Source organism: Miscanthus floridulus, chromosome 8, assembly GCF_019320115.1.
Source record: "Miscanthus floridulus cultivar M001 chromosome 8, ASM1932011v1, whole genome shotgun sequence".
Taxonomy (NCBI): domain Eukaryota; kingdom Viridiplantae; phylum Streptophyta; class Magnoliopsida; order Poales; family Poaceae; genus Miscanthus; species Miscanthus floridulus.
In genome coordinates, this window is record NC_089587.1 from 229,150,406 (window position 1) to 229,222,494 (window position 72,089).

Below are 72,089 nucleotides of genomic sequence, written 5' to 3' on the forward strand. Positions count from 1 at the left end.
CAACCGAAATTGGCTCCTTTTGAGGATCAGCCGATAGGGGCTTAGTTGGTGTTGAGTCGAACACCTGGGATAGCAGTTCCGCAGATTGGGACGCAATACTTGATAACTATAAAGGAATGGGGTCAGAAAGGTGAACATCGGTTCAAGAAGAAGGTGAATTGTTTACCTGAGCAGCTGATGGCCTCATTCTGCGAAGTCTCTTCCCAGTAGTAGTTTTCTGGGTTGTCCCTTGAGCTACCTTGCGCTGTGAAGATTGATACGTCATGATAGTAGAGGCAGCATGAGTTTTCATTAATTTTTTCAATGAAGGCGCAGCCGATCCCATTCTTGAAACCGGCACGGTGGCTGGTAATCTATAGGACGCCCCTTCTTATCCAAGCTCGGAGGATCAAATTCACCATCCTGAAAAGATCGATTAGAATGGTTGGCAGAGGAATCCGTCGAGCAGTTTTTTTGAAAAGAAATAGCAAATTACCTCTCTATCAGAAGCAAATTCTCCGTCCAAGGCTATACACAAACGATGGACCGATCCATAGAAGAGATGGGAGCGCCATTCCTGCCACCAAGAGTCGAAGAGAGTGGAAGAGAGGCTAACTCTAATCCAGTTATGCAAACAGAGGGAAGGACGATCTGATCCCAGTTGAAAAACTCTAGTGGCTTCTAGTACTTCACTGATATCTTCCCGTGGCTTCAGTATGTTCTTGAAAAATAGCTGAGGAGGCAATTGACCGAAACCAAATTGACGAGCTACAAAGATGGGTTGTAAAACTCATAAGTTGGAAGGTTGCCTGGAATGAAAGAGCCTGTAGCCATTTTGCCACGGCCATGATGAAACTCGGCTGGAAGAACACAGGGCTTGACGAAGGAATTGAAGATTGCGGCCGCCTCATCGTCCGAACAGTCTAACTCAAACTGAAACTTGAATGGGAAGATCAGCTCATCATTCTCATCATCATATGGTAGCCAAGTCAGGATGTCTACATCAAACCCTCTGTAGAACTTCTTGAAGAGATGGCCAATATCAAAATCAATTGTTATAGCCGATGCAGCCTCACCATGGCTCATGCACTGCCGAGTTCTTCCTTTTTCATCTCTATATTCCTCATCAAATGTAGAAGAAGGGAAGCTCAGGCTTTTGAGATTAAACCTCATAAACTTATGCATATACAAGTGGAAAGGAAAATATTGACTGGGCAGGGATATGGTTTGGGTATTGGTGGGTGTAAGAGGTTGTCTCGCCGTGGACGCGGGCCATGGCTTGGTTACACTGCTTTCCCTGTCTGTGTCGATTAAGGACCGGTCGTTGCATAAGCCATCGAGGCAAGTCACAGATTTATTATCCCGAGCACATACTTGTGTATGGGCGCTTGGAAGGCTTGTTGCACTCTTGTCGTAGGTTCCGGCTCTTTCCGGACCGACTGTCAGGGTTTTGTTTTTAGTGGAGGAGGTCCTTGCACCGCACTGAGTCTGGGACTCAGGGGCGGGGGCTTGGAGTCCCAGTTTGGACGGGGACCTAGGACCTTAGGACAGGAGAGTGATGGGTTGGTCCTGCTTGTGCACGGGGTACAAGCGGGGCGTGTGTTTTCGCGGTACCTAGCTGGGGGCATTGATTCGCGAATCATCGGTGTTCCGGTATGGCTTGTCTACGTTCTGGCACCGTATTAAGAACTAAAAGATGAAAGATGGAATGGAAAAAGGAAATCTGATCGCATACCACCTGCTTAAAAGTAGCACAGGTGCTTACATAGAATGGTTAGTTAATGAACCAATGCGGCTATTAATAAAAATCGAATATAAGGACACACGCTTAGTAATGTTTCCTGCAAATGCAATAAACCCATAAGCCAGATAGCTTTGCATATCCTTGGAGTCTTTTCTTTTCTCCTATCCGGTAAGTCTTGTTGAGTACAATTGAGTACTCAGAGTTTTATTCCCTCTGTTGCAGGTGACAGGTGGATGCTAGAGCTGACCCTTGTGTGTGGATACCTCCTGGTGGGCTCAGCGAGGATTTCTTTACGCTACGATCGTAGTTTATATTTATAACTCTTACTAAATATTTTTATAAATAAAAGTTTTATAATATGTTGTCCTAGTTATTTATCAATGCTTTATCATATCATGTATAGAAATTTATTTTCGCTGTAATTCTGATAGCATGTTTATATTCCGTTGTTAAATTAAATTATTCATAACTCTGATAATATGATTATATTTCGCTGTTATAATAATTAATATTATACTCTGATGTTGTATTAAAAGTGATGTAAGAAATGGTTAAGAATGATGTAAGCTTTATTATCTCATTTGTGATCCTGATGGAAAAATATGGATTTTCGGGCTCTCTCCTGAGGTGTGCCCGACGAAATCGAGTAATTTAGTGTTCTCCTTTGGGTGCTTAGTGTCTAATAGAAGACGAGCAATCTTATGAGGCATTAGATTAGATGGTTCTACTCACCGCGACGGAGATGGGAGACGTCGACGGAGGCCAAACCCTAAGCCTAGTCTCCGTGCGAGATCCCCGTCGCGCAAACTTGCCGTAGTACCAGCCGCACCGTCGTTGTGCCAGCATGCTGGGGACTCGCCGTGCATGTGCGCCAGGACCAGCCACTCCTGCTGCTTCCGGCTGCGGAGTTTTTTATTTCATCCACGAGAATAGAGAGAGAAACAGATAGGATTACGTGAGGGAGGCAGGTGGTGTACTGTCGAAGGATAAAGGGTGGCGGTGGACGACAGTTAATAAATGAGGTACCCTATCTCCACACCGCTCCACCGTTTCTGAAATCTTGAATGAAGCTGGCGTGCAATGTTACTGATTACACCTAAAAAATAAGGTGCTATTTAGATAATGAGTTGGACTTCATGTTTTCAATGTAATTGATTTGTAGATTTCTTAATACGTTCGTCTAAACTGCAAGCCATGCCACGTGCGTCACCGTAGGCATAGATAAAAACGTGACCTCGGTGCAACGCCCAGCCATATATCTAGTTTATTATAAAAAGAAGATAGCACTAAAAATAGTGCCATGTCAAACCGAGGAAACGTCTAAAGCAGTCAGCCATGGATATGTGATGTTTCCGCAGATGCCACCACCTACGATCGAGCAAGTTCCTGCTGGAGCTGGTGCCCGGATTAGAGGATGCCGCATTCATGCGCATACATCTTCATAAAGTTTGCTGTTGGCGCTTAGGGATGGGCTCCAGCAAAGCTAAGGCCAGTCTCAATGGAGAGTTTCACCTCCCAGTTTCCAACACGTGAAACTTTGATATGAAACGGGTCTCTCCCACAGTGCAAAGTTTCATGGCACGGTTTCATCCCTTATTTTACTATTCACGGGTCCCACCTATCCCTATCATCCCTCTCTTCCCCGCGTGGTCCCGGAGAAGAAAAGTCGCGATGAAACGAAGGAAGGGCCTCAGTGCAGGTTTCACGGCGTTTCCAAAGTTTTGGAAACAGTGCGGATAAGTTTCATGGCCATGAAACGAATCTCTTCTCTCTCCTCCCAGTTTCATGCAAAAACTGACGTGGCACCTTATTAATTGTGCATGAAACCCCCCATGAAACTCCATTGAGACTGGCCTAACCACCACCGGCCGGTGTGCGTGTCCCTCGCCAATTCAAAAGCTACGATTGCACCAATACGGGATACGGATACGCTGATACGGATATATACGGCGATCTTATATTTTTCAAAATCTATGATACGCCGGTACGGCAAGTATATATTATATAATAAATAATACTAGTAATATGCATATGTATATGTATAATGTATATTTAATAATAGTAATAGAAAACAGCAAACAGAACTACTGCAACTAGCCACACAAATTAGTTAAGGCCCAATCATGTACAGGCCATCAGATTATAATACTCCAGCAGACCCAAAGTATGTCTAAAAATTCTATATTCACGAGCTGCTACGAGTGCTGGCGACGTGCGGCGATGCCGCGACGTGCGCACCTGTCTCCGTCGATGAGGAACGGAGGAAACAAAATGAGTGGCCACCGAAGAAAGATGGAAGATGCGTTGGATTTTAGTTGAAATCAGGGTGGTCAGTGATAGACACGGGTTGAGCATGAACGGGCCGGCCCATGCGGATCCGAGGAAAAACAATTAAGAAAAAAAAATATTTAGATTGTCTGCTTTGAGATCAGCGCTGCTTTTAAAAATAAGAAGTATCGGAGCCGTTCTCTCTTCTTATATTAGTGCTACCTCCTTTGATTTTCCTTGACAAATTGGATGCCATGTGTCGGACTCGGAAGTATCGGAGCTGTATTGACGAAGTATCGAGATTAATTTTATTTATTTTTTAGCTTGAGTTTTTAGATACTTCCTCGATACGGTATCGGCGACATATCGGAGTATCGGATACGTATCGCGATACTGGTACGGCACTTCGGTGAAGTATCGGGGAATCCTAGCTCAAAAGTCAAAAGAAATGTTCATTTGCACAAGCACAACCGCACATCGTGCTAAAGACTTCTCATTTGATTGCCGCTTTGTCTTAGTTATTAGATTTGGGATTCTGAAAAGGTAAAAACAAATTTTATTTTTAATTGAATTAAGGTTGTACTATTGTTGTATGAATAGTTACATTCTTAGTGCAATGTACATGGATTGACGTGTTAAAGTTTGCATTGTTATTATATCTCTCTCTTGTGTATGATTTTCTTCGTTGACACGTGCGCGTCGCACAAGCTTGTCCACTAGTAAATATATAAACAAACACAAGGTTTCGTCCATGCACCCACCAACACAGCGCTGGCGATCGATCGAGCAAGAGGATTAGCTAAGCCAGTAGTGTATACACACTACGTGCGCCACGATGGCGCTCATGGAGTTGAATATACATTGATTCATGTGCTATGGAAACACTTGCAGTCGTGGAGCACCAGAAGCAGAACACTTTTGTATAAATAAACACAAGGTTTCGTTCGTGCACCCGACCAACACAGCGCTAGCAATCGATCGAGAAAGAAAATTATTAGCTAAGCCAGCATAACACTGTATATAAATAAACACAAGGTTTCGTCCGTCCACCCCACCAACACAGCGCTAGCAATCGATCGAGAAAGAATTAGCTAAGCCAGCAGTGTATACACACTACTACGTGGGCACACGATGGCGCTCATGGAGGAGAGCACCACCCAGGGCTTGCTCCAAGCTCACGACGAGTTCTGGCACCTGTCCCTGAGTTACATCAAATCGATCGCGCTCACCGCGGCGCTGGGCCTCGGCATCCCCGACGCGATCCACCACCACGGCGGCGGCGCCACCCTCCCCGAGATCCTCGCCAAGACCGAGCTCCACCCATGCAAGCTTCGCGCCCTACGCCGCCTCATGCGCGTGCTCACCGTCACGGGCACCTTTAGCGTCGTCCAGCAACCACCAGCTGGTGACGATGATTCAACCGTCGCCGACGCCTCGGACGAAGCTGTCTACAGGCTGACAGCAACCTCCCGCTTCCTCGTCAGCGACGAGGTGAGCTCGGCGACCTTGGCTCCCTATATGAGACTGGTGCTCCTTCCCATCATCTTCTCCCCGGTCGGGGAGCACATCTGCGCGTGGTTCCGGCAGGAGCACCACGAGCCGTCCGTGTTTGCCCTGGAGTTCGGCCAACAAGCCGCAACGGTCTGGGAAGAAGGTGCGGACGCGAACGCCATACTGAACGAAGGCCTTGCTGCCCAGAGCCGCTTCCTGGTGCCAGATATGCTCAGGGAGTGCGGCGAGGCGGTGTTTCGTGGGATCGACTCATTGGTCGACGTTGGCGGTGGGCATGGTGGCGCCGCCACCGCCATCGCCGCTGCCTTCCCGCATGTCAAGTGCAGCGTGCTTGACCTCCCGCACGTCGTCGCTGGTGCTCCATCCGATAGCAATGTGCAGCTCGTCGCTGGCGATATGTTTCAGAGTATTCCGCCGGCAACCGCTGTTTTCCTCAAGGTACATATCCGATCCGTCAGACGATCGATCTGTTAGAATGATCTCAATCCCGAGTTGGGCCCAACGGCCCAACTCGGGCCCCTTGACCCACGCGCCCTGATCGGGGGCGCCCAGCCCACTATGGCTGGAGGGCCCCTGTCACCCTGCGCTATAAAAAGAAGGTGGGGGCCGGCGGCTCAAGGCACGAGGTTCACCGTGAGCCGCCACACCCACCTACAAACCCTAACCCGATCCTAGGGGCGCAGCCAGTGACGGGAAGCACCTCCGCCCGCCGCCACTGCACTGCACCATCGTCTACTACTTCACCGACCGACGCGATGGCCGAGGGCAGCTCCTCCGCCGCCGGATCCTCTTCCTCCGCCCCTGTCAAACCCTCTGGTAAACTCCTCCCACTCTTCCTCTACTTCTCTCTGTCACTGTCTACCGATCCCAAAGTTGTACCCGCTAGATCACTGCTAGACGATCCTAAAGTTATAACATTGGTATCAGTGGTCTACCTAGTCAGTGGATCTCGAGTTTGGGTATACAAGAATCAAATCAAAGTTGTTGACCCGATTTCAATCGGATCAAGAAAGTTGAACCCTAACCCTAACGGATCTGGGAATGGGAAAGGAAAAGAAAGGAGACGGGAGGTCCTACCTGGGCCTACCTGTGCTCACCGCCACCGGCACCACTCCCTTGGTCCGGCGGCTGGCCGCCGCCGTTCGCCGGCGCGCGGGTCAGAGGGCAGCGCCGCCGCCTGTGTGCGGTATGCGCATGCGCCTGCTACTGGGCACCGTCGCGAGGCGGATCGACGGCGGCGCGCTCCGCCTAGGGCGAACGCGCGCGCCGGCGATGAGCCACGCGGTGGCGCCGGTCTTCATCTCTCGGGCCGCCATGGCCGGCTGCTGCTGCTGCTCCGCGCAGAGAGAGAAGAAGAGAGAGCGCGCGGCGCTTGAGAAAGAAGGAAGGAGAGCACAGGGAGCCGCCGGCACTTGCTCCGGCCGGGCCGCCGGTGAGCCGGCGGCGGCGACCCGCAGGCGGCTGCCATGGGTGCTCGCCTCGCTCTGCTGCTCGGCTGCTGCGGCTGAGAGAGAAGGGAGAGGATGGAAATGAGGAGTTAGGGTTTTCGGGGCGCCGGCTCGCTGTTTTTGATCCGGCCGAAATCGGCGCTCGTCCGTCGGATGGTTTTGGGTGGCCGAGATCGCTCGGGCCAACTTTTGGCCTAGGCGGGCAGAGGCGGCAGGCCGATTAGCCGGCCCAGGCCCACGTTAGGGCCTGGGACCGGATCGGCATGTGGCGCTGGCGGGAAAGGCCGGCTGGGCCGGGCCGAATTCGGTGTCTTGGGCCCCAAACAACGAACAAAAAAAAAAAAAAAAAAAAAGCGGGGCCGCTGCGCTGGCCGGGCCGCCGAGCTGGGCTGGGCCGCCAGCAGGCAGCAGCGCGCGCGCGTGCGGGAGGCCGTGGGCCGAGGCTCCGAGTTGTGGGCCGAAATGTTTTTTTTTTTTTTTTTTTTTTTTTGCCTTTTGGAAATTACAGTTATGGTTTTTCTATTTTCCAGAATCATTTTGATGCATATTTGAATGCATTTTGAATTGAAAGATGATAATTTTTCTGCACAAATTTGTCCAACGATAATTTGTTCAGACAACAGTAAAGTTATTTCTCAAATGTTTCTGGAAAATTGATTATACAAAAGTAAAAGTTTCCGCTGCGTATTTAAATTGTTATCGTTTTCATTATTAAATTCGAACCAACGGGAGAGTTTAATATTTGAAAATGGATAATTTTACTGTGATTATAATGTTGTTATTATTCTGACCAACGTTGATTAATAGCAATATTATGATGTGGATTAATAGTTGTTGCCTACATTAATTCTATTTCTGCCCAACGGTGATTTAGAATTATTGCAAAGTAAATTTTATATTATGTTCTCACCTCATATGAATTGTAATTTCAGGTAGTTCCTCCCTGATGTCTGCCCTGAGAGAGATTCCACCACTGAGGGGAGACAACTACCTTGAGTGGAAGAGGAAGATTGACTTCACTTTCACTATAGCTGAGGTTGACTGGGTGCTCACTGAACCGTGTCCCACAGTGCCTGTGGAACCGGTGCGGGAGGCCAGTGAAAGTAATGAAGCATGGGACAAAAGGGTGAAAGATTTTGGACCCATAAAGATGGCTTATGACATAAAGCATACTCAATGGGTCAGTGACAACAAGAAATGTTGTGCTGTCATTGAGAATACAATTGACCCAGCTCTTACAGGGTCAATTGAAAAGTGTGACACTGCTGTTGCTTACTTTGAGAGGATCAAGAACCAGTTCACTGGTTCCTCCAAAGTGTATGCTACCCATTTGTTCAGGCAATTGACAAATGAAAAGTTCAAAGGAGGTAGCATACGTGACCATATCCTGAAAATGAGTCACTTGGCAAATAAGCTGAAAGGAATGGAACTGGAGATACAACCACAGCTCCTTATCCATTTTGTTTTAGCTTCCTTGCCTAGAGAGTATGAGAATTTTGTCATAAGCTACAACATGCAGCCTGAGAAATGGGACTTAGACAAGCTCATTGCTCAGTGTGTTGATGAGGAGCTCAGGATCAATGGCCAACCTGGTGGCCAAGCGAACCTGGTCAAAGGGAAGGGCAAAAGGCCCTTCAATCCTGGCTCCCCAGCAAAGAAAGGTCCTATGCAACAGAAACCACACTTTCAGCAACAGGGCAAGCCACAGGCAGGTGAAAACTTGTGCTGGCACTGTGGAAAGGAAGGGCACAAGAAGACTGACTGCCCTGATTGGTTAAGAGAGCTCATGAAGAAAAAGGGTGAGAATATTATTTCATTTGTAAATGAATCTCTGTATGCAAAGTTTTCAAAGTCAACATGGTTTATTGACTCTGGTGCAACTATTCATGTTGCAAACTCTTTACAGGGATTCATTTCGACGAGAACTACGCTAAAAAGAGAAGAGGCCATTAGCGTTGCGAATGGCGTACAGGCTGCAGTAGAGGCAATTGGAGATGTAGCATTAGATTTACCTAATGGCTATAGTCTTACTTTGAGAGATGTTTTTTATGTTCCTACACTGCAGCGCAATTTGATAAGTGTAATAAAGTTGGATGATTCAGGTTTTACCTGTAATTTTGGACATGGCAAATGTGTCATTTGGTTTAATGATATTTGTGTTGGTCTTGCCTTCCGACAAGACGAATTATATATGTTATCGCTATGTGAAAGTGTGAATTCCATATGTAATGTGAATGATAGCGTTTCCTCGTCTACAAATGAGAAAAGAAAAAGAAAGCGAACTACAAACGCAACGGCGAAATTATGGCACTGTCGTTTAGGCCATATTTCGAGGGGGAGAATAGAAAGACTAGTAAAGAATGAAATTCTTCCTCCTTTGGAGTTCGCTGAATTAGAGCAATGCATCGATTGCATAAAAGGAAAATATGTAAAGCAAATTAAAAAGAATGCCAAACAAAGCACAGGAATATTAGAGATCATTCACACTGACATTTGTGGTCCCTTTCCTGTAAAAAGTGTGGATGGCTATGACTCGTTCATTACATTCACAGATGACTACTCCCGGTTTGGCTATATTTATCCAATTAAAGGAAGAGATGAAGCATTGGATAAGTTTAAAATATTTAAGGCTGAAGTGGAAAATCAGCATAGTTTAAAGATTAAGCTAGTCCGGTCCGACCGTGGGGGGGAGTACTATGGTCGGCATACCCCATATGGTCAAGTTCCTGGACCTTTCGCAAGGTTCTTACAGGAAAATGGTATAGTTGCCCAGTATTCCATGCCGGGTGAACCTCAGCAAAATGGAGTAGCTGAAAGGCGTAACCGTACCCTGATGGATATGGTGCGCAGTATGATGAGTTACTCTGATTTACCATTGAGTTTATGGATAGAGGCATTAAAAACCTCCATTCATATTCTCAATAGAGTGCCAAGTAAATCGGTGCCCAAAACACCGTATGAATTATGGACAGGAAGGGTACCTTCACTAGATCACTTGCGTGTGTGGGGGTGTCCTGCTGAGGCTAAAGTGTTTAACCCAAATATTGGGAAACTTGATCCCAAAACAGTGAGTTGCCATTTTATTGGCTATCCTGAAAGGTCAAAAGGTTATCGTTTCTACTGTCCCGATAGACTCACAAAGTTTGTGGAAACGAGACACGCTATATTTTTAGAGGATGAAATGATGAGGGGGAGTATGGCTGCTCGGAAAATTGATCTTGAAGAGAAGCGGGTGTGTGCACCCAATCCTGTGATTCAGGAGCCATTTTTCGAGCTACCTATTGTTCCTGCACCAATAGTGCAAGACACTGTGGAGCAAGAACCTGTTGTTGTTCCTCCTGTGGTAACAACAGAGGAAAATGAGGAACCTGTTCAGCAGGAACCCATTGAAAATGTTGCCACAAATGAGGGGGAGCAATCTCAGCCTCCAATAGTAGATGTGCCAAATGTAGAGGCCCCTAGAAGGTCTCAAAGAGAAAGAAGGCCAGCTATCTCCAGTGATATATATGAGTTAAATAATATCACTGAAGAGTATCAAATGGAGGGTGATCCCACCTCATTTGAACAAGCCATGAGAAGCGATCATTCATCCAAGTGGTTTGAAGCCATGGAAGATGAAATGAGATCGATGAGTGCCAACGATGTTTGGGACTTGGAAGAAATTCCCAAAGGAGCCAAAACAGTAGGCTGTAAATGGGTCTACAAAATAAAATATGACTCCCAAGGGAAGATAGAGAGATTTAAAGCGCGACTTGTGGCTAAAGGTTTCACACAAAGGGAGGGAATTGATTACACTGAGACCTTTTCTCCAGTCTCATGTAAAGATTCTCTCAGAATAATAATGGCATTGGTGGCACACTATGATTTAGAGTTGCATCAGATGGATGTGAAGACGGCATTCCTAAATGGGGATTTGGAGGAAAATGTATACATGGCACAACCGAAAGGTTTTGTCGTGGAAGGCAAAGAAAAGATGGGATGTCGCCTAAAGAAATCGATTTATGGGTTAAAGCAAGCTTCAAGGCAGTGGAACTTGAAGTTTGATAAAACTGTAAAGAATTTTGGGTTTAAAGCAAATGTCGAGGACAATTGTGTTTATACAAAGTTTAAGAATGGGAAATACATTTTCCTAGTCCTGTACGTAGACGATATTTTACTTGCAAGTAATGATATGAGTCTACTACAGGAGACAAAAAGATTTTTGTCCTCAAAGTTTGAGATGAAAGATGTTGGTGAAGCTTCCTATGTTTTGGGCATAGAAATTCACCGAGATAGAAGAAAGGGGGTATTAGGACTGTCTCAAAAGGCATACATTGAAAAGGTCTTGGAGAAATTCCAGATGCATAAATGTAGTCCTTCACCTGCACCTATAGTCAAGGGCGATAAGTATGGGGATTTTCAGTGTCCCAAGAATGAGTATGAGCTCAACCAAATGAAAAGTGTTCCATATGCTTCAGCTGTTGGACATTTACAGTATGCTCAAGTATGCACACGCCCTGACTTGGCTTATGTAACCGGGTTGCTTGGCAGATTCCAAAGTAATCCAGGTGTTGAACACTGGAAATTAGTAAAGAAAGTTTTGCGATATTTGCAAGGTACAAAAGACCTGATGCTAACATACAGAAGATCTGAATCCCTAAAGATCTTGGGATACTCAGATTCTGATTATGCGGGAGATGACAGAAAGTCCACATCTGGATATGTGTTCACTCTCGCAAAAGGAGCTATATCATGGAAAAGCTCAAAACAAACAGTTACTACAAACTCTACTATGTATGCCGAGTTTGTGGCATGTTATGAGGCATCAGGGCAGGTGAATTGGCTAAAGAAATTCATACCCGGTTTAAAAGTGGTCGATGACATCAATGGACCAATGACTCTATACTGTGATAATAATCCAGCTATAGAGTATGCTCACAACAATAGGTCAAGTGGTGCTGCCAAACACATTGACATAAAGTACTATGTTGTGAAAGAGAAAATCCAGGATCGTGTTATAAATCTTGAGCACATAAGCACTGAAAAGATGCTCGCGGATCCGCTTACAAAAGGCTTACCACCCAAAGTGTTCGTTGAACACGTAGCCGGCATGGGTTTAAGGAGAAGCCTATGATTCCTGGATAATAATAAGGGCCCAAAGATAAAGTATTTATTTATTTCAAACCAGAGATGTGTATTGTAGCTGTGAAATCCAACGGCAATAGACTGTGACGATGAAACATGTTCTATGCACAAATCTGAGATGGAATAAGTAAAATGAAAAGGTTAAAGTGAAAGAGTAAAGTTAAAGATAAAGTTAAAGATGAGATCAAGGGGGAGAATGTTAGAATGATCTCAATCCCGAGTTGGGCCCAACGGCCCAACTCGGGCCCCTTGACCCACGCGCCCTGATCGGGGGCGCCCAGCCCACTATGGCTGGAGGGCCCCTGTCACCCTGCGCTATAAAAAGAAGGTGGGGGCCGGCGGCTCAAGGCACGAGGTTCACCGTGAGCCGCCACACCCACCTACAAACCCTAACCCGATCCTAGGGGCGCAGCCAGTGACGGGAAGCACCTCCGCCCGCCGCCACTGCACTGCACCATCGTCTACTACTTCACCGACCGACGCGATGGCCGAGGGCAGCTCCTCCGCCGCCGGATCCTCTTCCTCCGCCCCTGTCAAACCCTCTGGTAAACTCCTCCCACTCTTCCTCTACTTCTCTCTGTCACTGTCTACCGATCCCAAAGTTGTACCCGCTAGATCACTGCTAGACGATCCTAAAGTTATAACACGATCGTCACTGCTGACGTACTCCATTCTTGGTGGTATTTGTATTTAATTTTGGGATCAATGTCAGAGTCAAACTTCAAAATTTTGGCCATCCTTTTCTCATTCTTGTGATGATTACCTCTATGCCAGAATGTTTTACATGACTGGGGTGACGATGAGTGTGTCAAGATATTGAAGAGCTGCATGCAAGCCATATCTCCACGGGATGCAGGAGGGAAGGTAATAGTCATGGACGTGGTACTTGGACTTGGACATGATGATAAGTCAAACATAAAGCGTCTAGAGACACAAGTTATGTTTGATCTGTTCGTTATGATGGGCAATAATGGGGTTGAGCGCGACGAGCAAGAGTGGAAGAAGATTTTCATCGAAGCTGGATTCAAAGACTACAAAATTATACCTATTGCTGGCACCCATTCAGTCATCGAGGTCTATCCATGAATGTTTGGTGTGAACAAAGGCCTCCCATCAACCGAATAAGACTGTGAAGGTGCTGATGTTAATTATTATTATTATTACACTTCTCCTAAATTTCAAGTGCCTAAATTATTCTAAGATTATTTCAGGCAACACTTTTGTACCACCAAGTTAATCAAGACATTATTCTTTGTTTGTTCTGTTTTGTTAAGAGCATGGTTCTTTGTGGGCTGTGCTCCTACATTTGGTCGACCTATAAAAAACGTGTGATTTATTTTCAACGACGAACCAGAACCAGCACCTTAAAAATGTGACATTTTGTACTTTGCTTTGTGAGTTTAGTTGGTTTTGCTGTAAAATATCAAATTTATCACAAGTAGCGCATGTTTAATTTGGGCCAAGTTTGGTGATTTTGCACAGTTGTCCCAAGCATATGATAACAAATATGTATATACTATATAGCTCATACCCACTCAACATTTATTCCCTTCAAATCTTGCTCCACGTTAAGTCACGTCATCTAGAGTTGCAGCCGTTAGATCAGCATGAATTCCTTGACATGACCCTCCGACTCTCGCCTGCGTCTGCCAACTCTTTGGCTCCCCCTCAGCATCCACCAACAACATCGGATGGCCTTCGAGTAGCTGAAACCGGCCCAACTCGGCCTTCCTAGTGCCACAAGACGCTAGACCACTAAGCAATGCACTAGAGGCTCTCCAATCTCACTCAAATGATCAAATCAAGTATGCAAGTAAGTGGATTGTGTTGTTTTGCTCACAATTTGTTTTCTCAGCACTTTGGGGGTTCAAGAGAGTGTCCATGGCCGGCCAAAGGGATATTTATAACCCTACACCCGAAATAGAGCCGTTACCCCTTGGAACAAGTTTCTACGTGGACACCGGACATCCAGTGGTGCACCAGACACCCTCTCTGGTGACCCGAACGGTCAAATTCGAAGGACTAGTTTGAACTAGCCATTGGCTGTCAGTTGTCCGGTGCACCGGACAGCCCGCCCGGTGGCCTAGCCTGTGACATTTCAGTTTTCCACCCTCTCTAGAAAAATATGGTGGTGCACCGAACAGCCTGTCCTGTGACCCTACAACGTGAAGTCCAGATTTCGCAACTCTCGGGAAAAATAGGGCGGTGCCCTGGAGGTGCTCCGGACACCCTGTCTTGTGATCATTTTCACCGAGTTCCCGAATGCGTAAGCCTCTGGAAAAAAGCGGCGGTGCACCCAGCGGTGCATCGGACACCCACTACTACAAAAAGCATTTCTAGGGGCGGCTGGTAACCCTTTGTAGGGGCGGTTTGCCTAGCCGCCCCTACGCAAGGGTCTCTACAAATCATGCATTTATAGGGACGGTTCCCAGGCCGCCCCGACAAATTGATTTGTAGGGGCGGCTCGTATTACCAGCCGCCCCTACAAACAGGTATTTGTAGGGGCGGTTCAATCTAGAACCGCCCCTACAGTACATTTTCCCGCAAAAAAAATCAAATTTACAATTCAAAATCGCGTTGCCGAACGTCCCATGACCAACGTTTCGAACCGCGTTCGCGTTGCCGAACGCCCCACAGCCAACATTCCGAACCGCGTTCGCGTTGCCGAACTCCCCGCGACCAGCGTTCCGAACCGTGTTCGCATTGCCGAACGCCCCGCGACCAGCGTTCGCGTTGACGAACGCCCCGCGACCGTGACTACAAGCACAAGAGTATTCTATAAACTACAATTACAAGTCCAATTCACAAGAATATATACAATCCATCATTAAATATATAAATTCCATACACATTGTTATCAACGTCCTAGAGCTAGTCTTTCAATCTCACAAAGGTGCTGGTACTGAGGATTTGTACCTAACTCAGACTCTCGGTCATGGTAGGCGCCTCTGACGTGTACAATCTGGTCCAATATGAAGTTGCAAAGGTCGCCGATGAGCTCTAAGAGTTGGTCATCCTTGTATGGGTCTGTTTTCATTCCTTTCTCTTCTCTCCACTACAAGAGAACGTTGGTCGTGGTGCACCGAACAGCCTGTCCTGTGACCCTACAACGTGAAGTCTAGATTTCGCAACTCTCGGGAAAAATAGGGCGGTGCCCTGGAGGTGCTCCGGACACCCTGTCTTGTGACCATTTTCACCGTGTCCCCGAATGCGTAAGCCTGTGGAAAAAAAGCGGCAGTGCAACCAGCGGTGCATCGGACACCCTGTCAAGTGCCCTGTCTGGTGCACACCGGACAACAAGGTGAACACCAGAGACTTGGGCATGCGCGCGACCGTTGAGCATCCGTGTCCGGCCCCACCGGACAGCATGTCCGGTGCCCCCCCCCCCCCAGGTGGCGGCACCAATAGCTCAAACTTTCCCTTGCAAGCGATGCTAACTCTCAAATGTTTTCACAAACATGTTTAGAGCCAAGTTAGTATTTCTAAAATATTTTTAATAAACATTTTCGCTTGCTTACCATTGTGCACTAGGCCTATATGCAATGCATTGTTTTTCAACACCTAGTGGCACTAGATGATCGAATTTATCCTAAACCCAATCACGCACTCTATTGCGTCTAGATTGGCAAAGCAAAATCCGTATTTATACATTTGCCTTGATCTCCATAGGGTTTTGTTTTTCTCTCTCCTCTTTCCAAGTTGGAGCACTTGATCTCCATCTTTTGGCCACCTCCATCACCATTAGTGTCATCTAACTCCATCACTTGGACTTGGACCAACCTATCTCAAATACACGCCTAGAGCATAGGATTAGTCCAATAGGTTTCATCAACTAGCCAAAATCAAACTAGAGATTTCAGAAGTTCTCGATGCTTTTGTGCCCTGTATCTTGCTAGCTAGCTCATTATATTCACAAGTAAAAATGATGCTATTTTGGCTCGTTGAAACAAGGAAATAAAACAAACAGAGCTAGTCCTGAGCCGGGCAAGCTAAAAGCCACAGGTGTTTTTTTGACGGATGCCACTGTATTAAGGAACAAGGAAAAACTGAACACGCTTATATATTTTTTATTTGAAACTGAGGGTGTTCTACCGTCACGGTTGATTGTTGACCGTTGTTAAGGATGTCTTTGGTCGCTCGAATAGAATCTCCTAGACGCACTGATCCTGAATAAGAGGAAGCAAAAAGAGAGTGTCTTGTCTGGAAAGAACATAAACAACTCTCACTCTCCCTGCCGAAAGACAAGCCTTTGAGCCGGCGTGGACTGGCTTGGATTTCCGTCCAACGGTACCTAGTTTTTGCATGGACTGTCAAAGGATGGAAGCGGATCTCTGCCATTGACGTGAACAGAAGAAGAGAAAACGGAGAGATGAGATAGGTGACATGAGAGCATTCACTTGTACGTGAACTAAGCTTGATGATGATAGTCGAGTTCAAAAATTAAACAAGCCTAGCTATACCATTAAAAAAGAGGCAAGTTAATTAATTAAATTAAACACCTAAAATATACTGAGGGTTATCGTCAGCGCTCTGCCAGTCGCGCTGCTCACCCCTCGCTCTGAACGAAAAAACGTCTGCGCCGGTCACCCCGCTTGTCCCTGTACATATGGGTACCGTTTAGTTCCACTTCATTTTGTAAAATTTTTTAAGATTCTTCGTCACATCGAATCTTTGGACGCATGCATGAAGCATTAAATATAAATAAAAAATAAAACTAATTACACAGTTTAGACGAAATTCACGAGACGAATCTTTTAAGCCTAATTAGACTATGATTGAACAATAATTACTAAATAACAATGAAAGTGCTACAGTACCATTTCATCAAAAATAACACCAAAAATATACTGAGGGTTATCGTCAGCGCTCTCCCAGTCGCCCTGCTCACCCCTCGCTCTGAACGAAAAAACGTCTGCGCCGGTCACCCCGCCTGTCCCTGTACATCTGGTATCTAAACGAAAAACGAATACAAATCGAAAATGACATCCACTGGTCGCTCCTGAGTTCCAGTGCGCCACCACGCCATCGCCAAAATCATGACCCCGCTCGGCTGCCAGGCGAAGGGATCTGGCCCGCCACCGCCGCTCGCGTCGGGGAGGTTGCTGACACGCCAACTCGCTGCCCACCAGGTACCATGGTGCCGAGGGGGAGAGAGCCTGCGTGCCAGCTAGCTCTTTGCGCGCAACACTCCTCGCGTTACGAACTCATTTAGCACCGTGATTTAGATCTAATTAAAATTTTCAAAACGATTTTCTTGGATTTTAAAATTTAAAGACTAACATTTGGCGTCAACGGTAAAAATCAGAAATTATATTTTAAAGTGGTGGTTGTGGCGATTTGTTTTGCACAAAATAATTACATAACGCCTTAATATTTTGTTCCAGGGCTCGGTACGAGTATGAGCCATCGACGTACCGTAGCGCGTGGTACATGTGCCGTCTTTGCTGCTGCCACGCTGCTCCTGCATTATTGAAAGTTGGCCGGGCTGCTGCTGCCGTTTTCTGCTTTCTTGCTTCCCTCCCTCAATGCTTGTTCCGTCGCTTCACTCTGCGGTGTCATGAATGTCTCTCCTCTCTGAGCTTGCTTGCCTTGCCTGGCTCAGCTTGTGTCTACCTGCTGCAGCTTGTCTCAGTCTGTCCTCGCTTGTCTGGACAGCCTCTGTACCGAGCCAAGCAATCAATTTGACAGCGCCCCCATCGCCTTGGCCTACTCCTCGCGCGAGAGCACACGCCGCACCTTTCTTCCCATGCTGGAGCCGCGGTTCTGCTCCTGCTTTTCCCGCCCCACGGCGCCGCCTTGCTCCCTGCTGCTCCTCCGTGTGTAGCCCACAGCCACCTCGCCCTGGAACTCCGCCCGGCTCTCCTTCGCGAGCACCCGCGCTAGCACCGGCGCCCCTCCTCATTTCTCCTTCCGCGCTGCTGCCGCACGCCACCGGTGCTCCCCGCTCTTTGCCCCTGCTCGCCTCTCCTCTGGGCTGCGTCGTCCTCCCGCGCCTCCCACCCGCAGCAGCCCTAGTGCCACTGTCGGCACGCCTCCTTCGCTGGGCAGCCGGGGCCGGTCCCTTTTCCCCTCATCGCGCGCACTGGCGCACCCGCGCTCCTCCTCTTCCTCTCCGCGCCGCGTCCACGCCAGGGCCATCCGCGCCGGTGCCGGTCTTTCCAGTGCGCCCGTGTGCCCGCAGCTCCGTTTCCCCTTCCCCGCTCCTCAGCGAGTACCGGCGCTCTCCTCTGTTTCTCCGCGCCGCGCGCCCCTGCCTTAGCCGCGTCGCGTCTCCACGTGCCGCACCCCACTGCGCCTGCTCCTTCGCCCTCCACTCCGTCGTCGTGCCGCGCCACCGCTGTGGCCGCGCGCCGCCACGCCGCGCCTCACGCCCGAGTCGCCTGGAGCCGCCCAGCCAGCGCCACTGCGCGCCGAGGTTGCCGTGCCGCGTCCTGCAGCGCTGTCGTGGCCACGCTGTCCATCGCCTGCCGCGTTTCCACGCCGCCCCACCTCCGCTGTTGCGGTCTCGCAGCACCACCGCCGCTCGCCTCCCGTTCACCGGAACCACCCCGCCAGCTCTCGTGGCTAGACCGCCTCGGTCCGCGCCGTGGGCAGGCCAGTTGGTCGGAGCCGCGTACCTCCCCGCGCGGGCGCCCGTGCAGCTCTCCGTCGGGCTTTCCGGCGTCGCCGTGTCCTTCCCGGCCAGGATTGGCCGCCGGCCGGTGCTCCTGTGCCGTGTTCTGCTTTGAAGAAGGTAGAAAAGGGTATGAATCCAAGGAGAAAGTTTATACAGGGTCCCTATTGCAAAATACTAGACTCACGTAAATAGTACGTTAGTACCGCGGATTAATTTAAGGAAATGATGGGGCCTTCTTGCAAATTTACCACCGCCGCCGTGTTGGGCCGCGCTCGCCGCGCGTGAGCCGGCCTGTTAGGCCATTGGCTGCGCGCTCCACTTGGGCCTGCCTGCCCTCGCGCTGGGCCGGTCTGTGGCCACCATGGCTAGGCCGACTTGTGCCACTCATCCGCCTTGGCCGCCGCGCCATTTACCGCGTCGCTGGGCCGCGTCTGGCCAGCGGGCCGCGTGCATGTCTGCGGGCCGAGCTAGGCCGCTGGTCTTTAGTTTTCTAAGCACTTGTTAAATTAGTTTTGAAAATAAACTCGTAAAATCAATATAAAATTTTGTAGGTGTCCAAAAATTATGAAACCAGTTTTATTGAGTTCCTAAAATCATGATCTACCTGTTAGTATATTTTGTTCACATAGTATGATAATATTCTTAAAAGCTATATAATTAATTTAAGGTACTTAATATGGTAAAAATATAAATTTGTAGAAATAGTTGTGATAAATTGGTACTAGTGTTGAATCTGAAATTTTTACAGTAGGCTCCTAGCAACATTAGGTACTCACTATAATTTTTGTAGCTCCAGAATAATTAGTTGACTAGAGTAGTTAATGATGTCCTATTTTGAATAATGATTAAATCGATAGAATGAAATAAAGAAATAACTTGGGTTTGTATAACTAAAATATTTGTTGGGAAATAACGTCTTATTCGACAACATGGATACGTAGGTAAGTACGGTTGTCGTTAGAACTAGCTCGTTAACTTGAGAGGCATAAATCGTATTTTACGAATCATGATGGCAGTTGATTAATTACTTCTTGCATTGCATCACATTGCATATCATATAGGTGCGATGATGGATCAACGGATCAATTGAAGGATGATTGGGAATCCGAAGATGGTGTAATGGCATTCTCTATAGGAGATGATGCAATGGGCTTTCTATTCAGTTGATGGTGGATGATCTGAAGATGTAGATACTAACTTTTAATATATATCTTACCCAGACAAGCCCCGGTGCATAACCCCTATTTTTATGCAGTTTAAATTATATTTGTGCATTAAGTTTTAAGGAGTTGAATGAAACCCATTTGCATATATATATATATATATCTTCATCCTAAGAGTCTCACTAGTATGACAGGATCGTGTAGATTGTTATGCTACAGGACTCCGGTAGAAGTCGAGTGATTGCCTGTCACTCGCGAGAGATAGAAAATATATTACTGTGTTATCATCACTTGGAAAAATATAAATGGTGGAAAGGAAAATGGTGACCGGACAGGGATATGGTTTGGGTATTGGTGGGTGTAAGAGGTTTTCTCGACATGGACGCGGGGCAAGGCTTGGTTAAACTGCTTTTTCTGTCTGTGTCGATTAAGGACCGGTCATTGCATAAGCCATCGAGGCAAGTCACAGATTTATTATCCCGAGCACATACTTGTGTATGGATGCTTGAAAGGCTTGTTGCTCTCTTGTCGTGGGTTCTGGCTCTTTCCAGACCGACTGTTAGGGTTTTGTTTTTGGTGGAGGAGGTCCTTGCACCGCACTGAGTCCAAGACTCAGGGGCGGTGGCTTGGAGTCCCAGTTTGGACAGGGACCCCAGACCCCAGGACAGGAGAGTGGTGGGTTGGTCCTACTTCTGCCCGGGGTACAAGCGAGGCGTGTATTTTTGGGGTACCCAGCTGGAGGCATTGATTCACGAATTGCCGATGTTCTAGTACGGCTTGTCTGCGGTCTAGCACCGTAGTAAGAACTGAAAGATGAAACATGGAATGGATAAAGGAAATCTGATCGCTTACCACCTGCTTGAAAGTAGCACAGGTGCTTACAAAGAATGGTTAGTTAATGAACCAATGCGGCTATTAATAAAAATCAAATATAAGGACGTACGCTTAGTAATGCTTCCTACAAATACAATAAACCCATAAGCCAGATAGCCTTGCATATCCTTGGAGTCTTTTCTTTTCTCTTGTCGGGTAAGTCTTGTTGTTTACAATTGAGTACTCAGGGTTTTATTCCCCCTGTTACAGGTGATAGGTGGATGCTAGAGCTGACCCTTGTGTGTGGATACCTCCTGGTGGGCTCAGCGAGGATTCCGTTGTTAAATTAAATTATTCATAACTCTGATAATATGATTATATTTCGTTGTTATAATAATGAATATTATACTCTGATGTTGTATTAAAAGTGATTTAAGAAATGGTTAAGAATGATGTAAGCTTTATTCTCTCATTTCTGATCCTGATGGAAAAATGTGGATTTTCGGGCTCTCTCTGGGGTGTGCCCGACGGAACCAAGTAATTTAGTATTCTCCTTTGGATGCATAGTGTCTAATGGAAGACGATCACTCCTATGAGGCATTAGATTAGGCGGTTCTGCCATAGGTGGTATCAGAGCGCAAATGAGGAAATAAGGCTTCAAAAATCTTTTCTAAAATAAAATTTGACAACAAATTCTTTTCAAAAATTAGGATGTCTTTATGCGAAGTTATATAAGTAGCCCTATTACTATGGTTATATATCCAGGATAGGTGGCACTCTGCTGACTTAGGTAGACATAATCAAGTTTCTGCAGGTACACTGACTCGAGCATAGTTCGATAGTATCAACTAGTTACAGGGAGAGAACGATGTGCCAAAGATCTGAGATCGGTTGCCCTATATGTTGGCAACAGTGAAAGGACGTATAGGACATGCATTCATGAATATCCTGTTTGTGCATTATAGCGCTCATATTGCTTGTAGATACGCCCTCCATAGGTGTCGCGCGTGTCGTATTGTGCACGTCTGACTCGTTCATGTTCTAGAGCTAGGTCTGCACTGTGGCTTCGTGTTTCGCGTTCGCCCGTGGTTCACGCCTGTCGTGGCCCACGTCTCCCCGTACCCCTTTTCTATGCTCTTGTTGGACCCTTGCCCTACTGTCGTACTCGTCAGTAATGGCATCGCATGTCGCTCGCCTCGAACGCATGGAATTTGGTCGATTCATTCGTAGTGATCCCATGCGAGAACCCTGGTGGACCGCGCTAGGACCACTGAACGCTCCGCCTTTATAAGCAGAGCCTGACTTAGCCCTTGGTACCACCATTCGGCGCACTTTAGCTCGCTTAGCTTTTCCTTTTGAGCAAACTTTTCGCTTAGCCTTCCTTGCAACCACCGCCAAAAATGGCAGGAGCCTAGGTTAGTAGTTACTGCCTGAACGTTGAGGGTTTTCCCATAATCCTGCATGCCACCCTGCAAAAGCTCAGAGTCAAAGATCGTCCCGAGTATGAGGTCTGTGAATATGAGGAGCATGGCACCAAGCGGTGTGAGGTTACCGTCTACATCGGGAAAAGTGAAGAGTTCCCCGACCTCACTGAAGCCTAGAGTGTGGCCGCAACTGGGTTTCGCTTTGTCGACACCTACCAGGTTGTGGCCCGCAAAGCCTTGTGGTACCTTTGCCAAATCTATGAAGAGAGGTTCTTTCCACCCTTGGATAAGAATCGGCGGGCATGGAAGGCTCGCATGGAGGCCTTGCAAGGGCGAGATGTGCAAGAGGACAGTCCAACTGTGGTGCACTTGACCATGTACCTGCTTGCTCTAGATGAGCAGTATGACTGGCAAGCCTTGGAACTGAGGATCTACCTCCGTCGAGCCGAGGAAGCCGAGATCTTCAGCCAAATGCTCGAGGTGCAGCTCGCCGAAGCGCATGCCAGTGCTGTAGCTGCTGAGAGCCAGGAGACTGCCATGTCGGAAACTCTGAAGGAGGCTCAAGATCGACATCCTTAGAAGAGGTGGCTGACGAACTGACTTCATCTTCATCCAAATATTCCCCAAGATTGAATGAATAGCTCAAAGCTAGGAGATCGAGCGCCTATATATAAATCTTGGTTAGAAGGTTTTGATCAGTTCATGACAAAATGGATGGCGAAGTGGATATAATACCTTTTCTATTATAGCCTCCATCTGAAGAGAAGGGGCGGCTGATGATGCAACAGTGATGACTGGTTGAATTGGCTCTAAACTTTCAACATTGGTACCTGCAAGTATCAAGGAAAATTTTTAGTTCATAATCATTGCAGAAGGATAAAAGGGATATATGATTTTCTTACCATCAGTTGTATGCCGAACCGGGGAATCGACGATCTGAGTGTCGACAACAACCGGATCACCTTCAATGCCAACATGATCACTGAGTGGACTATTAGGCTCCTGCCCCTACATAGGTGTTTCCTCAAGAAATATCTGGCATGATAAGAAGTCAGACAGAGGATGAAAAACTGAATAAATCGAAAGTTAGAGAAAATACTCCGGCAAGCAGCAAGAAGGGAACTCACATTTTCTGCTGTTGTGGTAGCATTGGTAATTTCAACAAAAATTGGTTCCTTTTGAGGATCAGCCGATAGGAGCTTAGTTGGTGTTGAGTCGAATGCCTAGGATAGCAGTTTCGTAGATTGGGACGCAATACTTGATAACTATAAAGTAATGGGATCAGAAAGGTGAACAGTGATTCGAGAAGAAGGTGAATTATTTACCTGAGCAGCTGATGGCCTCATTCTGTGAAGTCTCTTCCCAGTAGTAGTTTTCTGGGTTATCCCTTGAGCTACCTTGCGCTGTGAAGATTGATACGTCACGATAGTAGAGGCAGCATGAGTTTTCATTAATTTTTTCAGTGAAGGCGCAGCCGATCCCATTCTTGAAACCGGCATGGTGGCTGGTAATCTATAGGACGCCCCTTCCTATCCAAGCTCGGAGGATCAAATTCAACATCCTGAAAAGATCGATTAGAATGGTTGGCAGAGGAATTCGTCGAGCAGTTTTCTTGAAAAGAAATAGCAAATTACCTCTCTATCAGAAGCAAATTCTCCGTCCAAGGCTATACACAAACGATGGACCGATCCATAGAAGAGATGGGAGCGCCATTCCTACCACCAAGAGTTGAAGAGAGTGGAAGAGAGGCTAACTCTAATTTAGTCATGCAAACAGAGGGAAGGAAGATCTGATCCCAGTTGAAAAACTCTAGAGGCTTCTAGTACTTCACTGATATCTTCCCGTGGCTTCAGTATGTTCTTGAAAAATAGCTGAGGAGGCAATTGACCGAAACCAAACTGACGAGCTACAAAGGATGGGTTGTAAAACTCAAAAGTTGGAAGGTTGCCTGGAATGAAAGAGCCTATAGCCATTTTGCCACATCCATGATGAAACTCAGCTGGAAGAACACAGGGCTTGATGAAGGAATTGAAGATTGCAGCCGCCTCATCGTCCGAACATTCTAACTCAAACTAAAACTTGAATGGGAAGATCAGCTCATCATTCTCATCATCATATGGTAGCCAAGTCAGGATGTCTACATCAAACCCTCTGTAGAACTTCTTGAAGAGATGGCCAATATCAAAATCAATTGTTATAGCCGATGCAGCCTCACCATGGCTCATGCACTGCCGAGTTCTTCCTTCTTCACCTCTATATTCCTCATCAAAGGTGGAAGAAGGGAAGCTCAGGCTTTTGAGATCAGACCTCATAAACTTATGCATATACAGGTTAAGCCATAGTTGTATTAACCACCAAGGGCCACTAACAGTATGCACTGGTTCATTCTTTAGTAATCGGGCAGCCACCTAGTACATCAGATGATAAGCAGCTCCTAGCAAATACTTTCCAAGAGGGATATCTTTGCCTAATGCTAGGTGCTCCACCATGAGTTTGTGATTGTAGGTTGGACCACAGGATGACCCACATAAAATGAATCTTTCCAGCCACATGTTTAGAAAGGCCACATATTCCCTTTCGCTGACAGTTGATCCATCTCCAACGTGGTTCAGAATGTAACTGGCCCATCCAGTGCAGTATGCTATTTTGGCTAATTTCTTGGAGCCAGCACTCAAGTACTCATAAGGCTGCATTGATCCAGTAATTCTAAGGCCGGTCAACATGTAAACATCGGCCAGAGTGATGGTCATTGGGCCATGACCAAATACAAAGGCATTCAGGGCATTGGACTAGAAATAAGATGTAGAAATCAGGAGTGAATCGTTCCTCTCCATCCTAGACAACGAGAGGGTCAAACATTGGTTCAGATCATAAAGCTCCCAATCTCCACCCTTTTTCTCAGACACCCTATGGAACCAATTTCTCCATCCCTTAGGCATCTTTGGTCAATTTCTGAAGTGAGTTTTGGTATTCCAAGAGGACAAATCCACTGCGGATTGTTTAAAGGGGATTTGGTTGGTTTCTTGACGAATGAAATCAGATGGATTAGGATCACCCATAGGTCCAAGAAAATAGATATTGGAGGCAACATCTGATGGAATCAGGATTTTGTTCCTCATTTCCTAAGAAATCGGACGAAATAAGTTTGAGGAGAAAAGAAATACAAGGTAGCGGCCGATGATTGAAGAGTAGAAACTTGGAGACATACCTCAGGGACGTGGTTGATGGTCGCCATTGCAGCCGAAATAGGTTTAAATCTGGCGAGGATCGCTTGGATGACGGCTTGTTAGAACAGGTGATTTGCTAGGGTTTGAGGCCTTGGCAATGACGGCGTCAGCTGTTAAAATTGGCTCAAGAAAGAAGAAGAAGAAAGTAAACAGGCCGAGTGAGTTGGAAGAGATACTGTTGGGGTGTTATATAAAACTCGGGCTAGGAAGTCAGGAATCATGCGTATATCTCAGGATAAAACAGTTGCGGCGTGGTAAACCAATGAACCGGAATTTTGGAATAAAATCATTTTATCCTAAAATTGGGGGGGCATGTGTTTACACCAAAATGTGGGAGAAGAGCGCGGGAACTCACAGGCTTCCAAGAATATGCCAATCAAGGAGTCGATTGCATAAGAATTGATATCAGCCGGTTCGGATGTGATACTAGGATTGGTTCTCTTTGAATGACGTCAGCAGATAACGATGATGAGATATGATTGGCGTCGGGAAGATATATTCGGACTCTACAAAAGGGGAAAGATTAGGGTCCAAGTTATCTTAAAATATGAATGTTTTCTTTGTACCAAAGATTGTACCGAGTCGTACTCGAGTAGGATTCGTTTTTTAGGCTCCGGGTATAAATATCGGACCCCGACTATTGTAAAAAAGACACAATCAATCCAATACAAGTTACTTACTTTTTTCAGCTCTGGCTAGGAGTAGGAGTAGAGTATATCTCGGCGAGTTCTTCAGCAAGTACGGCTGCATCGATCCGGTCGACCTCCACTGCTTGTCTATAAGTACCGTCATGGCTTATACTTTTGTTCGTACGACTGCATCGATCCGGTCGACCTCCACTACGACTCTGGTATAAGTTAGTTATCGATTCTTGTCTAGTTCAAGTAAGGCTGCATTGATCCGATCGACCTCCACTGCTCGAACTAGATTAAGGTCAAGTTATCAGCTCTATCTAAGGGTGACATTCCTTTCGATAGATTCATTAAGTTACAGATATTGCTTATTGCTTCTATTATTTATTTAATTATAGCAATATCACTTCACCCGATTGGGATTGATCTAGATCGACCTTATATCGTGTTTAACCCATCGTTTGTTAATCTAAACTGATCTAATCTACACTTTAAATGATGAGTTCTGTTTTATCGGTTGTTTTATATCAATCTTGATCGTGCATAGCGTGCGGTTAAGGCATGTCTGATCTTGAGTGGATCTATTGGCTAGCGAAAACTGTTCCATGGCCTGTTATCACGACCTGTGTGATTCTGCCTCACACCCCACTATTAGCACCGTGGAGTGGGGATCGTTATTTGGTAGATCTGTTCCTGAAAGGGCATTACCTTAACTGTGCGCTATGCCTAAATCGGCTGTTTTAGCTGATATCGAGCGCTTTCACGAACAGTTCACATCACGAGATCATTGAAGTAGGGATAGGTTGAAAGATGTGTTAGCCCCATGATCTTATTATTGTATTACGGCCTGCATGATTCTGCCTCATGCCCCACTGATATTAGTGATAAGTTAGGGTCGTCGAGTCTATTATTGTTTCTACGGCCTGCATGATTCTGTCTTATGCCCCACTGATCATAGCGATAGATGAGATATAATACGTTCATTAGATTTATCTTTATTAAATGGTTGAATAGTAATGACCTGTTTCTTTTATATAAAAGGGGTTCGGTTACTTTCAATCATTGGCTTAGCATAAATTAATCATTGTTGACATCCTTTTGCCATTGACCAATATTTGTCTAAATAATGATATTCATCCTGAATGATAACCGATTCTTCTTGCACAACCTCATGAGCTTTAACTAATTTATCCTTATGAATATGCTGGAATCGACTGTTTAATCGATTTCCTTTCATATCGGCTCTCAGAGCTGCACATTCGGGACTGTCTGGCAACACCGACAAGTTCCGCCCTAAATTACTGATAAACATTCTCTCCTTGTTAATTGCAGGGTCAAATTGACTGGCACATCTCGGGAGGAGTGCGCAAGATCGACCATCCCAGCGCTGAAGCTAGGCGGATCTCCAGCTCCATCGAGCGGACCCTTTCGGCTTGCTCGTGTGCCCTCGGCATGGGACGAAATTTCGTGCCGACGGTTCCATTAGGTAGACAACGTCTCTGGTGTGATTCTGTTCTCACGTTTTTGTTATGATGATTTCCCTCGCACATTATTGTCTTGATGAGGTCTACCTGCAGAGCGCCTCTGTCTCACTCGTTCGCTCCATATGATTTTTAGCATGTACTACTTAACTGATGAATTAAATGTTGTGCTACTTTCACCTCGTAAAGTTAGATTTGACTTGATTACATAGATGTTTGGTGTCAATATTTGTGTTATCTTCTATCATGCTTTGGAACACATACACCCTATCCTGTATCTGAGATGGCCTTTCATTTGCTTCGCTTGGCCTTTCATTTGCTTCACTCTACTACTCAGGACACGCCTTGTGCAACATGTGGTGATTGTGGCAGAACCTCCTAAGGAATCGGGCCCACATGCACCTATCGTTGTCTTAACAGACCTCGGATAGCGTACACGAGTTCCCAACAACTCAACAGGTCTGTCGGGTGTCCTTGGGAAACCCGAATCATCCACGATTCTCTTTTCAAACAGGATCCCAATCACAGTCATTGCAGATTACAACATTTTATTCAAATATATACCAGAGTAAAGATAGCGGAAGTCTTAAGATAACATTATTACAAACTAGTTGTTTTCAAAGTTACAATACCATAAGTGTCATACAACCATAGTAGCGGGATAATATTACATTAACTTTATTCATCATACAAACTAGTGCCTTGTCCAAAGGCCATTCATTACTCCTCATCATCATTGTTGACTTCAAACACTGACATGCAGCAGGGACCAAAACAAGCCTGCGCATGCGACTCACCTGCAACAAGGGTTAACAAACCCTGAGTACAAAGGTACTCAACAAGACTAACCCGACGTAACGGGGTGTAAGACTTTAGAGATGCAGGGATTTGGGGCAAGGTAAGGATGTAGCAAGATTCAAAAATTCTTTGCCAAAAGCTTACTATCCTTCATTCTATTTTCAAGTTTACCACTAAGTTCTTTTAGTTCATTATCTCAACTAAATATACATTTCTCATATTCCATTCCTTCTCATTCCGTTCTTTTTCTCATGTTTTAGTAATTCACCAGTACTACATTGCTTCTGTAATGAATCGAGTCTCCATATCCGCGGAGCACCGGCAATTCGAATTGATTCAAGTCCCAGCTGGGGATTCCTTATCACACGACATATGTAGAACTTAATCTTGCATATATCAACCTTGCTACCGGATCCTCCTATACTAAGCCGTCTCCACGCCACCCGAGAGCACAGCACACCTCAAATCCGGCCACATTCCAGCCACGAGGGTACACGCTACTCCCGCCATCTCTCCACTCCCAGTGCGCGGGCATTCGTCTTAGTATTGGATTAGCCGAAGTAGGCTTACCGGAGTATGTGACCAGTACTACAAAGTGTCTCGTTCAGAAGATCCACAATGAGTGGCCTTTAAGCGACATAGTCGGTAACATTACCCAACATTCAAGATAAGTCACCCGGCTAGTCTCTAATTCATTCTACATTCTTTCTTTCTTTGGCCAGTATGCCATCTTGGATTGTATCCAAAACTTTTGCTTTGAAAGTCTATCATAAAGCATACTAAGCATTCTACGACTTTGTAAATAAAAACATCTTCAAGGATGGTAAACAATTATCAAGGTAGGTAATGCATCAAGTAGGTAACATTTGAATTAAACAACTTAATGCAATAAATAACATAGGTGATAAACTTTTCAAAATAAACAAGGAAATGGCTTAATGCATAAACCGGGGCTTGCCTTCGTTGACGATTTCCGGTTCCGGATTAGTACCACAATTATCAAATCCCGTGACAACCAGGGATTCTTCCAGAACTTGCTCAACTAGAATCGTTTCGTTCTCGGGTTCTACACGAAATGATAACATATGCTTTAACATGATGATAATGTAAACATGATGCTTTCACGGCACATGAAATGTAAAAACACCCACAAACGATTTGATTTCGCGGTACAGTTGCAAGCCAACAAAACCAACCTGTAACCCTATCATTAAGAACCACACATGTGACTTGACCTAATGGATCTTGGAACGCTACTAGTCACAAAACATGACCAAAACAAGATCCAACACTAATCAACACTTAGGGTTTCGACAAGTTAACTTGTTAATGAATTTTGTTATCACATGAAATGTCATTAAGCTTTACTAATCACAAATTAGATATTAGTTCAAATACTAATTAAGGTACTAAGGATCATTATAAGTTAATGACCCAAGGTCAACAATCAAATCAAAAAGTCAAACAAATCCTAATTGATTAAACATTAATTAAATGAATAAATAATTAAATAATTAAGTCTACATTAGGTATAAAATAAACTTTATCCAATTAAGCCCAAATTTTTATGTAAGCTTCCTCATGACAAATTAGTGTACCAAAACAAATTTCATAATTTTTGGAGTTATATAGTGACTTACAAAAATCATGGAAATTGCATTTTTCAATTAATGGACTGAATATTTGATCATTCAAAATTTACTCAAATTTCAAGTTTCAAATTTTTAAATCATACTAGAACATGTACAGAAGCTACACAAAAATTTTTAGAATTTTTGGATGTGTAAATAAATTCCTACAAAATTGCCAAATTGATGCACTATTCAAAATCAGAAAACAAAAATCAGTACTGTTCTTCTTCCTCAGCTTCACTGACAGCCTGGGCCCGCTGTCAGCGACACAACGAAGCCGCACGGTGGCGCGGCCAGTTCCGGTCAGCAAAACGCGCCGGTGGTGACTCTCCGACGATACGGATTGCTCCTACATGATCCTCTACTTCCTACAAATCGAACTCAGCTATCAGAAAGGAATAAGGTGCACCGGAGACACCTCCACACCGGGCATGGCGGGCGGAGCACGTCGGTGAACGGCGTAAACACGGTGATGGTACAGTAGGGACTAAAGCGAAGTGATAAACACGTTTAGGAGCTTACTGTGATCACGATGGTGGACTCGGTGCAGTCGGAGATGGTCTGGAGCAGCCTGGCCACGGTGAGGGCAGTCGCGGCGGAGCTCCGACCGGTCACGGGGAAGACGGGTTACGCCGGGCGATTCCGGCCAACACCAGCGACGTGAGCAAGTCGAGGAGAAGCGCAAGACCAATGCGACCACGTTGACGTAGCTGGGAACGACTGACGCGGCTCGACGAGGCCTACGGCGAGCGGCGGAGCTATACGGTGGCGGAGCAGAGCAGAGGGGAAAAACGATGACGACGGCGGCGACGGTGGCTATTTATAGCCGGGATGAGCTCGCCTGGCTGCGACAGCGCACGACGGAGACGCCACGGCGACGGTGACGTGCCTGCACGCGGGAAAGCGGCAAAATTCGATCGGCGGTGACCCCCCGCGTGGCGCCGGCGGCAAGCAGTGAGGTGGAGATGATTTTTGAAATAATTACAGAACTGCCACTGCATTCATTTCTCAAATTACTCAGAAATTTTCTAAAGAAGTTGAAAATCTCCAAAAATGAAAGTTGTTCAATTTTTCAAGTACTACAACTTTGGTTTAAGAAACATTTTCAAATTCTGCCTCCATTTTGAAATTCAAATTTGGGGTACATTTAAAGATTTGAATCATTTCAAAATTACTCCAAATGTTATATGTAAACTTGAAAAACTTTAAATACCAAAGTTGATCCTCATAAAATAATCTCCAACTTTGCTTTTTGCCTCAACCCCAAATTCCTCATGGATTTTGAATTAGTTAAAAGGGGCAAAAAGGACTTTTATGATTTGAATGTGAATTCAAATTTGATTTGTCTTCCTTTTACTTAAATTTTGATTTTTGACCAGTAACATGGCCCATTAGGGTTATTTGAGTCAAAGGACATATGACCTCACATGATCACATGAAATTTAACCCCTGTGGTCATGATCTGTATTTAGGGTTTTTGAAACACATCACATGAAATAACAACATTATGAAATAAACCTTATTTAGTGAATGCATTCAAAACTTTATACTAAATGAATGCTTGGCAATGCACATGATGACATGTCAAATTTTAGTATTAGGTCAAAACACCAGAGGTGTTACAGTGATGGTTCAGGAAATTTTACCCGTTGTCAGTGCAAGCAGGACCCAAAATATTCGTAGGTCCCTTTCTTCTTACTGAATTTCGTGCTTGTATTCTGCATAGGCGATTTAATTATTTCATTGGTGCTTGTTTGTAGTTTGGTTGCCAAATTTCTCGAAGATATCCTCTTGATCAGTTGTGATTTGTGTTTATGCTTTGTATATAAGTGCAAAGACGACTATTATATTCTTTTTTGAATGTCTACCATTTTCTTTTGGTGCATAAGTCTGAAAAGATCCGTGGATGTAGCTCCAAAACCCTACATGTACCTGATTCCTTATTTTGGAAGATAGAATATTGACATGTGAAATATTAGCATCTTCCGGCTTTTATACTTCCTACTATATTTCTCCAAAAGTAGAGGAATTCAGTACATTACATCTAAACTTGGGAACTATTGCATCCTAGCCATGTGCACATCTTTCTTCTATGTAGGCTCTAAGCGGATCATTCAAATAATTCTGTGGCCTGAGTTATGTTAAATTGTCATGCATTTCTTGTACATTGGCAGATCTTGAATTCTGTTATCTTAATTATAGCTGTATCGATACGAGAACGGTGATTTTTTTCTATGTTGGTTCATTCCAGACAGGAAGAAATCCGTCTTGGCGCATGATATATCATCCTATTTCTTATCACTTTCGCATCCCACCCATCTATTTCATACCTGATAAACTCATTTACTCACAAAGTAGCCGAACGAATTTAATACTAATTCATGCTCTTAAAGATGAGCAGCTCTGAGGACTCCTACATCAGCGACAACTCCAGTGAAGGAATGCAAATTTACAACGTTGCGGCTGCTGTTGTCCTCGTTGCAAGGTTAAAAGCAGCAGTGGCCAATGCGGCTCCAGTGGTGAACCCTGCCCTCCCCTTCCCAAAGATGAGCAGGCGGCAGTGGATGCAACTGAAACTGCAAAACGAACAAAAGTGCAAAGAAAACTTGCGTATGTCTCCTGATGCTTTTCTGCATTTGCACAACATTTTACTTGAGTATGGATTGAAGGGTACACAACAGACAGGATCCATAGAAACTTTAGGATTATATGTGTGGACTTGTGCTCACAACGAGGCAGCTAGAAGGAGCAGGGATAGATTTGAACGGTCTTTAGATACAGTTAGTAGGAAGCTTACTCATGTGGCCGAGGTTATTTGTAGATGGGTAGACAGTATTCTAGTTCTAACTGATAGAAGTTATGATAGAGTGCACGCTCAGTTTTTAACATATGCACCATTTTTTGATGGGTGCATCGGGGCGTTGGATGGAACTCATATTAAAGTTTCGGTGAACAAGGAGGCCAAACGTGACTACATAAACAGGAAAGGAGATGTAACAATTAATGTTTGTGACATTGTGGACAAGGATATGCGCTTCACGTTTGTCGGGGCCGGGATGGTGGGGTCAGTGCATGACATGGCCGTACTAAGAGAATGTTGACGGCAACCAACCTTCCCGCATCCACCACAAGGTTAGTGATTAGTGCCATGCAATAGTTGAATCATCTTTGTACTTGCTTTTGAAGATAATAAAAATGAATTGTGGAAATGGTGCATGTGTTGCAGGACGCTACTATCTGGTGGACGCTGGATATGCGCTAGAGACTGGCTACATGGGTCCATTCAAAAATATAAGGTACCATCTGGACGATTTTAGGGGTGTAGACATGGACACATTATCTCGACAGGAGAAATTTAACTTCACTCATTCGAGCCTCCGCAATGTCGTCGAAAGGACATTTGGGGTTCTCAAAGGCCGTTGGCACATATTGCATGGGGTACCGTTCTGCCATAGAGAAAAGCAAAAGATGATTATTATGTCATGCTTTGCAATGCACAATTTTTTATGGAATCGTGAGATTGGAGTTGGTTCGCCTACATACCCACCGTCGGATTGGGTTTAGATCAATGCTAATTCCACTATGTCCGCTGTGAGGGAGTACATATCTGTTGGCTCGCTGGGGACAATGATGCAGCAAAGGTGATTAAAATTAAGATGCCAAGTACTTCAATTAAAGATAGCCGTCCCATGTATGTGTGCATGCACGGTCTGACTGTGTTCTACTAGTGTAGGCGAGGTCGTGTGGTGGAGGAGATGACTAATTTGCAATGGTGGATGGCATGAAGACCCAAACATGGCTGGGTAAGTGACTTGTCATGTTTGTAAAGAAGTTGTCATGTTTGTAAAGAAGTGTAATTTGAACTGTTGTATGTAATTTGAACTGTTGTATGTGACTGTATTCGTAATAGCTTGTAGGGACCTGTTATGTGTACTGAACTGCTAGTTGACTAGCTTCTAATGGACTGTTAGTAGCCCCTAACAAACTGTTATTTCAGCTGCTCTATTGAATTATGTTGTACTATAATTTGAATGGTTTATGGTTTGGTGCCATCAGTTGAATGGATGCGGTGTTGGCGCCATTTTTTTGAAATGAGCAAATGGCATTACATGGCTGATGTTTCGGCTCTGCAGCTGTGACTGGATGGAGCTGGTTAGTTGGCTGGTTTTCCTGTAGCAGCTGGTTTTGAGCAGCAGCCGTTTCCAGGCTGATAATAGCAGCAGAACAGCCTGAATGAGATAGGATTACGTGAGGGAGGCAGGTGGTGTAAGTTGAAAGATAAAGTATGGTGGTGGACAGCAGGTAATAAATGAGGTAACCTATCTCCACACCGCACCACTGTTTCTGAAATCTTGAATGAAGCTGACCTGCAATGTTACTGATCACACCTTAAAATAAGCTGCTATTTAGATAATGAGTTGGACTTCATGTTTTCAATGTAATTGATTTGTAGATTTCTTATTATGTTCGTCTCAACTAAAAGCCATGCCATGTGCGTCACCGTAGGCATAGAGATACACAATGCACAGGCATATATATAGTTTATTATATATAAAAAAAAGATAGCACTAAAAATAGTGCCATGTCAAACCGAGGAAATGGATATGTGATGTCACCGGTGGAGTGCAAGAGCGGTGGTCAGGCCGCAGATGCCACCACCTACGATCGAGTAAGTTCCTGCTCGAGCTGGTGCCCGGATTAGAGGATGCCGCATTCATGCGCATACATCTTCATAAGTTTGCTGTTGGCGTTTAATGGGATGGGCTCCAGCAAAGCCAACCACCACCGGCCGGTGTGTCCCTCGCCAATTCAAAAGCTACGATTGCACCAATACGGGATATGGATACGCTGATACGGATATATACGGCGATCTTTTATTTTTCAAAATCTAGGATACGCCGGTACAGCAAGTATATATTATATAATAAATAATACTACTAATATGCATATGTATATGTATAATGTATATTTAATAGTAATAGAAAATAGCAAACAGAACTACTACAACTAGCCACACAAATTAATTAAGGCCCAATGATGTACAGGCCATCAAACTAATACTCCAGCAGACCCAAAGTATGTCTAACAAATTCTATATTCACGAGCTGCTATGAGTGCTGGCGACGTGCGACGATGCCGCGACGTGCGCACCTGTCTCCGTCGATGAGGAACGGAGGAAACAAAATGAGTGGCCACCGAAGAAAGGGGATCTGGAAGATGCGTTCGATTTTAGATGAAATCAGGGTTGTCAGTGATAGACACGGGTTGAGCTTGAACAGGCCAGGCCCATGCGGACCCTAGGAAAAACAATTAACAAAAAAATTATTTAGATTGTCTGCTTTGACATCATTGCTGTTTTCAAAAAAAGAGTATCGGAGCAGTTCTCTCTTCTTAGTGCTATCTTCTTCAATTTTCCTTGACGAATTGGATGGCATGTGTCGGACTCGGAAGTATCAGATCGAGATGTATCGGCAAAGTATCAAGATTAGTTTTATTTATTTTTTTAGCTTGATTTTAGATATTTCCTCGATACGGTATCGGTGGCATATCGGAGTATCGGATACGTATCGCGATACCGGTATGGCACTTCGGTGAAGTATCGGGGTATCCTAGCTCAAAAGTCAAAAGAAATGTTCATTTGCACAAGCACAACCGTGCATCGTGCTAAAGATTTCTCATTTGATTGCCGCTTTGCTGACCATAAAGAATTCCACCCATGAACATGGGATCATTGCTTGATAATTCAACGGGGAGGTCATCTCCCCGGGTGCATATATATGGCCCATGGAGACCGGTGAACATGCGATCATTGCTTTGCCGGCCATAAAAAAATCTTTGATAGAGGGAGAAGGAGAGGGAGAGTAAACAAGGAAGGAGACATGGAAGAGGAAGCCCATGGCATCATCATTGTCGGCGGCGGCATCGTCGGCCTTGCCACTGCTCTTGCTCTTCACCGGTGCGTGTATTTGCTCCATATCACGGTTTTTCCTTCCAACCTTCCCCTGCAGCGTCGCACAGATAGTTGTATATTCTATTTTCTATGCCCTGCTGCTGCGCGCCGCCTCCCCTCCAAGCTTCTGTATTAGGGCTTGTTGTTTTGTGTTGTGAGAACTAGATAATACCTCACGCGCTGTATGAAAGGAGGATTCCTAGAGTGAGAAATAGTAAAACCCAAAAGAAAATATGAACATTTATTTGAAAGTTTGATAGATATAAATTTAGTGAGAGAGGAATCAAATAGAAACCATGCCATAGGAAAGTGCTATGGATTACAGGAGAGGAATTAGAAGAGGAGCAGCACCATAAAAGAGAAGGGCTATTGAATACGAGAGAGGAATCGTAAGAGGAGTAGAACCATCATAAATAAAGAGCTACGTAACACGTACGGGATGAATTCTTCTTTCGTTGCTGATAGTGTGGTAACCTTAGAACGATAGGGAATAAATCAAGGAGACATAATTGACCATCATGAATGACACGACAACTAATGGTAAGACGAAGTTTGCTCCTGAGAGGAGCATAGATGTTCGAATCATTCATACAAATTGTACAACACATTTTCTTTTCTTTGAGTACACAAATCTTGTAGAGTCTCCGACATCACAAATCTCTTATTTTGATGGGCCGCATATAGACAATTTTGAGCATGCGATAGTCCATATAGACCTCCATACTTTTTACATTCAGGTATACTTTTCTGAATAAATTTTTTTTCTCAAATACCCAAAAGCTTTGCGTATCATTGGATTAAGTAGAAGAGTTTAGACAAACATACAACGCGCTTGTATTGAGCGTCGAAGGAGGTCAATCTAACATAGCCGTAGCTGGACCATCCTAGCAAGAGACCTCTATATTCGATATTACATTAAAGGAAACAACCAATACCGACACAACGGTGCGACCTAGGAGGTGAACTTGTGTCCTCACGGCTGCCTAAGACCGAACAGCCGGGAAGAGCTCGTCCAGCGCTTCGGCTTCGAACGTAGTCAGGTCACTGCCGAAGAGCTTGTCATAGGCCGCCAGCTCCGACGCAGATGGCGTTGATGGACCCTTGGTGAAGTCCATACGTTGCATGATCAGCACCTCACCTCGCTTGGAAGCACCAACCGCCTGCTCTGCCACCAGCAGTCATCATTATCCTCGGTCGGGTGGGTATCCACCAGCAGTGAACTGGGAGGGCCAGCGTCCACCGTGAGGTTCGGTGAGTGCACGACCCAGTGAATGGGGCGCGGAGGTGATGTCCACAACGCACAGGAGCCCACAACCGCCAGGTCCTCATCCTCCAACTGGGGGGGCCGTCACTGCCGGGGCCTCATCTTGTAGTTGGGGGACCACCGGAGTTGACAACTGGCGCTCAAGAGAAGGCCACGCGATGATTCGATTGCTGGCGAGCGAGGCTACGAATTCCTCCAGCATCGGGTCCTCCGTGATGTCACGACCATGCGTGGCGTCTGGGTACAGCATCAGCGTCAGCGGGTCAGGCTGGACACTACCCGTCTCGCTAGACAGCTCGACGTGCCCAGGCTGAGCTTTAGCAGCAACAGAGGTGAAGGCCGGAGCTGTCTGTGCAGCTCCTGCCGACCACCCGTGACGCCTCCGTCTTTGGCGCCGCCTCCGCCTTCGACGCCGGCGACCACCGGTGGCACGAACGGCGTTGGTCGACTTGACCCTACCTGGGTCTTGTGAGCCACCATGGTCTGCCGGACCAGCGGAGCAGGCGGGGTGCTGCGGCTGGCGACCCATGGCTCTTGCATCGCCCGAGCTTCGAGAGCCCAAGCGCCTTGGCTGCTTGCAGTCACGCGCAATGTGTCGACATCCCCTGCACCGCAAACATCATTGGGGAAGCTTGCAGGTTGCCACCCGATGCGCGGAGGAGAGGCAATTGAGACATTTGCCGAGAAGATCTGCCGGGATGTGCCTCGGTGGTTGACGACTCTCCGGCTAGCCTCTGCTTGATGGCCCTCGTGGCTCAGCCAAGGCGGGCGCTGGTCGCGTCTCCTATCGGTGGAGGATCTCCCGCCACCCATCAGTGTTGGGGGCGGAGACCCGTCCACGGTGCCTGCGGCCCTCCACTGGGCGAGCCGATATGCCGTACAACAGCTATGGGCGCGGCCGACTGCGTTTCCCCAGCCTTCGCCCAGCATCCTGGCGACCTGCCATCGCACCGCCACGGCCCGATGTCAGAGGTTGAGTGCGCGGCAGGGACATCACAGGCAGCGTCAACGTCCTCAGCGGCTACGGCTCCTAACGAAACATGTCCAGGTAGGGGGTCATGGAGGTGGTCAGCACCTCTTCCGCAACGGAGTCATCGAGGAGGTCATTGTTCGCCCAACGACGGGCCTTGGAGCGTCCTGCCGCGCTACTCCTAGGATGGAAGGGGGCATCTTGGGGGGATAGGGTGGACGATGGGCTTAGGGCGGGGGCAGACGGGTGAACGAGGAAAGCGTCGAGGTCGGAGGCAACGGAGGACGACGACACTGTCGCGGAGCCACGCCCGGAGGCCACCTCCAGGAAGAGCGCCGCTGCCCCATCCCCCGTGGCATGGGCCCCTACGCCCACCGGCTGGGTGAGCGCAGCAGCAGGCCCAGTCGCCGCCTGGCTGTACGGGGCTACCTCTACCATAGCCTAGCCACGAGCTGGTGACTTGGGTGGCGGTGGCTGCGCATCTGGCGCGCCAACGCCGGCGACCGCGGTGCCTAGCTCAAGCGACGGCGGTGGTGACGAGCTCGGACCGGGGCCACCCATGGTAGCCAGCTTCTCGGGACCGACTTCCACCGGCACCTTCTCCTCCGGCGATGTCATGGGCCGTGGCGGCGGCAGTGGCTGCTGCCACGTGGCGGCCTCTCCAACACTGTCGGCAATGGATCCGGCCGCCTAGGGCCCATCTGCATGGGAATCGGTCGCCTCCTCGGTCTGCGGCGGCGGTAGTGCCCCATCACCAGCTTCCACAAGCTGGGAGGCCACGGTGGTGGCGGCGACGACGCTAGGCCCCAGCTGCGGAGGAGGGGGAGCGGGCGGGGGAGGAGGGGAGGGAGGGGTGGAGACGGCCACCGTGGCCATGGGCCATGGCCACTGTGGCCGGGACGGCCCGCATCGGCGCCGGCGCTGTCGAGGATGGGGAGCATGGCGTGGAAATGGTAGCTCCCGGCAGTGGGGGAGGAGGGGTGGGGGATGAGAGGGGGAGGGGGAGGCAGGCGCCGGCGACGGCGCCGGGAAGGCTGCCGACGCCGCCAGCTAGGGTAGGGGTGGTCCATCAGTGAAGACTAAATTAATGGTGATGGGGTGATGTCAACGGTTTATGCGGCATCCAGGTGGTGGCGGGTCATTTCATTAGTGAGATATTCATCAAGCAAATAGCGTGCATATAAATAAATTACTGCTTATCTATGAATTAGTATATACCTAGAAATCAACGATCCATGTATAAATATAAAACTAGAGAGAATTCCTTATTTGACACCAGACAAATGACCCGTTCCTTTCTTGGTCCTCAAAAAATTTCCGTTCCCTATTTGACACCGAGTTCAACTTTCGTTTCTTATATGACACTCCATTGGATTTTCCGTCCGTGGACCATTAACTGCCATGTGAAAAGACGATTTTGCCCCTGTGGGCCCCACCACCCTTCTCCCTCCTCTCCTCCCCTTCTCCCTCCTCTGCTTGGCCGCCGCGCTGCCGCTGGCCTCACCCATGAGGCCGATGACCATCCCAGCGACGCCGCAAGAGCTGAGGCCTGAGGCCGTCACGCACTGGCGCATCGGCGGGCCGCACAACGACGGGTCGTTGCCTAGGAAGGAGTTCGCCGTGAAGCGGGAGCCCGCAAAGGCCGGGGGCAGCTGGCCGGAGAAGTTGTTGTAGGAGACGTTGAGCGCCTGGAGCTGCTGCTGGGTCGCCATCCCGATGAGGGCCTCCGGTATGGGCCCCTCCAAGTGGTTGGCGCCGAGGTCGAGGCGCTGGAGGCCTCGGAACGCGGTGAGGAACGCATGGAAGCCGCCGGAGAAGCGGTTGGCGCCGAGGTCAAGGACGCAGAGGCGGTCGCAGGTGGTGTTGGGCCCGGCCGACGCCAGGACGGCCCCTGTGAGGGCGTTGCTGTGGAGGCGGAGCTCGGTGACGCGGTCGCAGAGGTTCCATATGGAGGTGGGCAGGTCCCGTCGAGGCGGTTCCTGGCGAGGTCGAGCGTGGAGAGCGACGGTGCGTTGCTGAGCTCGAGCGGGACGGGGCCCGAGAGGGCGTTGGCGGCGAGGTAGACGGAGTCGAGCGCGGAGAAGGCGCCGAAGTCTAGCGGGAGGCGACTGGCGAGCGTGGCGACGGGGAGGCGGATGGAGATGAGGAGGAGAGCGGGGTCGGAGGTGAGGGACAGGTTGCGGGAGGAGGAGGCGGCGTCGCAGCGGAGGGGCCGGTCGTCGGGCGTGGCCCAGCGGAGGCCTCGCCAGAGGCAGAGCGGCGTGGAGGCGTTCCAGGTGGCGAGCTGCGCGTTGGGCCGCTGGCCCTACAGCGCGGGCTTCACCTTGGTGAGGAGCAGCGCGACGCCGGGGTTGGAGGTGGGCGAGGCCAGCGGCAGCGCGGCGGCCAAGCAGAGGAGGGAGAAGGGGAGGAGAGGAGGGAGAGGGGTGGTGGGGCCCACAGGGGCACAATCGTCTTTTTACATGGCAGTTAACTGTCCACGGACGGAAAATCCAACGGAGTGTCATATATGGAATGAAAGTTGAACTCGGTGTCGAATAGGGAACGAAAATTTTTTGAGGGCCAAGAAAAGAATAGGTCATTTGTCTGGTGTCAAATAAAGAATTCTCTCTAAAAACTATAAGGAGGACTGGAGGAGGAAGAGAATCCAAGTTAACAGGCACCGCTGGCTTGACAAGAACCGTGGTGGTAGTTAGGGGCTGTTTGGATCACTGAACTAAAGTTTAGTCTGTAGTTGAATAACAGGCTAAACATGGACTAATTAAAAAAAACCTAATGTGTTCTACTCATCAATTAGCCTTTATTAGTTTTTGTTAGACAATGATTAGTTCATATTCAAGTCTTCTATTTGACATCCAAAAAATATGGACTAACAGCGGTCTTTATTCATGGTTATTGTGGTTGTGACCGATCGATCTCGACATTAAGGTGGGCCCTGTGCTCAGTAAATATGGAACCTGCTTGTCGAATAGTTAAAGGCTGCAACCGGTGATTACTGGACTCCATTTATTTAGAAATAAACAAAATTGCACTTAGGGCAGTCCCAATGAAAGAAACTAGTAGTTTCTATAACATAGGATACCGCACCAAAAAAGTACTGTTTTCCAACCCATAGTTTCTATGAGTAATAATTATTTTCTCTTTCTCTCTCCCAACTCTATCTTCTTCCTCCAATGGGAGTGCGACACGAGCTTTCTAGAAACTGGTGGTTTCTCCCCAATAGTGATTTCATGGTTTCTTGGTGCATTGGGTCAAGAGTAGACCTGATTTCTTCATGAAGAAACCATTTCTATGATTTTTGCTCTCTTTCTTCATTAATTACGTTGTCATGTCAGCGTTTTGCCTACGTGATAAGTCATTTAATGAGAATAGAAACCATCATCAATGTACCATTGCGACTGCCCTTACATGCAGAAGAGTAACGGGCGAAGTCAATCTCCTATGTCTCTCGTACTCTCGTTGCTGAATGCTGACCTCTCCGACGCCGTGGATACATGATCCCGAAGCGGCGTCGCCTGATCTGTCCCCTCCGCCAGGACCCAGGAGCGGGGAGGAACTCAAGCGGCTCTATCTCCCATGTCGTTGACGACCTCTCCAACGCCACCGTGCATGTGCATCTCGTCGATTTGTACGACCCCAGAGCGGCACCTCCTGATCCATCGCATCTGCCACGAGCGGAGAGGAACTCAAACCGGCGTTCCGGCCATCCCTCTCCACCCGGCACGACCCCAGTTCGAGTTCGCCGCCTGGCGTTTGGCGCGCAGCGGTTCGAGTCCTCTGCAATGCGAATGTTGCGGAGCGCCGGAGCTCGGCACCAATCCTGTATATGCCCCTTCGCTGCTTTGAGCCTCAAAGCTGAAACATGCCTGTGGGTTGGCAGGCTGGCAGCAGCACCCTGTTCACCCGATCTATCAGCTATGCTTATCAGTCATGATACAGTGTTTTTTTCTCATACGATCAACCGAACAAGAATGGCCGACAGGCTCGCGGAGTTGGCTGCGCCTCCTCTGTTTCGTTTGGCCACGCTAGTTACATAGGATATTTGACATTAATTAGGAGTATAAGACATAGACTAATTATAAAACTAATTGAGAGGCTAATTTTCGAGACGAATCTATTAAGCCTAATTCATCCATGATTTGACAATATGGTGCTATAATAAACATATGCTAATCATGGATTAATTAGACTTAATAGATTCGTCTCGTTAATTAGTCCACTCATGTGTAATTAGTTTTATAATTAACTCATATTTAGTCCTCTTAGTTAGCATCAAACGTTTGATGTGACATGGCGAGTCCCTGATCCAAAATACCCACCTCTCAGCTACCATGATAGTTCGCAGTTGCAGGTGAGGAGGATTCATCTTATAGGGGAAGACTAGACTGGGCGTGTGTGTGATGGTCAGTGGGGGAGCGTAGGAGGCAGTATCGTTGGAGAAGTGCAAGAGACGCGCACTGCGGTAGTGGTAACCGGTGAGTGCAGGATGGGTGAAAGGTGATGACGCCGTGAAGCTAGGAAAGTCATCTAGCGAGGATTTCCTATTTAGTTATGGAAGATACCATGTGGAATTGTGAGTCAAATTCTAAGATCCAATTCTAAAAGATCCAAACGTGTGGTATTAAAGATATATACTCAATTCCAATTCTCTAATTCCAAGCTAAATACCAACATCCGAACGGGGTGTTAATGGATCCACGTAAACAAACTATCATATATTGTTTATTGTGTGGTTGAGATTCTAGGGGTATCTGTTTTGCCGATAACCCTTACATCACCTCTTTACCTTCATTAAAATAGTACAAGTTTCAAGTTTAAAGGACAAATCTTGGGCACATAAAAGGGAAAATGTGTATGAATGTCTAATTTCTACGTCGAACCTTCACCTTTGCCGAAGTTTTCATTTCTTGAGTAGCTCTGAACAACAAAACAATTTGCTTACTGACTTGCATATAGGAAAGGGATTGCTAGTCTGGTGCTGGAGAAGTCTGAGACCTTACGAGCAGATGGAGTTGCAATTGGTGTCCACGCCAACGGATGGAGAGTTCTGGAGCAACTTGGAGTGGCTGCAGAGCTCAGGGAAACTGCCAATCTCATCACCGCGTAAGCTTGTTGATCCTAATAACTTCTCCTAAAATTACATTTTGATTGCTTCGGATGGCATGAAAATTGAAAAGCGACAATTCAGTATCAAAATGATCCTTATGGAGAACAATCTGCAGATAAGAAGTCCCAACTTTGCATCAGACAGAGGGAATAAGTAGTAGAATCAGTATGTTTGCCTTTTTTTTTAGGACTCAATAATGCTTGCTTTAACACACTGACATTTCAGGTATCATGACGTCTGGCAGCAAAGGAACAACAAGACTAGCCAGTTACCAATCAGGTTAGTACAACAGGTGTGGCAGCGAAGGAACAAGACTAGTCAGTTACCAATCAGGTTAGTACAACATTTACCACATAAAATGAGCACATTATGAAAATATATTCTATGGTATATTCAATAATACTAATTTAATGTCATAAATGTTGACGGTTTTTTTTCTAGAAATTCGGTCAAAATTTAAAAAGTTTGACTGCAGACAACTCTAGAAATCTATTTATTCAGAGAGTAATATATGATTTTTTTTATTTTTTAATACATTTTCATAAGGAAATGACAAAAAGTACCACGGATCTGTTAAATCTAAAAAATAATACCATGTCGTCTTCCCGTGGGACGATTTTAAGGAATCATTCACCGGTGGAACGACTTTTCTAAAAAATCATCCACAAGAATATGTTTTCTTTTCAAAAAATATATTTTTTAGTAGAAATCGTTTGACGGGAAAACGGAAAGGCAAAAGTCGTTCCTTTCGGAAACGCCTTGCACCTATCGTTCTATTGAAGGACGATATGTCGCCCCATTTGAATTTTTTTTTCTTTTTACTTTTTTTGTCGATATGAGACGAAGAACCTAGAGACCTCCAAACATCTTGTAACTTTTAAAATAGATGCTCAAAATCAAGATACATCCATTTGGCTTATATCTCAAATAATATGTTTTGAAGTTTTTTAATTAAAATTCTTCATGGAATGCCATATTTGAGGTTACCCTTAACTAAGCTACTTTGCCCTAAAATGATTTCTAAAAATCATAAAAAAAAGTCATATAAACTCATGGTTTTTAATATAATACTTTCATATAATTTCTAAGCAAACCTGCACAAGTGAAATCTAGAGTTCCTTAGCAAAGCGTGCGCTCAAAGTTATAATTGCACATATTTTATGTGTAATCATAACTTTGAGTGCATGTTTGCTAAGAAACTAGATTTTTTAGACCAAGAAAATTAATAGCATAATTAGCAAAGGAACTCAATATAATTATAAAGTTGCACCACATGCAATGGCGCAATTAGAGGCACCACACTAGCAGTGATCGAGCACCCTGGTCACGCTCGAATTTTTAACACTAGCGGTGATCGAGCACCTGGGTCGCGCTCGAATTTTTAATTGCACGTATTTGTCCAGATTCATGGTTTCCAATAAAGTAGTATTTGTTATGATTTTATAGGCATACGTGCTTAATTTTTTAGCCCAAAGAACTAATATTTTAATAATAGTACGTCTGAAGCGTCTTCCACTCGTGGGGACTTAGAATTACGGAAGAAACAGGACAGATTGACACGTGTTACACCCGGGCGGCCGTCATTGCTTTTGTGTTTTTGAGCTAGGAGAAGAGGGAAAGGGGGAGGAGAAGGAGGGCTAAACGGCGTCGCGGCCCCTATATACAACTCAGTCTTGCCAAAGAACCTGGTGCGATTCAGTCACGCTTGCTGAGGATCTCGCGACTCAATGGGCTAAAAAAATCTAGAGTTCCTTTGCTAATTATGCACTCAAAGTTATAATTATACGTAAAATACAGAATTTTGAGTGTATGCTTTGCTAAGGAACTCTAGATTACACTTGTACACGTATGGTTAGAAATTATATATATGACAAAGTACTGCATTAAAAACCCTGAATTTATATCTTTTTATGATTTTTAGAAACATTTTAGAGCTAAATAGCTTAACCTTAAACTTAAATATGGCATTATGTGAAGTTTTAATTTGAAAACTTCAAAACATATGATCCTAGATATAAGCTAAATGGGTTGTACTTGATCTTGGGAATCTATTCAAATGTTACAAGATTTCTAGAGACCTCTAGGTACTTCATCCCGTATCAACAAAAAAAAATAAAAAAAAATCAAATGGCCTATATATCGTTTCTTCCAGAGAGCGATGTTTTTTCCAAGAAATGATTTCTACCTTTTCGTTCTCCCGTCGAAAGACTTCGATAAATTTTTTTTGAAACATCATTTTCCCAGCAGACGGCTTTTAGAGAAGTCATTCTACCGGTGGACGATTTCCCATGGGTAGACGACATGGTATTATTTTTTAGATTTAGCAGATCTATGGTATATTTTTGTAATTTCCATATAAAAATGTACGTATTAACAATACAAAAAACTCGTAACTATATAGCCAGAGTTCTCGTAGTTGTCTTCCTAGGACACAAAGGCACTAATTAAGTTGGCCAATCTTGATTTGGCTAGGAAGGAACTCCGAAACTTGAAAAGGAAGGATCTCATCGAGACAATGGCCAAGAATTTACCTTCAGGAGCAATCCGCTTCGGCTGCCACGTGGTTGCCATCCACCAAGATCATGGTACCCATGGAGCCATTCTTACTACAGTCGATGGTTGCACTATCAAGGCCAAGGTGTATCTCCACATCCATGCATCTGATCGAATTCAAGAGCGCAATGGACACAGATTCCTCTCTTTTTGCTTATTTCTCTGCATAAAACTTTTTATTGATCTCGATGCGCAGGTCCTGATTGGATGTGATGGTGCAAATTCGGTGGTAGCCAAGTATCTAGGACTGTCTGCGCCCAAAACAATCCATCGCACGGTTTTTCGTGGTTTCACTAGATATCCGCATGGACATCCATTTAGTACTGAGTTTCTGCGATTAAAAGGAGATGAGTTCTTTGTCGGCAGAATTCCAATAACCCACAATCTAGTTCAATCCTTGGTAATCACGCCTATTCCTCCAACAGGTATATATATACACACACAAATATAAATGTTTACTATTTATGGAACAAGTACTACCTCTGTCCCCACATTTATTACTCTAAATCAATTTATTATGAAAATATATTTTGTAATTAATCTAATGATATTTATTTGGTATTATAAATGTTTATACTTTTTTATCTATATAATTGATCAAATTTGGTATACTAAAATATGATACGATTCCAGAATTGCATTCTTTTGGGAACGGAGAGAGTACAGGACAAACTGCTAGCTGAATGACATTCAAAAAAAAAAACTGATAGCTGAATAGAGTAATTAACTAGTGCTTACAATGATGTCATCCAGGAAGGATCACTAAAGATGTGATCGCCACGAAGGATTCCGTGGTAGAGAAGCTACGAGCTGAAGATTGCCCTTCTGATGTCATCGAGATGCTGCGGAACTCTGATCCGGAGACCCTGAACGTCGTGAACAACATCTGGTACCGGCCTCCATGGCAGGTCGCGTTCGGCACCTTCCACAAGGGCGTCGTGACGGTCGCAGGCGATGCGATGCACGTCATGGGCCCGTTCATCGGCCAGGGCGGCTCATCGGGGCTCGAGGACGCCGTCGTGCTCGCCCGGTCGCTGTCACGAGCCGCCGCCGGCGACTACAGTGTCGCGATTGAGGAGTATGTCCGAGAGAGGAGGCCAAGGGTGGCATTAGTGTCTCTGGAGTCCTTCGTCTTTGGGATGCTGGGGAGTGCCAAATCGCTGGTGACAAAGCTTGCCTGCATCGTTTTCTTGGCACTCCTAGGCAATCGGTCGTTTAGGCATGCCAACTATGATTGCGGTCGCCTCTAGCACTCCAGAATGCATTTCCTACTACAGCATGGCATTCATGAGTTGCCATGTGGATATTTGAATAATTTATGTGTCAAACAAGAAATTATGCCACAATAAGCTTCATCCAGATGAGATGAAACAATGCATGTATTTTTTTTCTTTTCCCTTTTATTTTACTTTGCATTTTCACCACTACACTGAAAGCAAATGATCAAGTCGGTCAGTTTGTTTCTGAAATGAAGCAGTTGCTCATTACACTCACAGAGAGAGAGAGAGAGAGAGAGAGAGAGAGAGAGAGAGAGAGAGAGAGAGAGAGAGAGAGAGAGAGAGAGAGAGAGAGAGAGAGAGAGAGAGAGAACGGTTTGTATTTATGTTGTGCGAAATCAAAATTTATACTAAGAGCCACGAAAAGCATCTTGGAATTACATTACAAGAAAATTAATGAACATAAGTTGGAGCACACGATAGCCCTAATGGGAACAAAGGATTCTAAAATAGAGAAACGGGAGAAAACGCAGGAATGAGAGGAAGCAAAAAGTGAAAAACCATGGTATCCCAAAACGTAGGAATGGAAATTTTGGGTTGTTTGGATTGCATGAAACATTTAAATCTTCACATATTTTTCATGGACAAAGTAGTCGTTGCTTACTTGCCTCTTTTCTAGCCGTTGCTTGATTGATTGCAAGGTCAACTTGTACACTCTACTAGCCATCGGGGCTGAACATACAAGTGCATCTGCAATGCGGTATGCATGACGTAGTGGCTGATGTTGATGTCAGTGATGACATTGAGGCCCCGGTTGTAACACCTCGGTGTTAAGCATGCATTACCATTTCATCCCATGAGCATAATCATCATCACCTCATGCATAAGCATCATTCATGCATTTCATTTCGAAAGAAATGAAGTATCATTTCATATGGTGCTTAAATTGATTGAAATTCATTTATGTTTCAAACAATGTGAAACGTCATGCTCATGTTTGGATGCCATGATTTCTTATTTTGATCACTAAGATAGCTTATAAATATTTAGGATACAATTTGGAGCAAAGTTTATATTTCAATTTTTGCCAAATTTGCTTTTAAAAATTATTCTTCAAAATTAGGGTTTTGAATTAGTATTGATTTTATTTTGTAATTCAAAATATATTTGGAGTTTGACTTTGGTCATAAAAGCAAAGTTGTAGAGAATAAATTTTTGAGCAACTTTTATTTTTGGGCCAAAGTTTGAAACTGCGTTGAATTAGTTCAAAAATTCGTTTGAATGCAAAAGGAATTGAAAATAATTTGAAAAAAATCTCATTTTTACCTTGTTGGGTCGCCGCGTCGCTTTTGGCCTAGCTCGTCGAGCCGGCCCGGCCTGCCCCGTGCCTCGCCCGTTCGCCAGCGCGCGCCGCGTCTTGACCAGCGCCAGAGTGCGCATGCCGCGTGGCGGCCATGCACCGGTGAGCACGCCGCGCGGCGCCACCGGCCTGCCGCGTCCCGACCGGCCCTGCCTGCCTTAGCCGCAGCCGAGCCGTGCTCCTCCCCACTCTGCCATTCCGCACTCGCCCTTCCACTTCGCTCCCTCCTCCGCCAGCGCAAGCAGCAGCGCTCGCTCCGCCGCGCGCCATCGCCAGCATAGCCGTTCTGGCCACGCCTGGCCACCGGAGCTTGCTCCATCTTCGCCACACCTTCGCCCCGGCCTCGCGTAGCTTGTCCTCACGTTGATTCGACGTGGTAAGGCTCGAGCCGGCCGCTATTGCTCACCGGAGCACGGCCGAGCTCACCGGTGAGCTCCGCTCCCGTGGACTCCCCCGCTCCGCTTCCTTTCCCGCCTTTCTTTCTCGCACACGAGCACCGCACTACGTCGTTGAGTCTCCCGAGCACCTCCTCTCGCCATACCATGGCCAGAGACGCTCCACCGACGACGATCCACGCCGCCGCTCCGCCATGCACGGCCGCGGCCGGCTTCCCGAGCTCCTTGGGCCACGTCGTGGGCACCCTTGGGTTTGCGCGAGGGTGGGGAGCACGCTGGTCACCTTCACCGGGCCAAAGACCTCACCGTCGGCGAACCCTCACCGCCGGTGATCTTCTCTGTTTTTGTTCAGCTGACGGGTGGGGTCCCTGAAAGGTCCTTGTTTGGTTTTGGTAATTGAGTGACAACCTAGGTGGACTAATTGTGTTTATGTGAGATACACAGGTGATTAGTCCACAGGTACATGTGTGTGAGCAACATATGCCATGGAGGTGACAATGGCTTGGAGATGTTGCAAAGCTCACACATGTGATGATGAAGGAGCTTATTGCACATGAGACATGACATTGAGTCATGTGATCAAGGTGGAGAAGATCAAGACAAGACTTGGCTTGATGGACCGGTTGCAAGCGTGAAGGGCAAGTCGAAGGCTTTGGAGTGATGGACCGCGTGACGGTAAAGCTTGAGCAAGACTTGGCGCCGATGAACGATGGCAACGGTGAAGAGCAAGTAAAGTCAAGATCGATGAACCAATATGATCATGTGATGATATGAAGTGGATCATATCATTATTGATCATGTTGGTGCATGTGTTGCATCAACATTGAAGGAGATGGAATGGAATGCGCAAGGCAAAGGTATAACCTAGGGTATTTCATTTCACCGGTCATAGGTGTGTAGAGAAGTTTATGATCGGGTTTAGGATAGATGGCCGTACTATCAAGAGGGGCAAACTTGTTTGCATATCGGTCATCTAGTGCCACTCGAGTGATCTAACTTTGCATCGTCGCTAGGATCGAGTGGCGTGGCAAGTTGAGTGGCTAACATCCTTTGGGAAATGATTGTGAAAAGCTAACACACATACACATGATGGTGCACACTTGGTGGTGTTGGCACATTTACATGATTCGGCGCATTCAGGAAAATGGAATGTCTATTTTCTATTACGTCGGATGCAAACTCTTGGTGGTTGGCACATTGGTGCAAGGGTGAAGAAGTTAGAAGTGAAAACGAGCTGATCGTGAAGACGCTGACGTCGGTCAACTGACCGGACGCTGGGTCTGAATGCACCAGACGCTGGCTGGCTGCGTCTGGTCAGGCTGACGTACGGTGACGCAGAAGCTGGAGTGTGACCGGACGCTGGCTGCGTCCGATCAAATGTGACCGGACGCGTCCGGTCAAGGTCGGTACCTTACTGGAAACGACCGGACGCTGGGGGTTCAGCGTCCGGTCAGTTGAAAGCTGCTGCGTTCGGTTAGGTCAAGTGACCGTTGGAACCGGGACACGTGGCCATCTGTGGGCGACCGGATGTTGAGGTCCAGCGTCCGGTCAACACGACCGGAGCGTCCGGTCGGCCTGACCGTTGCCCAGTGAAGGGGTAACGGCTAGTTTAGCCCTTGGGGCTATAAATAGAAGTGGCCTTCGGCCATGGCTGGTGTGGAGCACCTTGGGGGACTTTGTGTCCATGCTTGAGAGTGCTTAGGAGCCCTCCATCTCACACATACTTGATAGCGATCATCTGATTGTGTGAGTGAGCGATTCTAGTGCGATTGCATCGTGAGGTTGCATCGAGTGGTACTAGGTGATCGAGTTGCAAGCCGGTGGTGCTTGTTACTCTTGGAGGTTGCCACCTCCTAGACGGCTTGGTGGTGGTCTCTGTCGAAGCGCGCAAGAAGCTTGTGCGGCGCTCCGGAGAAGTGCTTGTGAGGGGCATTGTGCTCGCCCCGCGAGAGCCGCGAAGAGCAACTCTAGTAAAGCGTGTCATTGAGCTACCCTCACTCAAGGGGTAGGTTCTTGCGGCACCCGACGTGCGGGCTTAGCGGGTGATGCTAATTAGCCGCCGAACCACCAAGTGAGCGGTCGACACAACGGGGACTAGCGTGTTGGCAAACACGTGAACCTCGGGAGAAAAATCATCGTGTCAACTTTATTTTTCCTGTTGGTTTGCATCCCCATTACACAAGCTTGCAATTACTTTTATACATATTAAGCTTGTGTAGTTGCTCTTGTAATTGGATAGCTTGTGTAGCTTGCTAATTACCTTCTTGCTTGTGTAGCATAGAAGTAGCTCCCTTGCGTGGCTAATTTGGTTTTAGTAACCTTGTTAGTCACATTGCTTAGTTTGTGTAGCTAAGTATTTACGCTCTCTAATTAGGCATTGGTTGTCTTGTTATTGAGCATTGCTAGTGAGCTTAGTTAGCTTTGTGCTTTTGCTTACTAGCATGTGTAGGAGCTCCCTTGTTGCTTAAAGTACTAGTGGCATATGTTTGTGTAACCTTGCTCCTAGAATTGTTTAGGAGAGCTCTAGCTCGTCCGGCACATTAAGTTGAATATTTAGTATCTTTGCAAGGTGCTTGTAAACATAGATAGAGGGGTGTAGTCTTGGCTAGACCGATAGTTTTAATTCCGCACATGTTTCGGTTAGCCAACGTGATTAAGTTTTAAAAAGGACTATTCACCCCCCCCCCCTCCAGTCACCATCTCGACCCTTCAGTCCTGCTGACCCCCGGGCCCATTGTCAGTCCTTGTGTGTGTCCACGCGTGTTCAGATCCGGGTGCACCCAGCGTTTTCATCGGCTGGTTTTAAAAAGGATTTAGGAAATGATTTTTCAGATTTCTGTTAAATGCTTTGGAAATTTATAACTTGCTCAAATTGGCTCCAAATTTGTTGAAACAAATTTTATTGTGTTCCTTATCACCAGATCTACATGATAAAAATATTGCATGTCATTTTTGAGATACTTTAATGTAGAGCTTTATTTAATTCTTGATATTGCTGATATCTTGTGAAATGTGTAGTAAATTCTATATGTATCAGAAAAATATGATTCCAAATTGGTTAGTCTATTCTTGAGATGTACTTTCTGTGAAAAATATATGTCATGCAGGTTATGTGGAAAAATATGGCTAGGTAGGTTATGTGTATTAATTGCTGATTTCTTGTAAAATTGCTAGGGCTAAAAATATGAATAATACATGTAGGTGAAACTTTTTGTACAGTAATTGTATGCTCTGTAGATCATGGGAAAAATACCAAATCTATTGTTTGATACTTTTCGTAGTACAAAGTATTTTTATGCTCAATTATCCACCATAGCTTGTCATTTTTGTGTAGGCTGTTATACTTATCTAAATGCAATGAAAATTTTATGGTAGTCTACTTAGAGTAGTACTATGCTACTGTAATTTTCTCAGATTTTTATGAGCAACAAAAATATATGTTGCTGTTGTAGCCCTAGTTTAACATGAAATAAACAAATCTTCTTTAACGCATGATTAGTCAATGATGTTTGCTTTGGTGTATCTTTGAAGTATCTTAGATTGCTGTGGTGACTTGGCGTGTTAGTACCGTGGTTGTAGTAGTAGTATAGTAGTACATGTTCTTGGATGATGTTGGCTACCTTGTAGAAGGGCTTTACTTCTACTATGCCCAATAAAGTTGAACATGTTCATCTACATTTCATGTATCATGATCATTACATGTCATCTCTTCGATGCACCTATGCATTAGCACTCATACATCTGCATCATATAGGATCGCAGGAGGAGTTGCTAGCAGTAGTTCAGGAAGAGTAGTCCGGGACAGATCCACAAGAAGTCCAGGCACAGGAGGTGCCAGAGGAAGAGGAGCCGGGAGAGGACTTGCCCGAGTACGTGGATCATCAACCTAGTTCGTTCAAACGAGGCAAGCCTCGGAGCATTCTAAGTCTCCTACTTTATAAAAGCAATTCTTTCTATATATATGAGTTTATATATTGTTGCATTAAGTGGTAGGAGTTGATTGAAACTGTTGATGCATTTATTACTATCCTTGCCTACCTTACTACCTTGTTACCCTGTTAGGTCAGGATTAAATAATAGCTTAGCCTTGCTTAGACCGATAGCGATCGGTGATAATCTGATCACCTACATTATAGGTGGTTACTGGAAGAATTTAGCTATGGAAAGAATGATATCCTGGAATTAACCATATGTGATGGATAATTGGAGATCGGACAGAAAAAGTTGGAGGCAACCAGACAGGGTTCTGGGGTGCTGATAGTTTCTGTCTGTGTCGATTAAGGATCGATCGTTGCTCATCCCTCTTGTCATGTTGAACGCATGCCTCATATTTAGCTGGCCGAATAAAGTACCTTTTGACCGCGAAGCTAGTGACACTATTCGAGCCGAGATAAACCTGGATTGGTAGACTGGTGTTGAAGGGGGTATGACGGGGACACGAAGAGTGAGCCCAAGGTGTGTCCTGGTAGTCGGGCGGTCCCTGGGTAGTGCGGTCCCGGCAGTTATCCCGCGGCTACTTGGAAAGTGTCATTGGTGATCTAAGCGACCCTGACGGGGGAAGCGTGGTTTGTGTGAGGAATAAATCACCAGCTAGTTAGGAATCGATTCGAATTGCCATCGCTCCTGGATAGTGAGCACTTGACTCGAGCTACGGCATCGTAGTAATTATTATGGAACAATGATGGTTATCTAGATGGTATGTGATATGCTAAATCTAAATTGGTAACTGGATGTTATTGGTTAATCAAGTGATTGCTATAGTACATGTGCTTACCTAGATGGATAGGTTATAATAAAGATGATGCAAAGTACTTAAAATGATTTCTTCATGCTAGCTTATGCTTTTCGCATACCAGTCAGCTAGCCCACTAAAGAAAGCCTTGCATAATCCTTGGTGTCGCTTTATTTTGGTTTAAGACAGGTAAGTCTAGCTGAGTACCTTCTCGTACTCAGGGCATTGTTCCCATTGTTGTTGCAGATGGTCAAATGTACTACAGCTATTGCATTAACTGCCTGTACCCGGCGATGGGTGACAACTAGGACTAAGGGCAATGGTCACTCCGTATTTCTCATCTGATGCTTTTGTTGGAGATGACTACCTACTGGCACTGTATTGGAACTAAAAGTGTGTGTGTGACTTGAAAACTATTTGCTTCCGCTATTTCAGATTGAACCTGGTTTGTAATAACTTTATATTCTAAACTCTGATGTATCCTACTGTCATTGCAAACCTTATGTAACATGTGACGGTACTTGATAAACTTGTACGATCTTGGTTTGTATGTCGATTGGTTTGAAATCCTTCGTGGTTTCACGGACTACCGGGTTATACGGGCTTAAGTTTGCTAAATTATCTGCTTCGGCGGAAGATTTCCTTAATCTCGTATAATTGGTCGGTTCTGTTACAGCTAGTATCAGAGCAAGGTTTAGCAGGTTACTGTTCATGCGTGTATTTAAAACAAAAGGGTTTTTGTGTTACAAAACTAATTGCAAACTATAGTATATAGGTGTTTCAACCTCCTATTAAAAACTTAAGAGTGTGCCAGTGGTCATATCCTTTATGCCCAGTTAAGGACTCTAGGTGGCTTATTTTAGTACTGACTTGGGGGTCTTTGCATCATATTTCTATTTCGTTGCTCATACGGCGTGCTATTGTATGAGTGCCATTCACTTGAGTGGTAATGTATGGATCCATTGCCTCTACACCTCGGTAAGTGAGAGTTGTGAGAGCATGATCGGATACACTGCCGATCTAGGGAAGTGCTTATATGATGCCGAATTATTTACATGCCATACGCGTGTTTGTATGAAGGTATCCAATGTGTGGGGAAATTTCATCCTGTGATGACGATGTCGTCGATAGGATTATGGTTCGGGTAGTTGCTACCATTGTACGCGTATCTGGGGATGCATGTAGAACGAGTAGATTACTTTACTGCTTTTGTGCATATTTTTCATACTGTCAGGGTTTGGGCTAAAGTGGATCTTTTGCAGGTACATAACAGCGCTATCGTATAGTACGTATTAGCTACGTTATCAGAGACCGTTGTATGCCACCGTCTTTGCCGCTAGCAATTGTTATTTTTTCCTAAGTTTGTGAGAACGTACGGAACGTGCATGCATCATGTTGTTACATATCATTCATGGCATTGTTCCTCCCCTTATAAGTTGATTATCTCCTTTTAATAAAAATGACAACTTAAACTTGTTCTCACGTGAGTAATAAAAAAAATTGCTACAGATGGCACGCACAAAGCAGACCGCTCGCAAGTCCACCGGAGGCAGAGCACCACATGTTTCTTGGAGAGTTTGGGATGCCTACACTCTTATGGAGAGTGCTCAGCTATGTAGGCTATCCTGATGGAATGGAGCCCCGCTACTTCTGGACAAATGAGCAGTTGGGAGAAGGTCTCTTGGTTACTATGGAGGCTGTTGTTCGTCCCCGAGGTGACGGTTCTGAGTGGACTGGTTGGCGTTATGAGTCAACTAGCAGGACCGCTGAAGAAGCAGCTGACAGGGCAGCCTTTGGGATACTAAGGGATATCATGGATCATTTTCCTCAGGAGTTGGCAGCTGCTTTAGTTGGAGTCTTTCAGAGGGGCAACCCCTCCACTGACTCATGGCAGCAAGCGAGAGGAAGATCTTTGGAGATTGGTGCAGCAGAAGGACAAAACAGTGATAACCCAGCCACGAGCACCATGTTCATAGTGATAAAGGCTTTCAATGGAGTAGAAGGTGGCCTGAGACGTGTGTCTGGTGCTCTTGGTCATGCCTGAGATGACCGACGTCAGCTTCAGAGGGATCACGACACCGAGATTGAGAGGCTCAGTGTAGAGATGGCACAGTTGACTCGTCAGAGGGATCAGGTGACCCAGAGGACTGGAGCCTATGAGGGAGACGTGCGTGCACTGAGAGAGCAGGTCGAGCGTCTGACCACCACCAACAGGAACGCTGAGCGCATGTTGATCCATGTGCTCCACCAGAGGAATGAAGCCTGGTCCACAGAAGATGTTCTGAGAGCTCGATAGGTTGAGCTAGAGCAGCAGCTGGCCAATGCAGAAGAGTACAACAACAACCTACATGAGGAGGTTCATCAGCTGAATAACCAGCTCCACCCTTATGTTCCGCCTGGAGCCATAGAGATGGATCTAGATGAGGATGAGGATCCTGAGGAGCCTGAGGCACCAGCTGATGACGACGACGATGATGTCGATAGTGACGATGTCGACATCTCCGACCTAGACAGCGACCACGATGAGTAGGCTAGTAGTTGTTGTGCTAGCTACTAGGGTTTCGTTTGCGATGACCTTTTGCATGGTTGACATGTCTGGCATGTACTCATGAGTAGAAATACTAAGACCTTGATGTAATGTTGGAAAACTTGGATGTGTATGTGGCGATATATGAACGTCAAAAGTCCAGTGTATGTATGCTAGCAATTTGGTTGTATTGAACACGATGTGTGCACTTCAGTAATCTAATTAGAAATGTTGTGTTAATTGGAATGACTTATTGTGCCCCTGTTTTATTGTATGAATTTATTCTCTCCAGTGAATTCAGTACGGCATAATTTTTCATTCACCTGCAATTTCTACAACATCGCCTAATAATTACTGTTGCTGAAATATGCAGATGCCGAACACTCATTGTACCGTGTATGACGCGACTGAGGCAGGTGGCAGTGCCGCTGGGAATGAGAACCATGATCCACCACCGCCTCCTCCACCGTACACCATGGAACAGTTCTTCGCACAGTTCCTTGGAAGTCAACGCAACATGGAGGGCATGCAGCAGAACATGGAAGCTGCATTGCGCCATATTGCCGACAACACCCGCCGTGGGTTAAACCCAGGTGGACATGAAGCAAATCAGCATAGCAGTTTTAAGGACTTTATGGATACCAGACCACCCATTTTCAAGGAAGCAGCAGAGCCCTTGGATGCAGAAGAGTGGATAAACACCATGGAAGATAAGTTTCATGTTCTAAGGATGACAGAAGTATTGAAGACGGAGTATGCAGCTCATTAGCTGCAAGGCCCTGCAGGAATGTGGTGGAAGCACCACCGCACCACTTTTCCTCCCAATGCCCACATTACTTGGAGGGAATTCACTGAGGCCTTTCGTGGAGTTTACATTCCCCCTGGTTTGACCGAAATGAAGTTTGGAGAATTTCTAGCACTGAACCAAGGCACCAAGACTGTGACCCAGTATCTACATGCATTCAATAATCTAAGTCGCTATGCCTCTAACATGGTGAATACCGATGCCAAAAAGATCACTAGTTTCAAGAGAGGTCTGAATCCCAAGATGATGAAGCACGTGGGTACTAACACAAGAACTAGTTTCAATGACTTTGTTAGTGACTGCTTAAAGCAAGAAAAGAACAACAATGTTTATGCTACATCCAAGACCCGTAAGAGGGCTTTTGAGTCAGGTCCGTCCCAGCCAAGGGCCCCGATGGCAAACCATTCTGCGTATCGTCTGCCTACCCCTGGTGCAAGGTTTAGGCCACCCCAACAGAGGAATCAGAATGCCCAGCAACCTCAGAGGAACCAGAAGCCATTTAAGATGGTGGTGCCACAAGCCAAGACCGGACAAGGTAGTTCATCTGGAGCTGCTACTCAAGTAAGAGGACCGTGTTTCAACTGCAATCAAACTGGGCACTTTGCGAAGTTTTGCCCATATCCCAAGAGGCAGCAGACTCAGTACCAAGCTCGTGTGCACCACACCACCATCGATGACATCCTGGAAGGAGAGCCTGTGACAGTCGGTATGTTTTCTATCAATAATCATCCTACAGTCGTTTTGTTTGATTCTGGATCATCGCATTCATTCATAAGTCAAGCATTTGCAAGAAAGTATGAGCAAAAGATAGTTGAATTGGAATGTGCTTATCGGTTCAGTTCAGCTAGGGCTGATATGTTAACTAATCAGATAATCCGGGGAATAACCCTGTATAGCAGACAGACAATATATGCTTAACTTGATAGTTATGCCAGGACTAGTTCTGGATGTGATTATAGGAATGAACTGGATGACTAAGGTGGGAGTAGTAATTGATGTAGGAGGAAGAAGCATTTCTCTCAAGGAACCTATTGGAGAAGGTACATTTCAAGTAACTTTACCTCGGAGAATAGATCTGACCAGTACAACTTGTGCAGTCCAAACTACTCTTCTAGCCAAGATTCCAGTAGTGTGCGAGTTTCTGGACATGTTTCCAGATGAGTTACCCGGTCTTCCACCGGATAGAGATGTTGAGTTTGCCATTGAGTTAATCCCTAGAACACCACCGATCTCAAGAAGGCCTTATCGGATGCCTTCAAATGAATTAGCCGAGTTGAAGAAACAACTCCAAGATTTGTTGACTAAGGGTTTGATTCGCCCAAGTTCATCGGAATGGGGATGTCCCGCACTGTTCGTGAAGAAGAAGAAGGATAACTCCTTACGGATGTGCGTGGACTACCGACCACTGAATGCGGTGACAATTAAAAACAAGTAACCTCTACCTTGGATTGATATCTTGTTTGATCAATTGTCTAAAGCCAAGGTGTTCTCCAAAATAGATTTGAGATCAGAGTACCATCAGATCAAGATTAGACTACAAGATATACCCAAAACCGCGTTCTCCACCAGATATGGTTTGTATGAGTATCTTGTCATGTCCTTTGGTTTGACAAATGCTCCTGCATACTTTATGTATCTGATGAATTCGGTCTTTATGCCGGAGTTGGATAAGTTCGTGATTGTGTTCATTGATGACATTCTAGTGTACTCAGAGAACGAATAGGATCATGAAGAGCATCTAAGAATTGTCTTGACTAGACTCAGAGATCACCAGTTGTATGCTAAGTTTAGTAAATGCGAGTTCTGGCTGAAGACAGTTCCTTTTCTCGATCATGTGCTATCTGAGAATGGAATCTCAGTGGATCCTAGTAAAGTACAAGAGGTTATGGACTGGAAGGCACCAAGCACAGTTCATGAGGTTCAGAGTTTTCTTGGATTAGCCGGTTGCTATCATCGTTTTATACCGGACTTCTCAAAGATTGCCAAGCCAATGACAAGTTTGCTACAAAAGGATCATAAGTTCATTTGGACAGAGGAGTGTGAGACAGCTTTCTACACCTTGCGGAATTTGCTAACCACTGCTCCTGTTCTGGCACAACCGGATATATAGAAGTTGTTTGATGTGTTTTGCGATGCATCAAAGAATGGCTTAGGATGTGTTCTGATGCAAGATGGAAGGGTCATTGCTTATGCCTCACATCAGTTGAGGAAGCATGAGGTTAACTATCCTACACACGATTTAGAGCTTGCGACTGTTGTGCATGCTCTAAAGATTTGGAGACACTACTTGCTTGGGAATGTGTGCAATATCTTTACAGATCATAAGAGTCTCAAGTACATATTTACTCAGCCTAAGTTAAATATGCGACAAAGAAGATGGTTAGAGCTAATAAAGGATTATAATCTGAATGTGCACTATCATCCAGGAAAGGCAAATGTAGTGGCAGATGCCTTAAGTAGGAAGTCGCATTCTCTTGTTGTGCGACCATTGTGTGAAGATGGGTTCAATTTGTTGCATCCTGCTGTGTTGCATAGTATCCAGATTAGTTGTACCTTGGAAAGCAAGATCATTGAGGGTCAGAAAACAGATAAGGGAATATTCCATATCAAGGAGAAAATAAAGAAAGAACCATCCAAGCACTTTAGAGTGAATGAACAAGGAGTGTTATGGTTTAATGACCATCTGGTTGTACCTAAGGATCGAGAGCTCAAGAACAAATTGATGGATGAAGCCCATCACTCTAAGCTGTCTATCCATCCTGGAAGTAACAAAATGTACCAAGAATTGAGACCTCATTATTGGTGGACAAAGATGAAGAAGGAGATTGCAGCGTATGTTGCTTGTTGCGACATGTGTTGTAGAGTGAAAGCTCTTCACATGAGACCCATAGGAATGTTGCAACCTTTATCAGTACTAGATTGGAAATGGGATGATATAAGTATTGATTTTATCACCGGTTTCCCCACCACACCAAAGGGGAATGATTCGATTTGGGTAATTGTAGATCGCCTTACCAAATCTGCTCACTTTTTACCAGTCAAAACAACACTTCGACCACCTTAGTATGCTGGGAAGTACATTGCAGAGATTGTCTGATTATATGGTATACCAAAGACTATCGTGTCCGACCGTGGGCCACAGTTTACTGCTCATTTTTGGGAGCATCTTCATAAGGGTTTGGGTACTAGCTTGATTCGGAGTACAGCTTACCACCCACAGACTGATGGGCAGACAGAGCGAGTTAATGCTGTCCTAGAAGATATGCTTAGAGCCTGTGTGTTATCATCTAAAGGTTCATGGGAATCATGGTTACCTTTGGCAGAGTTCGCTTACAACAACAGTTACCAAGAAAGTATCAAGATGGCTCCATTTGAAGCATTATATGGCAGGAAATGTAGGACACCATTGAATTGGGTTGAGCCTAGAGAAAGAAGGTTTTACGGAATCGATTTTGTTGACGAGGCTGAGAAAAAGGTCCGTATTATCCAACAAAACATGAAAGCGGCACAGTCACACCAAAAGAGTTATGCCAATAAGAGAAGGAGACCGCTTGAGTTTGAGGTAGGTGACTACGTTTATCTGAAGGTTACTCCAATGAAGAAAGTACATCGGTTTGGAGTAAAGAGAAAACTTGCTCCTAGATTTGTAGGACCGTACAAGATCATAGAGAAGAAGGGTCCCGTGGCTTATAAGTTACAGTTACCAGAAGCGATGGGTTCGATCTTCCTAGTCTTCCATGTATCACAGTTGAAGAAGTGCTTGCATGTTCCGAAAGAGAGAATAGAACCTTAGAGCATTCAGCTCAAATCAGACTTGGAATACCGTGAGCAACCGGTTCGAGTTTTGGACACTAAGGACCGAGTCACTCGGAACAAAATGGTGAGAACATATAAGATATAGTGGAGTCATCACGATGATGGTGATGCGATGTGGGAAATAGGAGAGTATCTTCAAAACGCTTATAAGGATTTTTATAACAAATGGTTCGTAACTCAAAATCTTGGGACGAGATTCTTATAAGTGGGAGAGGGCTGTAACACCTCGGTGTTAAGCATGCATTACCATTTCATCCCATGAGCATAATCATCATCACCTCATGCATAAGCATCATTCATGCATTTCATTTCGAAAGAAATGAAGTATCATTTCATGTGGTGCTTAAATTGATTGAAATTCATTTATGTTTCAAACAATGTGAAACGCCATGCTCATGTTTGGATGCCATGATTTCTTGTTTTGATCACTAAGATAGCTTATAAATATTTAGGATACAATTTGGAGCAAAGTTTATATTTCAATTTTTGCCAAATTTGCTTTTAAAAATTATTCTTCAAAATTAGGGTTTTGAATTAGTATTGATTTTATTTTGTAATTCAAAATATATTTGGAGTTTGACTTTGGTCATAAAAGCAAAGTTGTAGAGAATAAATTTTTGAGCAACTTTTATTTTTGGGCCAAAGTTTGAAACTGCTTTGAATTAGTTCAAAAATTCATTTGAATGCAAAAGGAATTGAAAATAATTTGAAAAAAAATCTCATTTTTACCTTGTTGGGCCGCCGCCTCGCTTTTGGCCCAGCTCGCCGAGCCGGCCCGGCCTACCCCGTGCCTCGCCCGTTCGCCAGCGCATGCCGCGTCCCGACCAGCGCCAGAGCGCGCACGCCGCGTGGCGGCCATGCGCCGGCGAGCACGCCGCGCGGCGCCACCGGCCTGCCGCGTCCCGACCGGCCCTACCTGCCTTAGACGTAGCCGAGCCGCGCTCCTCCCCACTCTACCATTCCGCACTCGCCCTTCCACTTCGCTCCCTCCTCCGCCAGCACAAGCAGCAGCGCTCGCTCCGCCACGCGCCATCACCGGCATAGCCGTTCTGGCCACGCCTGGCCACCGGAGCTTGCTCCATCTTCGCCACGCCTTCGCCCCGGCCTCGCGCAGCTTGTCCTCATGTTGATTCGACGTGGTAAGGCTCAAGCCGGCCGCTATTGCTCGCCGAAGCACGGCCGAGCTCACCGGTGAGCTTCGCTCCCGTGGACTCCCCCGCTCCGCTTCCTTTCCCGCCTTTCTTTCTCGCGCACGAGCACCACACTATGTCGTTGAGTCTCCCGAGCACCTCCTCTCGCCATACCATGGCCGGAGACGCTCCACCGACGACGACCCGTGCCGCCGCTCTACCATGCACGGCCACGGCCGGCTTCCCGAGCTCCTTGGCCCACGTCGTGGGCACCCTTGGGTTCATGCGAGGGTGGGGAGCACGCTGGTCACCTTCACCGGGCCAAAGACCTCACCGTCGGCGAACTCTCGCCGCCGGTGATCTTCTCTGTTTTTGTTCGGCTGACGGATGGGGTCCCACTGACCCCCGGGCCCGTTGTTAGTCCCTGTGTATGTCCGCGCGTGTTCAGATCCGGGTGCACCCAGCGTTTTCATCGGCTGGTTTTAAAAAGGATTTAGGAAATGATTTTTCAGATTTCTGTTAAATGCTTTGGAAATTTATAACTTGCTCAAATTGGCTCCAAATTTATTGAAACAAATTTTGTTGTGTTCCTTGTCACTAGATCTACATGATAAAAATATTTCATGTCATTTTTGAGATACTTTAATGTAGAGCTTTATTTAATTCTTGATATTACTGATATCTTGTGAAATGTGTAGTAAATTCTATATGTATCAGAAAAATATGATTCCAAATTGGTTAGTCTATTCTTGAGATGTACTTTCTGTGAAAAATATATGCCAGGTTTTGTGGAAAAATATGGCTAGGTAGGTTATGTGTATTAATTGCTGATTTCTTGTAAAATTGCTAGGGCTAAAAATATGAATAATACATGTAGGTGAAACTTTTTGTACAGTAATTGTATGCTCTGTAGATCATGGGAAACATACCAAATCTGTTGTTTGACACTTTTCGTAGTACAAAGTATTTTCATGCTCAATTATCCACCATAGCTTGTCATTTTTGTGTAGGCTGTTATACTTATCTAAATGCAATGAAAATTTTATGGTAGTCTACTTAGAGTAGTACTATGCTACTGTAATTTTCTCAGATTTTTATGAGCAACAAAAATATATGTTGCTATTGTAGCCCTAGTTTAACATGAAATAAACAAATCTTCTTTAACGCATGATTAGTCAATGATGTTTGCTTTGGTGTATCTTTGAAGCATCTTAGATTGCGGTGGTGACTTGGCGTGTTAGTACCATGGTTGTAGTAGTAGTATAGTAGTACATGTTCTTGGATGATGTTGGCTACCTTGTAGAAGGGCTTTACTTCTACTATGCCCAATAAAGTTGAACATGTTCATCTACATTTCATGTATCATGATCATTACATGTCATCTCTTCGATGCACCTATGCATTAGCACTCATACATCTGCATCATACAGGATCGTAGGAGGAGTTGCTAGCAGTAGTTCAGGAAGAGTAGTCCGGGACAGATCCACAAGAAGTCCAGGCACAGGAGGTGCCAGAGGAAGAGGAGCCAAGAGAGGACTTGCCCGAGTGCGTGGATCATCAACCTAGTTCGTTCAAACAAGGCAAGCCCCGAAGCATTCTAAGTCTCCTACTTTATAAAAGCAATTCTTTCTATATATATGAGTTTATATATTGTTGCATTAAGTGGTAGGAGTTGATTGAAACCGTTGATGCATTTATTACTATCCTTGCCTACCTTACTACCTTGTTACCCTGTTAGGTCAGGATTGAATAACGGCTTAGCCTTGCTTAGACCGGTAGCGATCGGTGATAATCCGATCACCTACATTATAGGTGGTTACTGGAAGAATTTAGCTATGGAAAGAATGATATCCTGGAATTAACCATGTGTGATGGATAATTAGAGACCAGATAAAAAAAGTTGGAGGCAACCAGATAGGGTTTTGGGGTGCTGATAGTTTCCGTCTGTGTCGATTAAGGACCGATCGTTGCTCATCCCTCTTGTCATGTTGAACGCATGCCTCACATTTAGCTGGCCGAATAAAGTACCTTTCGACCGCGAAGCTAGTGACACTATTCGAGCCAGGATAAACCCGGATTGGCAGACTGGTGCTGAAGGGGGTATGATGGGGACACAAAGAGTGAGCCCAAGGTGCATCCTGGCAGTCGGGCGATCCCTGGGTAGTACGGTCCCGATAGTTATCCCACGGCTACTTGGAAAGTGTCATTGGTGATCTAAGCGACCCTGACGGGGGAAGCGTGGTTTGTGTGAGGAATAAATCACCAGCTGGTTAGGAATCGATTAGAATCGCCATCGCTCCTGGATAGTGACCACTTGACTCGAGCTACGGTATCGTAGTAATTATTATGGAACAATGATGGTTATCTGGATGGTATAGGATATGCTAAATCTAAATTGGTAACTGGATGTTATTGGTTAATCAAGTGATTTCTATAGTATAGGTGCTTACCTAGATTGATAGGTTATAATAAAGATGATGCAAAGTACTTAAAATGTTTTCTTCATGCTAGCTTATGCTTTTCACAAACCAGTCAGCTAGCCCACTAAAGAAAGCATTGCATAATCCTTGGTGTCGCTTTATTTTGGTTTAAGACGGGTAAGTCTAGCTGAGTACCTTCCCGTACTCAGGGCGTTGTTCCCATTGTTGTTGCAGATGGTCAAATGTACTACAGCTATTGCATTAACTGCCTGTACTCGACGATGGGTGACAACTAGGACCAAGGGCAATGGTCACTCCGTATTTCTCATCTGATGTTTTTGTTGGAGATGACTACCTACTGGCACTGTATTGGAACTAAAAGTGTGTATGTGACTTGAAAACTATTTGCTTCTGCTATTTCAGATTGAACCTGTTTTGTAATAACTTTATATTCTAAACTCTGATGTATCCTACTGTCATTGCGAACCTTATGTAACATGTGACGGTACTTGCTAAACTTGTACGATCTTGGTTTGTATGTCGATTGGTTTGAAATCATTCGTGGTTTCACGGACTACCGGGTTATATGGGCTTAAGTTTGCTAAATTATCTGCTTCGGCGGAAGATTTCCTTACTTAATCTTGTATAATTGGTCGGTTCTGTTACACCGGTGCTCGATGGCGTCGGTATCATACGTCACCGCTAGGTCCGTCTCAACAATTTCTAGGGCCATTGGGCAAACAAGACACTGAGGGCCTGACAATCTAATGTTTTAATATGACAATTGAAATATATCGTACTATTAATAAGAGATAACTTGCAGCACATATTTAGTTCATAAAAAAATGAGAGTGTACATCAAAGAAGTTAAAAAATGGTAAAATAACTATTATGGTTACCTCAAATAGAACTATAGTGCTTCAGTGCTTTTTAAAAAACCGCCTTCGAGCATTTCTTGATGCAAAATCTTCGAGAACAATATCGAGATCAATTTTATCCAAAATATCCTTCTCAATGCTGCACAAAGCCAAACCATTCAATCTTTCTTGTAGCATAGTTGACCTCAAACCATTTTTCAATAGCTTCAATTTGGAAAAGCTTCTTTCGGCTGATGCTACTATCACAGGAAGAGTTAAGAGAATCCGATATGCAACAGACACATTAGGATAGCAATCTACAGCTTTAACAAAGTGAAGAATCTCAGATGCTAACATCAAATTATTTGGCAAAGTTACTTGCAACACTTTCAATTCAGAGAACAAATCATCTAACTCAACATAAGACTTGTTGTCATGAGATTTTTTTTACAAAAGTAGTGCAACACTTTCGTAGATCACTGTCATCCAAGGACTTTAGATTTTCCGATTTGAATAAGAAACCAAATATTTCTTCAAATTCCTTTAGTTGATTAAATCGACTAGTCAATGAAGCAATTGCAGCATCAACAATTACTATGAAGTACTCATATTTGAAGGATTCTATAGCTAAAAGTTGTAATTCTTCAATTTCATCATTTTGTTCATCAAAATGCTTCTTTCTCAAGTGCAGTTATCAATGATTGAGCATCACTCACTGCTTTTGGGTCATCGGAAGTTCTTTCCACCTCCTGCAAAGCTGATCTTATTTGAGGGGCTTGATACCTGATAGGTTGCACACTCTTTATTCGACTCTCCCAACGAGTATCTGACTAGGGTTTGATAGTAAACCTCTCAACATTATCAGTCAAAATTTTCCACCTTTTAGTAGAACGTGAAAACAATGCATATATCTGTTGTATGACATCAAAAAATGAAATAGGTTTTCTGCAAGATCTTGCCATATCACAAAGAGTAAGGTTCAGACTATGACATGCACATGGCATATATAATGCTCTTGGATTAATTTCAAGCACACGGGTCTGCACACCTTGATGTTTTCCCTTCATATTGGAACCATTGTCATACCCTTGACCTCTCACATCATCAATGTTCAAATCAAGAGATTGCAATGCGTCCAACAATACATTAAAAAGCCCTAATCCTGATGTGTCATCAACCTTTAAGAACTCCAGAAAAAATTCCTCTACTCTTGGAATGGCACTTGACATATTAACACAACGCACAATTAGTGACATTTGTTCTTCATGGCTCACATCTGGGGTATAATCCAAAATAACAGAGAAGTACTTGGCATCTTTTATGATCTTTAAGATATGTTTTTTCACAGCATCAGCAAGAATACCAATTAACTAATTCTGAATAGTGGGGCCAAGATAATGATGATAGATTTCATTATTATGAATGCGCCTGATATGTTCTTCCATCACAGGATCAAATTCAGCAATCATTTCTACTGTGGCCAGAAAATTACCATTATTTGATTGATAAAGTTTTGCATTTGATCCTCGAAAGGCTAGATTTTGTTTAGCAAGAAACTTCACAGCAGAAACTATTCTTACCAGAACTTGTCTCCAACACTCCTTCTCTTTTGCAATTTCCCACTGTATTTTATCATCAATTGTTTGATTTTTGCTTAATCAAATCCGAAGATCATTCCATGTATTCATGTTTGTCAAATGTTCCACACTGTTCTCATGTTGTTTGAGTTTCTTACTCATTTGCTTCCAATCCCTCACTCCTTTAGATGCTAATTTGATTTGAACAAATTGCAGCAAAAACAATAGACCTTGTCAACATGTTTAGAATAAACTAGCCACTTCCTGTCAACAGCCTCACCATTAGTTAACTTTCTGGAGTAATAAGCATATGAAAAACGCCTATTGCTTGGATCACTGGGAAATTATAAATCCATCTCTCGCAGGCCCTTTCTCAATTAAGATATCCCTTTGCTATTGTCAAGATTTTCCCATGTTTTGTTCATCAATATTTACATTTTCTGTATCATCTGAAGGCTGCAAATTTTCACCTCCCAAAATGTCCTCATTAGCATCAGCTTGCGCATCTAAATTTTCCTCCCCTGTAGCACCTTCATTGGCATAAACTTGTGTATCTAAATTTTGCTCCTCTGTACCACCATCATTGCCATCAGCTTGTGCAATTATTGATTGATCATGTTCCTGCCCCTGATCTTAATTGACTTCGGCATTCCTTGAAGATGAAAAAAACTTATGAATAGCACCCTTTTGCGATTCTTTCAATTGATCTTCTGGTTTTCTTTTTCTCCTTTTCTGAGCACCAGACAAATGTTTCTTTGGCAACATCTAACTTGTCCAAAAAATTTATTGAATTAGAAATCAAATCCCTAAGCCCCCTAATCCCTTACTCCCTGTAACTGATAGACTGAAGTTGAACTACTCTGAAGTCTGAACTGCAGTCAAATCAGAAATCACTTACCATCGTTACTGATGCTGCCAACGATCAGGGAAGAAGAAACGTCGACGCCGGTCGCTCGCTGGAGTGCTGGACGGCCGTAGACCCGCGGCCATGCCTTGATACCCGCGCCCTAGCATGCCGTCACTGCGCCGTGCGACGCAAAGGGCCTGGGAAGCGAAGTTGCGATCGCGGTTCGCGAATACGAAGCGAGCGCCGATCAGTTCCCTTGTTGGCTGATGGGCTGAATCCTGAATACATCTACTATAGATAGGTATACTCATGCGCACCCCCTCATGGCCCCCCGGTGGTTGCACAGCCAGCCAGCCAGCCCCCAACCCCCATCACCGCGCTGCCTAGAGATATTTTATTAATGTTTTGGAAAATCTTGGAGGCTAGCATATACTGAATCTTGCACATCTATATACTTGCAATTTTGCAAGCCCCTCTAAAAATACCGTTACTCCTCCCACGAGATATCCAGAGCACAGAAATTGATATGCCATTCTTGTTAGAATACAGTAAACCATGAAAACAAAGCTAAGACTGATGTCGTCTATATACTAGCACTATCTAACCATAAGTTTACTGAGGTTGGTTTCTAGGCTGATAAGGCCAGCTGATGCTGATTTGTTGTGAGAGGAAAGCACTGTTGGCTGGCTGATAAGCCCTGGTTGAAACCAACAAGCGAACAGGCTGATTGAAGTATATATGTCACAACCCTGCTCAGGGTGGGGGTCGGGCTATGGCTGCTGTTGGTGGGCACTGGCGGTGGCGGCGGAGGCTGCTGCTGGAGCGGCGGCGGCGGCTAGGGCAGAGCGAGCGCGGGTGTGGAGAGGGAGGAAGAGGCGCAAGAAAGGACAGAGGAATAGGAGAGAGTGATGGTTCTATTTTTGCTTAAAATGGAAAAGGTTACATTATCCCCTATATTTATAGTCCCTAGAGGACTTGGATCAAGCAAATTAGAAGAGTCCTTATAGATTTGGACTATCCTTTCCAATCTCATTTTTTAAACAAACTATATTTCTATTTATTCTAATCTTATCCAAAACTCCCTCTAGTCTTATCAAAACTCCCTCTAGTCCCCTTCTATTTTGGACTCTTCTGGGTGGGCGGGGATCGTCGGCGCGGAGGGTGCTGCCTCACCCTGGTCACGCGCGCTGCATCCCTGGCGGTGTGGTAGGCTAGGGTGCAGGTAGCCTCGGCCCAAATTTAGGCGGGTGACAAGGAGCTGGAGTAGCCCTGATCGGTGTCCAACTGAGCAGTTACAATTGTTGATTTCTCAACTTCTTTTTTTCATCCCTGTAACTTAGCTGTACTGTTCGATTGCTTTCTATTAAATGAAAAGGCAGAGCACCTGCCCATTATGCAAAAAAAACTTTGAAAAGTTCAATAAATTTAAAGAACATCTATATGCTTACAAAAGGCACACTGCAAAAAAAAAGAGGAATATAAGAATTTGGAACAAAGAACAAGGACCTAGAGGCTTTTAATTTTGTGAAGGATTTGTCGGTATTTTTTTACTGTATGTTTTTAAAAGTACTCTACTCTTTTCCGAGTAGTAGCTATACATCAACAGCTTAAAAGTTTCTTCCTTGACTATGGAATTAATCAACTACTACCCGCTTGTTTCAGCTTATTCTCTCTCACAAAACACTATTGAATCATCCAAAATAATCTAAAATTTACTGTTGAACCTACCAGCCGAACGAGCTGAATATGTTTCGGCTTTGTTCATGTATACTTGTGCAAAAGATATGCACAACTCATTCCTATTGCCTAATATATGCAATTTACTGGTGAGTTCCTTTTATTTATGCCATTCATTCTATGTTGATGCAATGTGCATAACATTTGAAATTATAAATCCAAATAATAAAAGCCAAATTTTGCTCAGGGACACCGTTCCAAGGTGTAATATGCCGCAAGACACCACCAACTCGATAATTGTTCCAATACCATTATCAAATGCATGTTTTTGCTGTTGGACACTGCAACCAATATTTTAATCTATTCCACGACTTGGGAGAGAGAAGTTTTCTAAAATGACGCTCGAAGCCACTGAGTCAGACTGGCCCGTTGACCTGGTCGAACCCGACTCGCCTTCTTAGCTGAGCATCCGCGACACTTCCGCTCTACCGCTGTCGCCACTGCGCTCGTTCGCTCACCGATGCTAGCATGTGGGACCAGCTCATCATCCGGTACTTGGCGTGTGGATGGAGGCATGAAGATGGCGTCACCAGCAAAAGTGAAGCGCTTCCACCCAAGCCTAGATTCACCTTAGTAGACCGAGTCGAACTTTCCTGAGCATGAAACGGTGGCTTGAATCAAATTCGTGGGCTACAAAGCGGAAACTAATGGAATTCGCAACTCATCTCCTCCCTAACTCATCTCGAGTCCGCCCAACATCCGCTCTGCGCTCGCCTCTCCCATGGCGATTAGGGTTTCTAACGTCGCTGCCTCCATCGCTTCCATTCTCCTCCACTTCCTATCAGATCCTCTCATGCCCTCTCGCACTCGGTTTCTCTCCCACCACCAATTGTTCAGGAGAATCGCTACTTGGCCTCGCAGTCCAGAAGGCAGCGCCATAACATACTCCACACGCTGCAGCGTCCGGCAACACGCTCTGCTCCACTCTGATTTTTTCAAGCCCCATCTCTCTCCATAGTCTTCTTATCCATTTGCATTTGAAAAACAGGTGAGCTCCATCTTCATCAAATCTCTGGCACAGCCCACACCGTGTGTCCAAGCCTGTTCGGGAGGCCGTATCGTATCGTGGATTATTTACTGCTGGCTGGTTTGGTGTGAGAGAAAAACACTGTTCCCGGCTGAAAATTTACGATCGTTTACGCGCAAGCGAACAGGCTGCTCCATGCCCCTTCTCCGTAAGTTACATTTCAAGGCCAAAGAATTGTTTGCAAGCCGTCAGATAAAGTGTTTAAATCTATTCGGACACTGAATTTTCCAAATTTTTCCCCATAAGCCACCTCTCTCAGCTGATGTACTCGAAGAAGCACCTCCCTGCACGCTCCCCCGCTCCTCTTTAGCACACTGTACCCAATATGACTTAACATAGAATAGGCCCTTCGGATCATACTGCCACGGAGCATAATCTTTGGGTGTACCAGCAACAGCAAGCCACCTCGGTTCACTATGGCTCGTTATTCGTTAACCTCGGCTTGCCTCTCTGCTTGTTAAAAAAGACAAACTAAAACTATAAACTCAGCTCAGCTTGACTCGTTTAGATCAGGAGCCGGCTCGACTATTGCTCTAGTTAAAAAAAAAAACTACAGTACAAATCAGTTCTAGTTCTAGACTTTAATCTCATGCATACATCATAACGCCAAGCTTAAAATTATCGAATGTATGTGTCTAGAGTTTAAGACTGATGTACTATAAAGTTTTTGGCTTTTGCCAAGTAAATTTGGTAGCTAGATCATTAGTTTAACAAGTAAAAATTATGCTAGTTCAGTAGTTCGGCTTGTTAGAACAAGGAAATAAACCAAGCCGAGCTAGTCCCAAGCCGAGCGAGCTAATAGCCAATGTTTTTGGTTGCTCTAATGAAATCTCCTAGACCCACGTAGTATATCCTGAAAAAAGGAAGATGAATTAACAATCATTCCCACTCACTGTGCTGAAAGACATGTCTCTTCGACGACCATATTATCTGCCAAAGACAATTGTTAAGCCTACTTTAATTTTGATGAGTTCACTCTTAGACATGTTTCTTCGACGAACATGTTACCTGTATTAGACAATCGTTTATGGCTACTTTAATCTCGATGAGACCACCCCTAGAACTGTATCCATTGGAAGAGACATATGTTTGACAACAGCACTCTATCCTGCTTCCGTCCATGCAACTGGAATTGCATGGTGCGTGCAAGTTATTATACGCACGCACAGGTGCAGCCATGCAGGCCTGGCGGAAGCAGCCAACAAAACACGCCCCAATGTTGTAAAACAAAACAAAACAAAACAAAAAACAAACACGCCCCAAACCTTCGGGACATCGGCAGGCTCATTGTTCTTGAACAGACCCCGGAAGAAATGGCAGCTGATCCAGGCGTCACTGAAGCAGCCGCACAGTTACAGATATAAAAAAAGGCATTCAGCAAAAAAGCTAAATTACCTTTGCAACGTTGACACAACATCCTTCAATTTCCAACAGCAAACCCCTCCAAAAAATGACAAGCAATACTTAGCGCTAACCTCACCAGACCAACACGACGAGAACTGCACCCAATGATTATTCCCCCAAAGCGACTTCGTTTGGTCTAGGCAACACAATCCAAATCTAGGCACCACAATCCAAATCCTGACAGTATAATCCTCACAGTATAACATAAGGTAATGATAAAGATAATCTTCAGGAAGCTAAACACTATAACCCACAAAAGGCCAACGAACATAGAGTAAAAACAAGTGCGACCAAAAAAGTCTGACATCAAAACATCATACACCAGTCTTTCAGATTACTGGAAATGATTACCTCACTACCGCAACACAACAAAGTTTCTGTAACGATATAGAAATAGCTGGATGATAATAGAAATTACGTCATCCTACATCCTGAAATGCTGTGGTCTAAGGGCAAAATGAGCTATGAGACATAACAGTTCATTGCTTATTGACAAGGATCTTCTGTCCATGTTTTCTAAAGAATTTATAATGG

General features: G+C 45.3%; 3 protein-coding genes across 4 annotated transcripts; all 3 read left to right on the forward strand.

The window, feature by feature from the left end:
* Positions 1-5,078: 5,078 nt before the first annotated feature.
* LOC136475277 (5-pentadecatrienyl resorcinol O-methyltransferase-like) lies at positions 5,079-13,161 on the forward strand. The gene is made up of 2 exons (XM_066472830.1): positions 5,079-5,941; positions 12,850-13,161. The coding sequence occupies exons 1-2, from the start codon at positions 5,123-5,125 to the stop codon at positions 13,159-13,161; spliced, it is 1,131 nt and encodes a 376-aa protein (XP_066328927.1). The 5' UTR covers positions 5,079-5,122.
* A 19,092-nt stretch (positions 13,162-32,253) lies between these two features.
* On the forward strand, positions 32,254-32,961 carry LOC136470779 (uncharacterized). The gene has a single exon (XM_066468510.1). It carries the CDS (start codon positions 32,254-32,256, stop codon positions 32,959-32,961), a length of 708 nt encoding a protein of 235 aa, XP_066324607.1.
* Positions 32,962-35,684: 2,723 nt separating this feature from the next.
* LOC136475278 (monooxygenase 1-like) lies at positions 35,685-47,073 on the forward strand. Of its 2 annotated transcripts, XM_066472832.1 has the most exons (6): positions 35,685-35,816; positions 43,001-43,147; positions 43,377-43,484; positions 45,624-45,789; positions 45,901-46,129; positions 46,458-47,073. In XM_066472832.1, exons 1-6 carry the CDS (start codon positions 35,740-35,742, stop codon positions 46,952-46,954), a joined length of 1,224 nt encoding a protein of 407 aa, XP_066328929.1. In that variant the 5' UTR covers positions 35,685-35,739; the 3' UTR covers positions 46,955-47,073. The 2 variants fall into 2 exon arrangements, with proteins under 2 accessions (XP_066328929.1, XP_066328928.1); XM_066472831.1 differs by having other exon boundaries at positions 45,624-46,129.
* Positions 47,074-72,089: the final 25,016 nt, after the last annotated feature.

Bases quoted from the DNA above. Each gene is read 5' to 3' on its own strand.
- LOC136475278 (XM_066472831.1), top strand. From the start codon at position 35,740: ATGGAAGAGGAAGCCCATGGCATCATCATTGTCGGCGGCGGCATCGTC. The intron at 43,148-43,376 runs GTAAGCTTGTTG...CTGACATTTCAG, and splicing joins ACTGCCAATCTCATCACCGC to GTATCATGACGTCTGGCAGC. The intron at 46,130-46,457 runs GTATATATATAC...GATGTCATCCAG, and splicing joins CACGCCTATTCCTCCAACAG to GAAGGATCACTAAAGATGTG.
- LOC136475277 (XM_066472830.1), top strand. From the start codon at position 5,123: ATGGCGCTCATGGAGGAGAGCACCACCCAGGGCTTGCTCCAAGCTCAC. The intron at 5,942-12,849 runs GTACATATCCGA...CCTCTATGCCAG, and splicing joins CAACCGCTGTTTTCCTCAAG to AATGTTTTACATGACTGGGG.
- LOC136470779 (XM_066468510.1), top strand. From the start codon at position 32,254: ATGAGCAGCTCTGAGGACTCCTACATCAGCGACAACTCCAGTGAAGGA.